The 72,089-nt window shown below is 37.3% G+C and overlaps 1 protein-coding gene and 1 long non-coding RNA gene across 2 annotated transcripts; one reads left to right on the forward strand and one right to left on the reverse strand.

Moving 5' to 3' along the window:
* Positions 1-20,886: 20,886 nt before the first annotated feature.
* LOC107615409 (kinesin-like protein KIN-14G) lies at positions 20,887-26,931 on the forward strand. Its single transcript, XM_088500400.1, has 18 exons — positions 20,887-21,047; positions 21,144-21,287; positions 21,486-21,692; positions 21,881-21,952; positions 22,065-22,133; positions 22,243-22,320; positions 22,423-23,085; positions 23,165-23,246; positions 23,338-23,433; positions 23,549-23,713; positions 23,806-23,912; positions 24,017-24,195; positions 24,301-24,462; positions 24,640-24,893; positions 25,012-25,175; positions 25,267-25,443; positions 25,992-26,317; positions 26,805-26,931. Exons 1-18 carry the CDS (start codon positions 20,919-20,921, stop codon positions 26,893-26,895), a joined length of 3,165 nt encoding a protein of 1,054 aa, XP_088356526.1. The 5' UTR covers positions 20,887-20,918; the 3' UTR covers positions 26,896-26,931.
* Positions 24,221-26,104, reverse strand: LOC148544308 (uncharacterized). The gene is made up of 2 exons (XR_015900083.1): positions 25,990-26,104; positions 24,221-25,475 (listed from the first exon to the last, which is right to left on the reverse strand). It is a non-coding gene; the product is annotated as an uncharacterized LOC148544308 (long non-coding RNA).
* Positions 26,932-72,089: the final 45,158 nt, after the last annotated feature.

Raw genomic sequence — 72,089 nt, forward strand, 5'->3', positions numbered from 1 at the left:
TCTCCAGCAGATACTTGAAAAATTGGATCGGCATGAACTGAAAGCTAAGATGAGAGAGCACCGTAACAAGCGCCGATTCACATACCTCAAGGAGCTGATCATGGGAAAATTCAAGGACTCAGACACTCCGGACTCCACTTCTTTTACCAGCACCGGGAGCCATGATAGTCCCGACTGTGGAGATACTGCTACCAGCCCACCCCTGTTCCTGACAGATGGCACCAAGGACGGTGCAAAGCCTTAAGTGTGGGGAGGTCGGTCAGTACCTGACGTCCGGAGGTAATTTCTCTTCTCTGTACACCAATAATTAGGATATTTTAGTTAGATTTTCTCCCCTTTATAGAATAGAATAAATTGCATAGGTTAGAATAGTTGCATGCATGTTCTACTTAATTGAAAAGACAATAAGTTTCTTTTAAAAATCTATCTTTGGAATAAAATTTCACTAATTTTTCAAAATTTTTATGATAAATCTGCTTGAGTTGTATTTGGAACATGATGTTTGAGCTAAAGAACACATAACCTGTGAAAGATTTGAGCCTTTATGTATGGTTACATTATTTAACCATAATTATTTTATTCTTGTGTGTTTACTTCTCTATGATTGTAATCTATATTTTGTTTTATCTTATATGTCCAATATTTATTATATTTACATGCTTGCACATGATTGTGGCCATTATTTGTTTAAACTCACTTATCCAAATCAAGCCTACCCTTTTTAATTACCTTTGTTAACCACTTTGAGCCTTTAAAACTCCATTTGTTCTATATTTTACCACATTACTAACCTCAAGCTGAAAAATAATTGCATATCCCAAATTGAATCTTTGGTTAGCTTAAGATAGAATTGTGTGTGCTAGTTAAGTATGGGAAATTGTGGGAACAAAAGTTGTTAAGGGAATGTGTCATGAAAATTTAAAGGGAATTTGGATACCTATTCATGTGAAACTATAAGAATAAAAAATCTATGTGGGTTGATAAGCTTTATTTATTTCAATTCAAAAAAAAACGATAAACAAATAAATAAGGGGACAAAATTACCCCAATGTTAAATTCAGAATTCAAAGATCAATGCACATATGATAGAATTAAAATACAAAGTTGAAATATGAGTATGTGTTGAAAAAGGGAATTATGGGTAGCTAGGCATGAATTTAAAAGTATATAGAATATATGTATATTAGGTGAGAGCTTAGGTTAATTAAAGATTCAATTTATAAAGCTCACTTAGCCATATGTATACCCTTACCTGCACCTTGGCCCCATTACAACCCTGAAAAGACCTCATGATCTTTGCATTGGTATATTAACTGTTGTTGATTGGTTAGGAGAAAAACAAAAGTTAGAAAACATGACTAGAGAAGAATAGAGTGATTACCCTATACACTAGAGATTAGAGCGTACATACATTATCAGTGAGGGTTCAATGCTTGAATTTTCATGTTTCCTGCTTTCATAAGCTATCTTCTTGCACTTTTATCGGTTTTATTGTATAATGATAGAATTAGTGGAATTTGATTTGTAATTGTTTTGAAGGGCTTATTTACTTTTGATCAAGTGGACAATAATCATATAGTTGCATTTATTTATATATGTAGGATTGCATTGCATTTCATGAGTTTCTACATGTTCATACTTATTTCCTTGTCTCCTTCAATTTAGCATGAGGACATGCTAATGTTTAAGTGTGGGGAGGTTGATAAACCACTATTTTATAGTTTATATTGTGTTTAATTGTGTGGTTTTGTCATGATCCTTACCCACTTATTCATCAATTTAGCATGCATTTAGATTTCCTTCCTAAATTCAGTACATGTTTGAAAATTGCTTCCTAGAGAATTTAATTATTTAATTTTAATTCTCCTTTATTCCATTCAATGCCGTGATCTGTGTGTCAAGTGTTTCAGGTTTTATAGGGCATGAATGAGATGGAGATTGGAGAGGAAGCTAGCAAAAAATGGAAGGAACACAAGAATTTGAGGAGATAACCAGCGAGAAGTGACGCGGTCGCATGGCTCACGCGACCGCGCGAAGGAGCGCAAATCGCAATGACGCGGCCGCATGGCTTGCGCGGCCGCGCGGATTAGAAAGCGCAAGCGACGTGGTAGCGTGGACGACGCGAACGCGTGGAGAGGAAAAAGCACAAGCGACGCGTCCGCATGGACGACGCGATCGCGTGACATGTGCGATCTGCATAATCTGCAAAATTCGCTGGGGGCGATTTTTGGACCTTATTTTGGCCCAGTTTTCGGCCCGGAACAGTAGACTAGAGTCAGAGAATATGCAAAAACAACACACACATTCATTCAGTAGTTTTAGATCTAGTTTTTCACTCTCTTAGGTTTTTCTCTCTAGTTTTTAGAATTTTAATTTTCAATTGGTCTTAGCATTGGAACATTGAGAAGAGTTATTTCCTCATCAAGACTTCATCATTCTAGTTTGTTTTCTTAACTTGGTTTTATTCTTCCATATTCTTTGTTTTGTTCAATTTTATTATTCAGATACTTTTATGATTATTTAATGCAAGGATTATTTCTTTTTAATTCAATTTCAATTCCAATAATCATGTCTTCTTTTAATTCCCTTTTATGTGTTATGGGTTTATTATTTACAATGAGTGAGTAGTTTCATTACTTCATAGGGAATTGATTGAAAAGGAACTCTTGAGTTGGAAGGATTGAAAGAAAATTTGTAATTGGGTTAATTGTTGAATTGCTATCCTGTCACCAACGTCAATCCCTTGAACTAAATGGGTTGTAACTCGTGAACGGATCTAGTAATCCAACTTGTTTGACTTTTCCTTACCTAGTAAAGGATAACTAAACAGAGTAACCGTTAATTATAAATCCATCAAAAAAATCATTCCATCAATGATAGAGATTCTAACTAATCAATTCCCAGTCAAGGTTTTTTTTATTCATATCATTTAATTTTCCTCAGTTTACATTCCAATTTACTTACCTCAACTTCTTCGAACCTCTGATTAATAAGATAGCACCCTTCTCTGCAACTTGTTGGGAGACAACCTGGGACTTAAAACTCCCAGTAATTTTGATTTAAACTCTTTGTGACACATTTCTAAATTGATAGGCAGATTTTCGGTGAATTAAGAACTATACTTGCAACGTATCAAATTTAATAATTTTTTAATTCATCAGCTTATGCTTCCCATCAAGGACAATCAGGAGAAGGGATGCTAGCAGCTAACTGGAAAGGGCCTTACCAAGTTAGAGAGGTACTGGGAAAAGGCTACTACAAGGTGTCCGACCTTGAGGGGTGAGAGCTACCAAGGTCATGGCACGCCTGTAACCTAAGAAGGTACTATAGTTAGAAAGGGATAAAGATCTTAGGTCAAGGTGCACTCTTTTTCTTGAAAAGGTTTTTTAATGAGGCGCCAGGCCAAGACCCACAAAATTGCCCGACTTAGAAAGGTAAGCACTTATATGTATATATTCTTGTCTATTTTATATTTCCTACTTGAATAAAGTTTTTCAGATTACCTAAAAAAGTTTCCTACCAAGACGCATTAATCTGAGTGTAAGAATTTATCGCCTGATTACGACAAGGTCGGCAAGATGAATACTAAATTCATCCCCCGATCACGACAAGGTCGGCAAGATGAATACCAAATTTATCGCCCGATCACGACAAAGTCGGCAGAATAAAAATCAAATTCATCGCCCGATTACAAAGAAGTCGGCAAGGTGAAAGCAATAAAAATAGATTAATGCAAGAAGTTATAAAAAGTAATCCATAAAAAGTGGCCTAACAAGGTCTGACTAAAAATGGACTACTAAAAATCACTTAAGAAGGACCGACAAAGAAGAAGTCGGACCAAAATGACCAACGCAAAAAGTTATAAAAAGTAATCCATAAAAAGTGGCCTGACGAGGTCTGACTAAAAATGGACTACTAAAAATAACTTAAGAAGGACCGACAAAGAAGAAGTCTGACCAAACCGATCAACGCAAAAAGTTATAAAAAGTAATCCATAAAAAGTGGCCTAACGAGGTCTGACTAAAAATGGATTACTAAAAATAACTTAGGAAGGATAGACAAGAGAAGTTGGACCAACAAAAAGCATGCGCTAAAAGGGACACAGCTTTGCCCAAAAAGCCACAACTCCACGACAAGGCTATCAAAATTGTCCAGACTAACTAAAACAGGTTCTACGAGAACACTAAAAAGTGGTCAGACAAATTAGCCCCAAGGATCACCTCGACCAAAGCAGAGAATGGACAAAACCAGAAATGTTCAAAAGAGGTGGGACAAGCAGAAGTACCAACTCTCTATAAAAATTTACAAAGGTTGCAAAAGAATGATCAACATATCAAAAGAAACACAGCTATCATTAAAGACTCAGAAAGTGACCTAAAAGAGGGCCTCAAGAGTTCAAAGTATCTTGTTTTTCTACTTATAAAGTTGCATAGAAGCAACTAAAAGTCAAAAGAGCCAAACCATAGACAAGTCACAAAAAACAGAGTTCAAAAGCCCACAAATCGGGCTGTACAGATAAAATAAAAAAATCATAAAGGGTTCAAAGTTTTCCCAGTAGTAGCATCAGTGGCTGAAGGAGGAGGAACGATCTTCATCGGGGTGGCGTCCACAGTCCCATCCTCCCGATTAAGAATTTGACAATCAGGATCAGGTTCGGAATGGTCAACCTCAGCAGAAGGATTTGAAAAAGTCGTGGCTGCAGAAGCTTTGGCTGGCGGTGCAGGAGGAGGCCCGTCATCTTCATCATCCGGAGCAGGCACTATCTTACCATCCTTCACCACATTGTCCAGGCTGAAGAGAGTGAGGTCGAGTTCAGGAGCGAGAACTCGGACCTGTGCCTTTAAGTTTTCATAAGCACCCGTCACAGTATCTACAAGATGACCCTGGAGATCGGCGTAATCCGCACGGGAAGAATCAAGCCTCTCCCCCAGCTCCAACACCTCGGCATAAGTGCGGGTATAACTTTCCTTATGTTTCTTCGTCATCTCCTCTGCCAAGTTTGCAGCCGCCTCAGCCCTGGTAGCACGGGACTTCTCCTTCTCCAAATCCAACTCCAGCTTAATTACCATGGCATCAAGTTCATCATTCACCCCCTTGATTCTATCAAAATCCGATTTAGCATCCTTCAAAAAAGCCTTAGTCGCATGGACTGGGAAACCCTAAACAGTACGAAATAGAGCTGCTCCCATATGGGCCATCCGAATATTGTTACTAGTAATAAAATTCAAGTGATGAAGGATGGACACATCATCCATTGGAAGTCGACCATAAGGAGCAATTTGATTATCAACAAACCCCACGGAATCAAAATCAGGGGCATCCAAGTCATAAGGATCCATAGTCTTCTGTTTTTTAGGGGGAGGACCAGCAGTTGGAGAAGAGGCAGCACCAGAGGTTGACTGGAGAGGAACAGAAGGAACCACACAAACCTGAGGAGTCGGGATGATTTTCCTCAGCCCAGAAGTGTCCGAGGTCGGCCTCTTCAGAGGAACTTGGGTAGATCCTTCTCCGGAAGCCTTCGCCGAGATATTTTGAACAGTTGTCGCTTTCTTAGCCCTACGGAAGTGCTTCATAGAATCTGTAGACTTCACCATCTCTAAAAAAATAAAAACAAAGAAATCAAGTCGCAGGCAAGAAAGGGATAGATTGGCAAACAAACAAACAAATAAAGAAAAGCTAAAAAAGAAGTCGGCAACTACCCAATTCAACCCGAAGAAGGTAAGGATCTCCTAAAAACTTCTTCGTATCAAGATGGGGAGGTTCTCCCCAATTTTCCTCTAACACATTTACAAAGGCCTGCTCGACCTCATCCAGACTTTCCCAGGAGTACCTAGCTACTACTACATTCTTCTGCCAGCACAAAGGGAAGGTAGGTTCATTATTTTCATCCAAGAAGAAGGGCCGAGCTCCCTCAACAGCTCGGACCTTGAACTAGTAGTTTTTAAAATCCCTAAAGGACTCGTCATACATGGAGAACACTTTCTAACCTTGGGTAGCTCGAAAAGACATCTAGGAAGCTTTCTTCTTAGCTACCCCAGGCTTCGTCAACACAAAAAGATAAAGAAAAAGAGTTTAGATAGGTCAGATATCCAATTCCTGACACAACAATTGGAAGATTTTTATGAAGCCCCAAGAGTTCGGGTGGAGCTGAGAAGGAGCTACATTGTAGGACCACAACAGCTCGGTCTCAAAAGGGGTAAAAGGAATGGTAATGTTTAATTGACTGAAGAAGTAGTCATAAGTATAGAAAAAAGGACGCTCCCCTTGAGTCAAAGAAGGAAAACTAACCCTCTCCTCAGGGTCAGGTGACACCAACTCATAATTTTTCTCCTGGTCCCTAGTACTACAAATCCTATGGTGCCTCCTAACTCGAACACAGTACTCAGGGTCAGCCATAGTAACACACATTAAAACAATGGAGTCCAGCCAGTCAGACATGCCATCCGAGATCTTAGTAGACATCTCAACAATGATTTTGCGGGAAGACATAGGTCAACTATTCCTACAAGAAGAAAAAGAAAAAAAATGGGTTACTACCAAACAACTCGGACAAATATGGAAATAATTCGGACAATAACATATGAACATCAAGAGTCAAACACGGCAGTAAAAGGGAAACTCCGGGATTCATACTAAAGTCCAGGGGCACCCTTTGGAGGCAGTAACAAAGCAAGAACCAGGAAAGAAGGAAATCGACGGTCTATGCCCTAAACATCTCGCAACAAGAAAACACAATCCTTCTCTAGTAAACATCACTCCACACAAAGCAGCAAGAAAGTCATCATCACCAACAAAAAACATCAAAGTTACAACCTTTCCTACTGACAGTTTATCATCAAAGCCACAAAAGTTTCTCAAAGCTATAACCTCAAATCTACAAACAAATCTGCAAAATCCAAGACTTTGATCAGGGGGATACAACCAAGAAAAGAGACGGGGATATGCAAGGATGAAAGAAACAGGAACAGCGATAATAAAACCCTAAGGAAGCAAAAACTACCAGGCACACATCACAGCAAAAGAGTGTAGGGATCACCACAAAGATGCAAGCTTTTTCAGAAAATCGCGAAAACAAAATGTCGAAAGAAAAGATACAATCTTTTTTCGAATGAATCAAGATTTTCAGAGAAAAAATCAGTAAAAAATCACATGTAACAGTGGAGACATACAAGAAGGCGACTAACGAAAACATAAAAGGGAAAGAAAAAACCAACCTAAAGAGGAAGAAGAAGCAAGCGCGAGAGAAGGATCAGGAAGAAACGGCAACAAACCCACACCAACAACCGCTTTCGAAGCAAGGAAAGGGGGAAGCACGGAGATGCAAAAACAGAGGGCGTAGAGGAACAAGGCACTGCAGCGAGCAAAAGCAAAGAGAAAAGAGAGGAGAAACTGAAAGATGAGGCTTAAAAATTCAAAAATGAAATGAAGAAGAGGGAAAGAAGGGAACGGCAAAAGAGGAGTTAATGAGCATTTAACCCTCGCACGTTCCCAAGAAAGCGCAACGCGCGCTGCAATTAAAGAGAAAAAAGAAAGAAAAACACTCCGCATTTAAATCCCAGCAGGAGTCATACTGGAGGTCAACCCAAGGCGAAATGCTCGAGCTCGATTTCCCCAAAAAATGATCAAAGTCTAAAGGACATGACCTTAAAAAGTCGAGCTCAAGCAGGGGCACTGTTCATACCCTGGGTCGAGCTATCCGACCCGGGCTGATTGAAGACAAAGCAACCGACCTCTCCAGGTCAGGTCCCCTGACCTCTTCCTTAAAGAGCTCGGCCAAATCACCATAAGAAGCCCAAGCAGGCCCAAACGAAGGGACACAGCCCAATCTAAAGGCAGCCAAAGCCCAGAAAGATAAAGGCGGTTCCCCTTAGAGAAAAGATGACTTCACTTAAAGATAAGATAAGATAACTAACTTATCTTATCTAGAAAGGTCAGCCCAAACTACTATAAATACACTGGAGCACCCAGGTATAACATATACTCTGATTCTACACAAAATACCTGCTTAAAGCCCATGCTAACTTAGGCATCGGAGTCTCTTGCAGGTACCACCACCCTCCAGTGACGAAGGATCCCCAAGTCCAACAAGTCAGACACGTCAGCTCCGGCCACCACCGCAGATCTCGATCGAGATTGACCTACAATTTTAGGTAACCCTCAGAACACTAATCATAACAATGATTAACAAGAATTTATCTCATTTCATCATCCCCAACAATGGAAGAATGTACAATGTTATCTTCACACAAGAGAAAGTCAAATAAGGCTAGTTAATCTCAATCCAAAAGTCCTAATCAACTTACTAATTGAATTAGAAAAAGATTAGAGTCAATAGAAACAATATTAACTAACAACTCTAGATCATCAATCTAAATTGGGTATTAATGACTCAAGATTGTCCAATTTCTCTTTCCAAGCCAAGAATACTTAAAAAGCTACTCTAACATCCAACCAAGCATTTTGTCAAATACTTGGAAGGCATAAAAGGATAGCATAATAAAATTGCAAGAAATATAAATTCTACAACACCCAATGCAAGAAATTAACAATAACAACTCAAATCAACAATAAAAGAACATCAAACATCAAATTGCATTAAAGGAAATCTAAATCCAACAAAGTGCATCAACATAAAAAGGGAAATTAACACTACAAACTAAGAGAATGAAAGTGTAGAAACAAGAAATTGTAAATGAAACAAGATGAAAATAAGAAATTAAACTTAGATCTAAGATGATAATTTTCCTAAGAACCCTAATTCTAGAGAGAAGAGGGAGCTTCTCTCTCTAGAAAACTAACCTACATGATGCTAACCTAAAACCAATTGCTCTTCCTTTGTCCAATCTTCAATTCTGCATGAAATAGCCTCAAAAACAAGTTGGACTTGAGCTTGGGAAGCTCAAAAATAGCCCCCGGAGAATTCACTTTAATGAGGTCACGTGCTTGCTGTGACGCGTACGCATGGGTCACGCATATGCGTCGCCTGACGATCTTCATCTTCACGCGTACGCGTCGCTTTAAGCACTCCAAATCCTTGTTTCTTCATGAATTCTCCATTTTGCATGCTTTTCTCTTCACTTCTTCCATCCAATACTTGCCTTATGAATATGAAATTACTCAACAAACTTATCAAGGCATCGAATGGAATTAAAGTGAATTAAAATGAGCTAATTTAAGGTCTAAAAATCGTGTTTACATACTTAAGCACAAATTTAGGGAGAATTACAAAACCATGCATTTCATTGAATAAATGTGAGATAAGTTGATAAAATTCCCTAAATTAAGCAAAAGATAAACCACAAAATTGGGGTTTATCAGTCTCTGATTTAGAGCCACACAATCCCATAAACCCAAATTGTGGGTTAATTAAATATCATAATATCAATCCCAAACCTAAATTCGCACAATTGTGAGAAAGAACTTCAAGCATAATTCTATGATTCTTTTCCCAAGGTTCACATAGAATCCAAGTTAGATTCATATTCTTTTCCAAGATATTTGAGTCTTTGAAATGAAGAACAAATATTCTTTCTAGATAATCAAATGAAAGATGAAGAGAAGAAGAAAATAAAATTCATAATTGATCCATCAAATTACAATAGAGCTCCTTCCCCCAATGAAAGGGAAGTTAGCTACTCATAGCTCAGAGAAAAGTACAAAAGTAAAATCTAAAAGTGAAGTAAATTACCCAGAGTAAAAGTCCCCAACGAAGTGCTTCCCTTCGGTTTATATACTACTCTTACTTGCAAATGTAAATTCAAATTAAACTCAAATTACAAATGAAATTTTATTTTTATCTAACTCATGATGGGCCCAGCTTGTTGAATGTAACACCCTAACTTTTAGCACCTCATGATCGTACCAAAATCTTAGGCATTACTTACCTCTAAACCTTTAATTTCATACTATGTTTATTTAATATTGAGCCTTTGCGAATATGACCCAAAATCCTCAATTAAGAAAGCGGAATGTTTTGACTTTTAATCACTTAAACATAAAGATAGATAGATATATATATATATATATATATATATATATATATATATATCATTATATACATAGACTTATTTCAAGATTCTCAAAATGCAAATGCTATCCCCTCTAAAAAACTAAAAATAATAAACGACGAGGGGAAAATAAAATCTAACAATTCAACTTGTAAACATAACCTTCTATGCTCCTGTAACCCCGGACTAAACCTTCGCACCTATTGCTAAAAGGGATGGAAATAGGGGGTAAGAACTGGAAAATTTTTAGTAGGGTCAAGGTGTATAGTTATGTCCATTTTATATATACTTGGTCAGGAACAACAGTCAACAAAGTACGAGCCAATTCAAAAATTATAGAACACAAAACCCAATCACAAGCACACACAATCATAGAAAACACACTCACAAACAAATATGCACAAACAAGTATGATGTATGTTTATCCCTAGTGCAGGTAATGAGTTCATCAGTCGGTTTTGACCCCGCTCCCGACATAACTCAGCAACATTTGTGTAAGTTTGGTTTCCAGTGCCATAACCTCTGTAAGCAACCTCTGTCTTACAGGTGTGACTCTCTTGAGCTAATGTACGCAAACATAACTTCTGTAAGCAACCTCGGTCTTACAGGTGAGGCTCTCTCTGGCCAATATATGTATTAATAAACTTTGTAAGTGTAACAGCCCAGACCACCCGCTAGCACAATATTGTCCGCTTTGGCACATAAGGCCTCACGGTTTTACCTTTGACGATAGAGATGATAGCCGAAGCCCCCCCACTCACTCGTCAAAATACGTCATGCTAGGAAGAGGCATCCACACCCTTATAAGGCATGCTTCGTTCCCCTCCCCAACCAATGTGGGACCTTACAATCCACCCCCCTAAGGGAGTCCAGCGCCCTCGCTGGCACATCAATCCGAGCTCCAGCTCTGATACCATCTGTAACAGCCCAGACCACCCGCTAGCACGATATTGTCCGCTTTACACATAAGGCCTCACAGTTTTTCCTTTGACGATAGGGATGATAGTCGAAGCCCCCCACACTCACTCGTCAAAACGCGTCATGCTAAGGAGAGGTATCCACACCCTTATAAGGCATGCTTCCTAGACCTATAACTCAAATATGAAAGAACTGACAATTTTTGCCACTATTGTAGATGTGTCGGTCATGAAATCAGATCCTACAATAGCTATTTAAAAGACACAGTGGAATGGGATACGGGTGAGGAGTTATAGGCAGCTTGGCTTAGGACATATCAATTTGGGAGAAGATTAATGCTGCAAAAAGAAAACCAAATTCTAAACTACTTAAGGTATGGAGAGGAAGGGGTTCAAAGATCGAAGAAACCAATTCTAGTATGTTTAATATGGAGGTTTCTAGCCTATTATTTCAAAAAAGAAACTCACAATGTCTATAAAGGTGATGAAGAAGAGGTTCAAAGTGGGCAGAGGAAGCTACTAGCAAAAGAAAATAGCATTGTTAAGACTGTTACTGTTACTCAAAGAGAATCGGAAGAAATAAGGAAGAGCAAGGGGGTTGTAGTAGTCTCGAAGCAACCTACTAATGCTTGTGCATCATTTTGTTTTGCTGCTACAAAGAAGAAAGAAGAAAACAAGAGTATAAGAAAACAAAATATAAAGCAGTTGGTTAGGAAGGCATCTACGTACAAGCATATCAAGGGGTTTGAAAGGAATTCAGTTTTCTCAAGTCATAGTTTTAATAATAAAACACAATATCAAGAAGATTTGGTTGTTATTGAAAAAGGAGAAGATGCTACCAAATAATTGGCACCTGGAAAAATATGAAGATGCTCATGTGAAAATTGTCCAGATTTAAAAAAATTTCTGACAGTTTCCAATATTAAAGGAGTTAATAGACTCCATTCTTTCAAAGTATTATTTTTCTATGAAACTAAGAAGAATACTTTGATTATGGAATGAGTGTTAAAGGAAGAATGTTTTGGTAATGTTTTTTTTTTTTTTTTTTTGTGGAGCTAGTTGGTTTGGCTAAGGGGCTAGAAATTCCGTGGAAGGAGAATAGTAAAGTCTGTAAATTCTGCATAATTAATGAATAATTAGTTAATAAATTAATTATTAATTAAATAAATTAGAGAATTAAATTTTATTAATCTAACGAGGTAAAAATATTAAAAATATGAATATTAACACTAATTTTAAAAATTTTAGTCTAAAACCGAACCAACAGATCAAACCGATCAAACCGAGCCTACTTTAGACCCAAGGCCTAACCCAATCCAACCCACACTTAGTGAACTCAGCCTCCCTTTTCCTTTTTCATATGCATGCCTGCTGAACACAAGAAAGAAAAGGGGAAGAACAAAGGAAAACTCCAAATCCTTGATCTTGATTTCAATCTCATATATCTTTCAATTCGGAGATTCGATCGCTACACCGTTTGCGGCCACGCGACCACTGTGTCGAGCTTTACAAATTCCACTAACCAATTTGATAAGAAAATCTCAATTTTACTCTCAGTCTCTCCATCCCCCAATTTTAAAAATTTGGCAATTGGGTATTCAGATCTTTGGTTGTTTTGATGTTCTAGGATCAAACTAACTTGAGAAAATTATTGGATTTTGGTCAATTGATGCATAGGAAAGGTAAGAACCCTCAAAACCCTTGCGAATCCTTTGATTATATGAGGTTGGGTATTGAGCTCGTATATATGGATGTAATGATATGAATTAGGTAGTAATGTGTGAATTGGAACATGATTGAGGAGGTTGGAAGCTTGGATTGACCTTTGGGTGCTGAAATCTTGGTGGTGGAGGCTTGAGATCTTGCTAATTAAAGTGTCTTTGGCATAAGGAGGAATTGGCCAAGTATGGTTTTGGTTTCTCGTAGGTAATATATAATGTTTCGTGAAAACTTAGGCTAGATGACCATAGGAGAGGTTGGAATGTATAATTATGTTAATGTTTAGTAATTTTGATGAAAAATATTGAGTTAGCTTGAGAATGAAATGATGATTGATGCTTGTGGTGAGGATGATGAATATGAACTATGATTGTTGATATATTAACGAATTATGTTGCTTGATTTTGGATTGTTTGGAGGAGAGTATGAATTTTGAGTATTGACATGTTGTGGAATAAATGAAAAGTGTTTAGGTAGGTTCTGGATATGGTTGGCTTGAGTTTGAACTTGAAACTTTGGTTTTGAAATTCAAATTTGTAAAAATAGAGGTTTGTGATTTTGGTGAAAAATTGATTTTTGATCGAACTTCGGCGGGTCATAACTCGGCGTCCGGACTCCCAAACTTTTTTAAACTTAATTTAAATGAAAATTGGGTCCGTGAAGTATACGCCATTCGAAGAACAAATTGAAATATTTTTAACGAATGAGTTATGCGCGTCGGAAGTTTGGTTTGTAAAAGTGAATTCTGTAGGACTTAGCATCTTTTTAACATATATGGGGCACATGCGTACGTGAACACACGCGACACGGACGTTCGGCACTGTCCAGACGTCTCACGTATACGGGAATGTGCATGCATACACGAGAGTTGAATTTTGCAAGCTTGCGTACGCGAGCAAGTGCCACGCGATGCGGGACATCTCTTCTGTCCCAGGGGGCTCGCGTTTGCGGACAATGGTTGCATACGCAAGTGGGGTAAATGATACTCCCGTTTACGCGAGACATGGCATGCGTTCGCAGTCATTCGCCTCTGTCCAGTGTACTCGCATACGCGGACAGGGTTCGCGTACGGAAGACCCCTGTTTTTGGAAAAATTTAGATTTTTTATCTTCAACCTATTTTCTAATTTCTAAACCTCTATTTCTATTCTCTAAGGCCCTAAAACTTAGATTTAATCATAGTGAGGGGGTTGAACCTTGAGTCAGTGGTAACTTGAAAGTGAAGAAAGATTGTGAAGAGGTGATTTAAGATTGAGAAGTGCTAAAACACTAAATGTGTGATGAATAATGGCTAGGATGATATTGAATGATTGGATCTGAATGATTATTTGACTTGTGCACTTCTTTTTTCTGATATACAAATTTTCCTGGGTGGATGCAGTGGCTAGCCACCACTTGCTCCAGGTTGAGACTCGATACTCTGTTGATCCTACATTGCAAGCTGTGGTCGGGTACTTTGACTCTCCGAAAATTCCCCCAATGAGCTGAATTTGATGATTAATTGTAAAAGTTATGCATAGACTCTTGGGGATGCGCGTACGGAGGGACTATCCAGGGTTAGCTACTAGACATGTCGGGTTTGGCTTTATAACCGACGAATGAGACTCATCAGTCATGGATCAGGCATACATCATATACATTTGTCTGTTTTGTTTGTGCTTGCATTTACTTGGAATTTCCTACTTAATCATCTATGCATAATCGCTATATGTTCCATTTGTTGTATCTGTTATATATCTATGTTTTCTTTGCCTGTATTGTATGTATGTACAACTGAGTTACCCCTTGTCTAGCGTTGGAGTGATGAAGGTAATTCCACCGGAATTTTGGAGGGTTGGAGAAAAGTGAAAATTGAGGGGTTAAGTTAGAAATTGGGTTAGAACCTAAGTGCCCTAGATAATTTACCTTGTCATGGTTTTAAATTAAAACTCTAAGTTTTAAATTTGAGTGTCGGAGTTCTAAGATTGCCTCTGGCTTTTCTGGGACCTTATGTATTATGTATGTAGGCACCATTACCATGATGAGAACTTCCGATTCTCATTCCATACATATGTTGTCATTTTCAGATGCAGGTCGAGAGGTAGCTCGTTAGGCGTTTGGATTTACTCTGCAAGCGAAGTGGTGATGATTGGCTTTTGATATTTTGCTATGTGTATATATGTCTAGATAATTCTTCGTGAGATATATATATATATATATATATATATATATATATATATATATATATATATATATATATATATATATATATATATATATATATATATATATATATATATATTAAATCTGATCCTTTTAGAGGCTTTTGGTAGAGAACAAAGTGTATGTTTATGTATTTTGGGATTACTAGGTTGTATATGTATATATATTTATGTAAATATTTTCCAGCCGGCCTTGGCTTTGCAGGTTGAGCCCAGAGCTTGGTATTATATATCTTTTGACATTCTGCTCTTATTTTATATATATATATACTTTTCTTTGTACGCAAGTTTCTGTTACATGAGCGTTGCGCTTTTCTTTTCACGACTTTGTTTAAGCTTTCCTTAAAGACCTCCTCGATTATTAAATTTTTTCAACTACTATTATGTATATATTTCATTTTAAAGGTCGTAATACTACACCACCTCTGTTTTACGGCTTAAGAGTAAAGCTCTGTGTGGTAGGGTATTACATTATGGTATTAGAGTGGTTTGTTCCTATAGAGCTTGAGGGACAGACTAATTATACTTTTGGGCATACTCTGGGTGTCTGTACATGCTAAATTAGGTTATCTAACTGACATATGTGGCATGAATTTTTATGAGCATGCATTTGGGACTTTGAAGCACTAGACTTGAGATATTGAGACTGATCACCTTGATATCACTTCTTTGGTGTGAACAGGGACCAGATGGCGACTCGTGGACACAGTCGCGGCTGAGGGAGAGTCAGAACAAGTAATACAAACCTGGAATGACGACGATTAACCCGATAAAATTCATGGATGCTCTGGAAAACATGGCTGCGGCCATGCAGGCGACAATTAAGGTGCTAAGAAATAAGATGAATAATGGTAATGGCGGTAATGGTGAAGATGGGCTGATGATGTTCGCCACTTTCCTGAAGTGCATCCCCCAACATTTAGAGGGACTACGAATCCCACTGAGGTCGACAATTGGTTTCAGGCAATGGAGAGGGCTTTACAAGCACATCAGGTTTTTGAAGATCAATATGTGGAGTTCCCAACTTACCGGTTAATGGGTGAAGCTCAATACTGGTGGGAAAGAACGCAACATATTCTACAACCAGACAATGTTGTGATATCCTGGGATGTGTTTCTGAGTGAATTTATAGAAAATACCAATTCGGTCAGAACAGCTAAGGAACTTGAATCACTCCAATTGAAGCAGGGTCAAATGTCTGTAGCTGAGTATACAAATAAGTTTGAAGAATTGTGTCGATTTTCCAAAATTTGCCAAGGCGCTCCGGGAGACTTTGAAGAATGAAAATGTATTAAATACAAGGGAGGACTCCGGAGTGACATTTTGAACTCAGTTGGGCCAATAGAGATTAGGATTTTCTCAAAACTGCTGAATAAGAGCCGAGTCGCTGAAGAATCTGTGAGGAAGGCAGCAATTGAGAAAGAGAGTCACATAGTACCTTTTTAGAGGAATCAAGGGAGAAACTGTGCACCAAGAGGTAGGGCCTTTAAGCGTGGAGGATATGTCCCACAACAAAAATAGAACCAGAACAACCTTCGGAGGTTCAATGCTAATAATCATCAAGGAAAAAGGTTTGGAAAGCAGCCATAGAACGAGATGACTTACCCGAGGTGCGGGAATTACCATCCAGGAACTTCGTGCCGAGCTGGAGTGGGTGTGTGTTATTTTTGTGGTGGAGCTGGACATATGTCTTGGACTTGCCCTGAAAAGAAAAAGTATGATGTCGGGAGAGCTCCGCAATAAGGAAGGGTGTTCACTATGTTTACTGATGGCGCAAAGAGATCCGACACACTGATCCAAGATAATTGCGAAATGGCTAGTAAAACTTTAATTGCATTATTTGATACTGGAGCATCACACTCATTTATAGCATTTGAGAATGCTAGTGAGCTAGGGTTGAAAATAGTTATGTTGGCCTACGACTTAGAAGTGCATACTGCTACCTCTGAAGCTATTGTGACTAGGCTAGGCTGTTAGCGAATTCCGTTCCGAATTAAACAACGTGATTTTGTCCATGATTTAATTTGTTTGCTTATGACTGGTCTCGATCTCATCTTGGGATTGGATTGGTTATCAAAGAATCGCGTTCTGCTTGATTGTTCTAAACGATCGTTGCAATTCATGCCGGAAGGGTCAAAAGGACTGGTGGTGGCAAAGGGATACTATTTGAACTTTATTGTGGTGAGCTATGGTGGAAGTGAATGTCATGGTATTATGTTGTTAGCCGCAAATGTATCAGGTGAGGAGCAAAGTTTGAGTCAGATTCCAGTTGTAAATGAATTTCCAGAAGTATTTTCGAAAGATATTCCTGAATTCCCTCCTTCTCGAGAAATAGAGTTCGCGATGGAGTTGGTGCCTGGGGCGGGGCCAATCTTGATTGCACCCTATCGAATGTCGTTGTTGGCGCTGGCTAAGCTTAAGGCTCAAATGGAGGAATTGATGGGTAAAAACTTCACTCGTCCAAGTGTTTCTCCGTGGGGAACACCAATGTTACTAGTGAATAAAAAGGATGGGAGTATGCGTTTGTGCGTAGATTACCGGCAATTGAACAAAGTCACTATGAAAAATAAATATCCATTACCAAGAATCGATGATCTAATGGACCAATTGCAGGGAGCTAGAGTATTTTTTAAGATTGAATTGAGGTCTGGTTATCACTAGATAAGAGTAAGAAACAAAGATAGAAAACTATTTTTAGAACCCGCTACGGCCACTATAAGTACACGATAATGTCATTTGGGTTAACCAATGCCCCGGCGGTGTTTATGGACTACATGAATCGGATCTTCTGTCTTTTCTTGGACAAATTTGTCATCGCCTTCATTGATGACATCCTAATTTATTCCAGAACCGAAGAAGAACATGCGAAAGCAAATTCTAAAGGAAAGAAAAGTGTACGCTAAACTCCCTAAATGCAAATTCTGGAAGAATGAGGTGAAATTTTCGGGACATGTGGTGAGTCAGCAAGGGATAGCTGTGGATCCTGCTAAGGTTGAGGCGGTAACAACAATCTATTTACTGCTAGTAGAAGATCCAAGATGATCGTGTCTCCTCCTTATTGACACAAGTGCAGTGGTATCGAGGAGACAATACTCCATGCTTTAAGGGACTATCCAGGAGTAGCGATGCTATGGACCGAAATCGTCCAACCAAGCGTTATAGCTTCTTTCGTTACCACCTCCCTGCAAAGCTGGCTACAATTCTATTTAAATCAGGAATTGGGGAATAATTAGCAGCTTGAATGGAAATATGTGCTCATGGTGGCTTGTTGGTGGTTATGGAGATGGCGAAACCAGGAGGTTCACAACCCCTCATTCAAAAGTCTGACAAATTCGGTATCAATTGTGAAGGAATGTGTTGCGAATTACAAAAGGACTTTTGAAAAAAGATACCTATTTGCTAACCTGGTGAAGATAAGGACGAGAAGCACTAGATGAAAAAAATCTTCCATTAGGTTGGGTAAAACTTAATACTAATAGTGTAGTACATGATGGAAGCAGGAAATCTGGATGTGATGGCTTGCTACGAACTTCAGAGGGAGAGTGGATTGGGGGATTCATGGCAGAAATGGAGTTTTGTACGCTAGCACAAGTAGAGATGTGGGGGTGCTTCTTGGGCTAAGATTGGCGGCAGATCTGAGAATGAGAATGATACAAGTAGTTGAAGTTTATAATTACAGATAAAAGTGAAACAAGTTACCATAGCACAGTGATCAAGGAGATTAGTACGTTAAGAAGAGACCTTGGGAGCTAGAATTCTTGTACACGAGCAGGGAAGCCAACATATGCGTCCGTTCGTTGGCTGGAGAAAGCGTGAAACGACAAAGTAGATTTATCTTTTTGGATTCACCATACGAAGAGCTAATTAAGTTATTGTTTATTGATAGACAAAGGGAGATTTTGATGTTTGATCCTCCTTTAACTTTTTGCTATGTTTTGTCTTTTTCTAGGCTAAGGTCCCTTAATTTTACCCCCAAAAAAAAGTAAAATTAATCTAATAAAAAATATAAGTAAAAATTTAATCATAATTTAATCAAAAATAAAAAAAGTCAAATTATAACACAATTTTTCACAATCTTCTTTTAAATTCTTATCATTAATAAAATTAACTAACATAATATTTGTTCTCAAAATGTTACAAAAAAATAAAAAAATAACAATTAATTTTTAATTAACGAACAATTTTAAAATAATATTTACAACACAAAAGTTAAAACAGAGTTTTATGATTGAAAGGAAGAACCATCTTTGTTTTCGAAAATAAGCTCTCTCACATAGCTTGTAGTATATATATGTGTGCAAAATAAATAATAAACAAAAAACAAAAAAGTTAAATAAATAAAGAAAATAATAAAAAATAAAAAAATGAAGGAAGTGTATTTAAAAGTCCAAATTTTTAAATGTTATAATATATATATATATATATATATATATATATATATATATATATATATATATATATATATATATATATTGTCTCCATTACAATAATCAATATCATAAAGAAAAACAAAAATAGAGTGAATATTTATTTTAGTTAATGACTATTTGTTCGAAAAATAAAATATTTTTTTATCATTCTAAAATATTATATTAGGCTTCATTCATCAAAGTAATTTGTCAAATTATATTCTTTAATCAATTGCAAAACGATAATTGATTAATGTGTCATATATGAGTATTATGTAGAGATAATTTTCAAAAATTATTTTCACATGATACTTAATATCTGACATGGTAGTAAGTTATTGTATTATAACTAGTTTAAAGGGGTAATTTGATTAATTATTTTTATGGATAGAAATTAATGTGATATTTTAGAATGATTAAAGTAAACTTTAATTTTGAACAAATAGTTAGAGCCCGAAATGAATATTCACTCAAAAAAAATATAATAAAAAAAATCGAAAGAAAACCAAACTTTTTTTTAACAAAACTAGTATTTTTCTTTTCTCCTCTTTAACTTTCATTCATCCATTACGTTTTTGACTGTTTGTTTGATAAAAAAAATATTAATTCCTGAAAAAAAATGTATAATCAATTTAAATAAATAAATCACATTTATTAGCATAATTTTTGCAAAGAAAAAAATATAATATATAAATATAGGGTGTTTGGTTTTGTCACCCAGGAATGTATAAAGCGCCAGAGCGAATGGGCGAGAGGTTCGGAGCCAGCTTTTGGTCGTAACGATTTCATGTCAATATTAGTAAACAGTCAAAACACGAACAAGAAAAAGAGAGAGAGACAGAGAGAGAGGTCAAACAATGACAACAAAGAAAGTGAGAGAAAACTAGAATTTCAAAGATCTTTCGTCTCTCTCTTTCACTTTCTTAAAAGATTTATTTTTAAACGTAGTTTCATGCAGAAGCAGAATCTCGTCCCGTAATAATCTAAACTGTTCATACGTAATTGTTCTTTCACACTCCCAAGACTGAGGATTATTCTTTTAATCAAAGGCTTGGGACATATAATGTTGGTGATGGTTAAGGCATAGTGATGGCAGCATTTCCATTAAACGTTATCTCCATGGTTGAAAATGTTCTTCATAAGTATGACGAAAGATTAGACCAAAGATTAGACGAAAGATTAAGCGACACTCACTTCGCATCAAGGAAGGCCAAAGAAGCTTGTAATTCAACCATCATTTTCTAACTTTATTATTATTATTTGGCTCTACATTTCTTAAATGCATAATGTTGTGTTCCTGTTTGGCTATATTGAATATCAAGATTTTTGAAACATTTTTTGCCAACTAGGGATGACGAATGATTTGTTGAAAAAGTTGTATTCTTTTCAGACACAACTTTTTCGTCTCGAAGACAAATTTTTTTTATTTCCTGTATTTCTTAAACTTTAACGGGTCTCCATTTTTCTTTCTTTGTCTTAGCAATAGAATACACAAGCTACTTGTTATGTTAGACTCCAAAATTGGTCACAACAAAAATTTTATGAGATTTGATAGTCGTTACTCGTTAGAAAATAACAGAATTATACGAAAACAAGTTGTAACATAGAAAGTGTGTCTACTATTGCAGCCTTAAGAAGAAATGAAGCTGCCAAGTGGCTGCGAAATATGGTTGGAACGGTTGGTGGTAGGGACTTGCCGGCTGAGCCTTCCGAAGAAGATTTCATGGCTGCGTTGCGCAATGGGATCATCCTCTGCAGTGCTCTTAACAAAATCCAACCTGGTGCCGTACCCAAGGTATGTTTATTCTATTCTGTTTTCTATGCTCATCTGGTTTCACATTGTTCTTGTTGATTATCACGACTAACTGTTGGAGTTGAATTGGTTTATTAGGTGGTTGAAGCCCCCAGTGATGCTGATGTTCTTCCTGATGGGAAAGCACTATCTGTGTATCAATACTTTGAAAATGTGAGGAACTTTCTTGTTGCTCTTGAGAGATTGGGGCTTCCCACTTTTGAAACTTCTGATTTGGAACAGGTGATTATTACTTTTTTTTATTATTATTATTAAAAAAGAAATGATACACGAAAGTATTTAACATTTAGTCAGTACTCCCAAAATTGCAAACACATACCAGAACAGAACCTTCTTTTATCCACACGTTATTTCTTTCCGGCATTGTTTTTAGAATGAAATCTCCATTCTGCTTTTAACTTTTTTTGTATGTATGTACAGGGAGGGATATCTTCTAGGGTAGTAAATTGTATTCTAGCACTCAAGTCATACAATGAAGGGAAATTGATAACCAATGGTTTATGGAGATATGGTGGGAATGTAAGAGCTTCTAATCTTATTAAACCAGTTATGAGTAAGGACCCAGAACCACTCAAGGAGTCTTTCTCAAGTGCCAATAGTGATCCTAGCCACGAGCACTGCGAAGAGGTTAGACACCTTTCTGGTTTATAATCTTTTTGGGTTTTGCCATATGGTTTATATATAGTTATACAAAAATGCTTTTTGTGTACTAAAGTTAACCATTAAAATCAATCATCATGTATTTGTGTACAAATACATATGTTGTATAACTCATTTTCAATGTGTATTTTTTGTTTTGGGTTTGGTATCTGCAGGATCCCATGTCTTCCTTGAATACACTAGTTCATGAATTCTTTCGCGATAAGAAGCAAGAAGATATTCCCGCGGTAAGGTTTTTGCTTTGCATAAAACTAATTTAGTTATTTTTGTTTTTTGTATCTGGTGTACTTTTATTCCCTCATGTAACTAAAGGGGTAATGGCTTTTGCTATAATAACAGTTGATTGAGTCCTTTCTTGGCAAAGTCATGGAGGAGTTTCAAAATCGCATGCTAATCCAACAAGAAACGGTGTGTTTCACTTTGGATTTCAATTTACTAAGTGCAACATCATGCACTGCTCTAAAGATTCATACTTATGATCTTAACTGACTTTATCTTGAAACTTTAATCACAACAGAACAAAATAACTCAAGAATATAAGCCATCATCTGAAGCACATAATTCGGGTTTAAAGCCTGCTTCTGATGACGAAGAGGTAAACTTTAGATTCCACAATTTCAATTGCAATTTCTCCAGAAATAGCTTTGCATCATGAATGCTATAATGTGACTTACTTTTCATCTGATCAATTATTAAGATGGTTGACAATGAAGATGTGGAGGCTAAACAAGAGAAATGTGATAATGTGAAGTACAATGCCGGTGAAGAACGAAGCAGCAAGCATTTGAAGCAGCTAGAGTTAGATCAACAGCGAAAGGAAAGTAGCGAGTTTCCCAAGCAACAAGATTTAGTTGAACAGGAAAATGAAAAAAACAAGATTTTGAAGCAGCAACTTTTAGCTCAAATTGAAAACAAAAGAAGTGAGCTTTTGAAGCAGCAACAATTAATTCAACAGGAAAACGAAAGAAGCATGCTTTTGAAGCAACAAGAGTTGGCTCAACTAGAAAACAAAAGAAACGATCTTTTGAAGCAGCAACAACTAGTTCAACAAGAAAGTGAAAGAAGTGAGGTTTGGAAGCAACAGCAGTTAGCTCAACTGGAAAATGAAAGAGTCGAACTTACGAAGCAACAACAGATAGTTCAACAGGAAAAAGAAAGAAGCGAGCTTCTGAAGCAGCAACAATTAGCTCAACTGGAAAATGAAAGAATGCAGCTTTTGGAGGAACATCAGTTAGTTCAACAACAGAAAAATGAAAGAATCAACCTTTTGAAGCAGCAACTATTATCTCAACAGGAAAAGGAAAGAATCCAACTTCTGAAGCAGCAACAGTTAGTTGAACAGCATAAGGAAAGCATTCAGGTAAGTAACTAATCGTGAACTCATAGCAAAAATGTAATCATAAGTCCAAGAATATGTAATGAACTTGGTGTTTCTTCAGGAGTTGAAAAGTATGGTATATCAAACAAAAACAGGAATGGAATTTCTGCAAAAGAAACACCAGGAAGAGATAATTCATCTAGGTAAATATGCTGCCTAGAAAAATTTATCCATTTATTTGCACCTGAATATCTATATATAATAATTTATTTAATTACTACCTATCATTAATAGGTAAGCAGCTGCATAGCATAGCTTCTGCTGCTTCAGGATATCAGCGAATTCTTGAAGAAAACCGCAAGCTATACAATCAAGTGCAAGACCTAAAAGGTAAAAATCAAATGATCATTATCTCGTTGCAATTTTTCTCTTCAGTTACTTGTTTCCTGAGTTTCCACAAAGTTAGTACCTACTACTAAATGGCCAAGGTTTTATATGATGATAGGAAATATCAGGGTATACTGCAGAGTTAGGCCTTGCCATCATAATCAAACCAGTGTGAGTAACATAGATGAAGGTAGCATCTCACTCATAATACCTTCCAAGAATGGGAAAGATGGGAAGAAGACATTTACTTTCAATAGATGTTTCGGTCCTAATGTGACTCAAGGTTGGTCTTCATTCTTTGCCTTCCTTCAAAGTTTCAAATCATTGCTACTCAATATGTTTGTTTCATTGGTCGTTCATTTTGTTTGCTTGCAGCGGAGGTTTTTGCCGATACTCAACCTCTGATACGTTCAGTTCTGGATGGCTACAATGTCTGCATATTCGCCTACGGTCAGACAGGTTCAGGAAAAACACACACAATGGTGCGATATTTTGTTTGTTCACTAAATTCAAATAATATTTCTCTTTTGCCATTTAATTTGTGCAATTGTTGTAACTGACTGAATGCATGCATATAATCATGTAGTCTGGACCAAACAATCCCACTGAAGAAACAGTAGGTGTTAACTACCGGGCGCTTCGAGATCTTTTCCTTATCTCAGAACAAAGGAAAGACACCATTCACTATGACATCAGAGTTCAAATGCTTGAGATCTATAATGAGACAGTTAGAGACCTCCTATCAACAGATGGTGTTCAAAAAAGATATCCTTTTCTGTGCTAACTAGTCTTTTCTTTTCTTTATTTTGTGTGTGCTGGATCTATTAATGATTGTCTTCTTCTTCTATGTGATCCTTAACAATTTCATACATTAGAAATCCGTAACAGTTCTCTGAATGGGATTAACGTGCCAGATGCAAATCTTGTTCCGGTTCAATCGACTGCAGATGTCTTAAGTCTAATGGACCTGGGATTTAAGAATCGCGCTGTTAGTGCTACTGCGATGAATGATCGCAGTAGTCGTTCTCACAGGTACATATTAAGCTTCAATAATACTAGACAAAACAAAATAATCTTGGTCAACAACAACTCTATAAAGCATTCATGGGGTAGACTTGTAACACATTTTGGTCATTTTTTTATCTCTCTCATGAATGTTTTTCCACAATTTCATAACAACAATTGATACTTGTAATGGTATAATTGCAGCTGCCTTACAGTTCATGTTCATGGAAAGGACCTTACCTCCGGAAAAACAATTCGTGGTTCTATTCATTTAGTTGACCTGGCTGGAAGTGAAAGGGTTGATAAATCTGAGGTCACAGGAGACAGACTGAAGGAGGCTCAACATATCAACAAGTCACTTGCTGCTTTGGGAGATGTTATATCTTCTCTTGCCCAAAAGCAACAACATATTCCATACAGGAACAGTAAACTTACTCAGCTACTTCAAGATTCTCTAGGTATGATTCTGTCTCTGATTCCATGTAGTCACTTGCTTAACTACTAAGGTACTATTGTATTTATATCCTCCTTAAGGTATCATGAAGCTGATTCTCCATATTTATGTGTATATATCAGGAGGGCAAGCAAAAACTCTAATGTTTGTTCATATTGCTCCGGAGCAAGATGCTCTTGTAGAATCAATTAGTACGTTGAAGTTCGCCGAAAGGGTATCCACTATTGAACTTGGTGCTGCCAAAGTTAACAAAGATAGTGCAGATGTGAAAGAGCTTAAAGAACAGGTTCTTCCATTTTTCTTCAACTTTTGATGTGCTTATATCAAATGTATCTGCAAATCATGCATCTCAATGTTACTACTGCCTTATTTGCCAGATTGCTAATTTGAAGGCAGCCTTAGCACAGAAGGATGAAGAAGCAGAACAGTTTCAACATCCTCCAAGTAGCAAGTCTGATTTGCCAGTGTTGAAATCTCAATTGTCTTCTACTACAGTTAGTTCTAAGTCCGGAAGTCGCAAGATACCCAGAGATGATTCTGCTAGTAGCTTGGAGGTATGAATATTGTTAATAATTTACCATAACTCCTGGAAAATAATTTGGAACATTAGTCATATCTGAACGTAATGGTCTAAGTTTTGAGGTGGTTACTACCAAAAACTAGACACATGATTTGCATCAAAACAGAGAAATCTTTAGTAGGCCTGTTTGATTAGTGAAAAGAGTTTCTGTTTTCATTTTGTGGGGATTTTTTTGCTCTATTAAGTTTTTTTTTATTCATTTCAGAGTTTTATCAAGAAAAAGTGAAAATAATAAACTTATTTTTTGTTTTCATTTCTTTTCACTTTTTCTTCACAAAATCATGAAAATAGAAAATGTTTTTACAAACCAATCAAGCCCTAAGAGGCTAAAATGTTCTTGAATAATAATAATAATAATAATGTATCTGATATATAAGTAGCTTAGAACATTTTCTTGAGAAATAATTAGCAGATCATTCAAGGTGTCCAAATATAGACATAGCACAGTATTTTGCATATATTTCTACCAAAAGAAAAAAGGTGATTTTTTCATGCATGTCCAAAATGGAAATGGAATTACAGGATCAGAAAATGGAATCATCACTGTCGAAAAGGCGTAGCCTTGATTGCCAAGACACGTGGACAAATGGTTCACCAGCATCAGGCATGAGCAGGAATGAGAGCTACAATAGCATTGCACATTCCCCAGTGATGTTAAGTCCCAGTATATATGACTCTGAAGAGACTGGGTTTACACCTAGTGAGAGTCCAGATCTGTTAGACATGAATTGGCAAGCAAATGTGTCTAAAACACCACCACCACCAGCAACAGTAACAGGTGGAGCAGTACCTGATAAATTAAAGAAATCAGCTTCAGCACGAGTAGTCAGGAGCAGAGAAACCACCAGGTACTCATTTGGGTTGCACTTTCCTATATCTTGCTTCTGTTTTTCTCAGGGATATTAACCAATTAAGTGACTCTAGTTCTAATGTTATCAACTGAAGATCTAAACTACCTTTTGAAAATATAATTCTATATATAATATTAGTTGAGTTGTCTTCGTGTGATCTCAAAGTCACGGGTAAGTTGTGGAAACAGCCACTGAGGTAATTATCAGGTTAGGCTGCGTATATTACACCTTGCCCTTGCGTTAAGGCAAGATGCTTGTGCACTAGGATGCCTTTTTTTATATATAAAGCTGGTGAAAAGATAAAATATCTAACTTGGTAAATAAAAATCTTTCCAATTGGCAAAAATCAATAGAAAAAATTGAGGATGTTGGTGCAATTCACCTTAAACTTTAAAGTTGAGGTACTTAATTAGTTGTTTTAGATTTGATTTTAGGAACAAATTTCCCTTGCACTTACTATTATGTCTAACTCTTGTGTTAACAGACCAACATTATCTCCTTCGCCATCAAGGAAAGCATCTAGCTTGCCCAAAAAGCCAGTTCCTATTGATGCCAAGAGAAGAACTGCCAAGTGACAATGCTGTTCCAAAGAGATAATCCATTCTTTTCCCTCTACTTTTTGTATCTATAATTTAGTTGTAGAGAGAGAGAAATGTTCTTTAAGAAATATAGAGAGAATGATCACATTCTTTGTGTTTATACAGTGATGATCATGACATTTGCCATCCCAGTTCATTGTATTTATAGACCTTTTATTTACATGATTATTTTATTTCTACTACAAGCCTGAATTTTATAGACCTTTTATTTTTAGTCTTTTACAATCTTGGGATACAAATTCATTTTTGGTGTTGTACACCAAACAAAAGATATAGAGAAGAAAAATAAAGAAAAAAAAATGTTGATAGAGATTATGAGGCCCACATCTCATGTTAAAACTAAAAGAGGTACAAATATTCATGAATTTCAAATCATGTCATATTCATATTCAATTGAGGATTTTCTATCTATTCTAATAATAAAAAGCTCCAAAAGTAAGACATAACACACTATTACTTTCACCAATGCCACAATCCATACCTCTGTCGCCCCCACTTGCCGGTTGCCGCAACAAACAAATCCACAAAGCTCTTTGTCGCAACAAAGAAAGCAATCGCGGACTTAAACAAAGGACCACGGCGGCCGACTCTTCCAACTCTATTTACAAAGGTCCTTGGTGGCGCGAGGTTGCTCGTTCTTCACGGTGAGCTCTGGAAGCGCGTCACGGTGGGGTGATGGTGAACGTGAGATTTAACTATTCAATTCAATTAGATATCCTTTAAAAATGATATAGACAATAATTAAAAAAATAAAATAGAACAAACACATTTAAATAAATTTAGTATTTTTTTTAAATTGAATAAACATTAACACATTTAAAATACAAATTAGATAAAATTAAAATTTAAAATTATTGTTTCAATTTTATTACTTTTAATTATTAGCATATTATCATTTAAATACACTTTCAAAAATATAAATTCAGTAAAATTGAAGATTTTAATTTTAATTTGTTCGTGTGATTATTCGTCCACGCCGCCATCCTTCTCGGCACCGTCACGTCATCCCCAATATCGTTCTTCCGCTTCGCCGCCTCGCTCGTCCTTGGCATCACCTTCCTCCTCGCCGCTCAATCCGCAGCCTCGCTTCGTCCTACTCCTCGCGTTAGCGTCGCTAATCCTTCTTCGTCGGAAGTGGACCTCGGGTATTTTGGATGTGTTTAAGAGAAAGTGATTCATAGTTAACCGTATGTATTTAGTTATTCAATCACATTGATTTTGCATGCCATGTAAAACATCCTAATTTGCATTAGACAATGGTTTAAGTAGAAGAACAACTTAAAGAACCACAATCCTCAAATTATCAACACTGTTATATATGCAATTACGGCCACTACAAGAGTTTAAATTTTTTATTTATGATTTTGAATGTGTTTTACAAATATTTTGTGTATCACTTCATAATTTTAGATGTGTTACAATTGTTTATTAATGTTTAAATTTAAATTTTAGATTTATGATTTTGGATGTGTTTCAAAAATATTTTCTGTATAAGTTAATAAGTTTAGATGTGTTACAATTAAAAAAGAAATTATGAACACTATAAGAAAGAAGCGGAGAACGAAATAGACGAATAAAAAAAAAAAAGAAGAAAATCGTGTTATAGAGAGAGAATGAACGTAAAAGAAGGAAATAATAACTAACTATGAAGTGGGTAGGAAGTTAGAGAAATTTTAGTTTTTAAAATTTAAATTAATCTTAATTATAAATGTGTATCTAAAAAATAGGAATACGTTTTAATTAAAAAATAATTAAATAATATTAAAAGCTAACCAAAGACTGAATTTTGTTGTACAAATAGCATTTTTCATTAAAATGATACTATGGCTCTAGGTAACACTGAGGGAGTGAAGACAGGAAGATGATGTTGATAATATGATTTATATAGTGGTAAAATTAGTAAAAGAAAATTGACCAAATATTAATAATAAACAAATAATTCTAAGGGTAAAACTGAAATTTTATTTAAAATGATAAGAATAAAACATGACAAATTAATTGTTAATAATATTTTAAAATTTTTTGAAATATATAATTTGGTTAATTTTATAATAAAGAAGTATTTGTATGCGTAGAAAAAAGAATAGTATTTGATGGTAATCAGTGGCTAAGAGAAGGAGGTTGAATCTTAGTCCCTTTTTGCTAAAGATTAATTTCTGCTTTTTCAAAGAAACTTCAGAAAATATTTCTGCTTTTGTCTCATAACAAGTCAAGAGACTTTTTCTTTTTGTCTCGTAACAGGTTAGGAGATATTTTTCATTTTCGTCTCCAATGCAACAGAAACAGAATAGGAGTAGAAGAGAAAGAGAGAATCACACCCAGATGTATCCTGGTTCAGCTGTAAGTGCAATGCAGCCAACATCTAGTCTCCATCAGAACAGTGACGAAATTTCACTATAATCATCAGATAACAAACACCAATTCTTCCCTAGGATCTACCTAATCCTATCTGGGACAAATCCAGATTCTATCCCCAAATCTGAACTTGAGTTGGACTTCTACCAAACTTTCAACCGCAAAGTGCTAACCCAACTTGTAAGGGAATCCTCACAGGATCATGAAACACAACATACAAATGTACAAAGAAACTCTGAGAGATCTATAGCTTTTTCTCTAATATTGCTCACTCGATTTTTTCTCTCACTGGCTTTTTCTTACAAACCTCACCATGTTTGCCTTTTACCATGAGACTCAGACAGACAATACTAAGAAAAAGAAAACAAAATGAACATCTTTGAAGGAGAAGAACTCAGGAAGTTTGGGTAGCTATGAGAACTCTATGCTTTACACTTTCTCTCCTTGATCTCAATCCTTGGCCGTTCACCCTTAATATAGAAGGGGAAGCTTCCAAGGTTGAAACCTGTTCAACCAAGCAACTTCTTCTCCAACCAAAAAACAGCAGCGGTTCGGACAAAGAGAAGAGAGAAGAAAAACCAAAAACCAACATGCATGTACCTCTCTCAACCCTTTTCATCAAGCTTCTTCAATCTGAGCCCCTGATCTTGACTTTGGCTCCAAAAAAAGAACTTTAACACTTGATGAATCTCTGACCCAGGAGTGCTTCTTTCCTTCCATTTTTGCTTCTTCCTATCCGTAGCTTCGGAGGCTAACTTCCTTCTCTGATAAACAAAAATAGAAATGAACTTTTGCAACTGAGATCTTCTCTGACCGAAACAGATCCTTTCTTTTCTGGGTATCAAGATCTTGAAGCCATCTTCAAAGATCTTTCCTTCAATGGCAAAGATTTTGCCCTGTCTTACTTCAGATCTTCCTTCTTCATAGCCTTTCTTCCTTAGGCTTCTCTGTTACTTTAATTTTTCTTCTGATAACTTTTATCTTCTTTTTCCTCTTATGGATGTAACTGAAAGACAAGAGAGAGGAGAGAGAAGAGAGAGAACGATGAAGCTTTTGGTGGAAGCTTTGAAGGAAATTAAACTCAATTTAATTCCTAGTTCCAATTACCAAGTGATAAATCCCTATTTTACGGTTTATCTTGTGCTTAATTTAGTGGATTTTATCCATTATTCTCACACTTATTCATAGAAATCACATGTTTTACATTTTCCTTCCTGATTTTGTGCTATGATTGAAAACATGCTTCTCTAGCCTTAAATTTGCTAGCTTTAATCCTCTCTTATTACCATTCGATGCAGTGATATGTGTGTTAAGTGTTTTCAGGGTTTACAGGGTAGGAATGGGTTAAAAGATGGAAAAGAAGCATGCAAAAGTAGAAGGAATACAGGAAATTGAAGGAATTGCTGAGCTGTCAAGTCTGACCTCTTCATACTAAATCGATCATAACTTGAGCTACAGAGGTCCGAATGAGGCGGTTCCAGTTGCGTTGGAAAGCTAACATCCGGGGCTTCGAAATGATATATAATTTACTATATTTTCCCTGCAGATAAGTGATGCGCACGCGTTCATCATGCGCACGTGTGCATCTGCGAAAATTCAGCAAGCCAGAAATCGGCGATTTCTGGGCTATTTTTGACCGAGTTTTCGGCCCAGAAATACAAATTAGAGGCTACAGAGTGGAAAAATCAAGAAGACACTTCTCATTCACATAATTTTAGATTTTAGATGTAGTTTTTAGAGAGAGAGGCTCTCCCCTCTCTCTAGGTTTTAGGGTTAGGATTTCTTCTTCTTCTCAAATCCAGGTTCAATATTCCTTTAATTTAGTTTTCTTCTACTTTTATTTTATTACTTCAGTTTATCTTCTTCTTTTGTTTAATTATTAATGCAAAGAGTATTTTTCTATTTAATTCCTTTATTTGCCTTATTATCTCGACTCAATTCCAAAATTATTCTGTCTTCTTTCTACTCCCTTTACATGTATGCGAAAATGGCATCCATGTCAATGGAGTAGACTTTTAACTTGGCTTTGAAGTTGATTAATATTTGAGATCCTTGAGTTGGAATACTCAAGCGTTAATTGGTAATTAGAAGTTGTTGGCCAGCTCTCTAGTTGCTAACGCTAATCCTTCCTAAGGAAGAGGATTAGGATTTGTGAATAGAAGTTGGCTTAACTACTTGACTTTCCCTTATTCGGTAAGGGTTAACTAAGTAGGAACAACAATCAATTATTAACTGATCTTGGAAAGATCCAACAAGGATAGAACTTTCGATTAATCTTCTCCTAGTCAAAGCTTTTTATTTTAATTACATAAAACTTCTTGTTAATTTTTATTTCTTTAGTTTATAATCATTTAATTTTCCATTCCTCATTCCAAAATTTCTCAGAAAATCCATAACCAATAACAAGAACACTTCCCTGCAATTTCTTGAGAGACGACTTGAGGTTTGAATACTTCGGTTATCAATTTTACTAGGGGTTTGTTACCTGTGACAACCAAAACTTTTGTACGAAAGAATTTTTGTTGGTTTAGAAGCTATACTTGCAACGAGAACTTATTTGTTAATTTCTAGACCACGCAGAATTCCGCTCGTCAAAACGGCGCCGTTGCCGGAAAATTACAAACGTGTGCCTTATTATTGGTTATTGTAAATATCTGGTTTTTGCTTGTTTGTTAGTTTTTGTCAGTTTAGGAATTAGTTGCTTATTTTTACTAGTTTTTGTTTTTACTTTCTTTAGCTACTATGAACTCTCACCCCTTTATCAATGAGTTTGGTTACAACTATGTTGCAGGAAGAGGAGATTACAATGAGAACATGCATCAAGGATGGAATAATTAAAGTTGGGAGGAGCCACAAGGATTTGATCAACCCTCTTGGCAACAACCTCCACCAGCATACTATGACCAAGAGCCATTTCGAGAGGCATACCAAAATAATGGCTATGGTGAGCACCCTTTTGATTATCAACAACCACCACCATATGCCTATAAACCCCTCCTCAACATAGCCCTCAACCTTACTCATAAGCCACTTTTCGCCATTCACCTTCATATGACCCTAACCCATATCCACCATACCAACCACCATATGAACCATATGAACCATACATAAAACCACCCCAATTCCAAAACAATTACTCCCAAGAACCACCACCTCAATATACACCATCTTCATACCCTCATCAAGAGGAACCACCTTCGTATTATGAGCTCCTTCTCCCAACAAATGAACCCTCCTATCTACCCCAACCTCCATTGGATAACAACACTCTTAGTGTTATGCACCAAAGACAAAATACCATGAAAAACACACTTACCGGTCTGACCTCTGCTATACAAGCTCTCGTCTCCCAGATTGGATCATCGAATATACCCTCAACATTCAACCCTTAAGCTCTAGTGCACTCCCTTTTCAATCACATAATGATCTCTCCATCCCACCACCACCCTCTGTGTAAGAATACCCATATCCATCAATCCAAGAGCAACATGATCCCAATTATCCTACTGATCCAGAACAAGAGAGAAGGGATCGTCTTAGGGATGTAATGGATCAGTTGTACGCACACATACTTCAAGAGAAGCAAGAGGAGACCCAAAAGGTAGAGGTAGGGGAGACCCTTGAAGATAAAGCAGTTGACGAATTAGTGAAGGTTGAGCAAGAGGAAAGTTCCATCATTAAAGACAACTCTACACTAAGCGACATCAAGGAGGAGTCTAATTTTGTATTGGAACAAGTGAAGGAAGCCAAAATTATCAAGGAAGAGAAAGTGGTTGAAGACTTAGGAGATGCGGAACCTCCATGGGAACCTCGAGTCATAGAGCCTCCTTCTACGGAGTTTGAATTTGATGTTGAGGAGGGTGTACAACCTCCAAGGCATATCATGGTTGAAGACTTTGAAGAGGTTGATCAAGAGATGGATTCAATCATTGATGAGGCCTCATCTACAATTGAATCCTCTCCCATTGGACTTGACATGGAGATTAAAGAAGAAGAAGCACAACCTCCCATGCCCTTGGTGAGCAATGAAGAAGAGATTGAATTGGAAGAAAGCTACCAAGAGGAAGAGGTTGATATTGAAGAAGCCTGCAAAGAGGTGGAAGTTGTCAAGAAAGAACACACGGGAGTGAAACTTGAAACCACCTTGCCAAAATTGTTGGAGACCCCTCCCCCTAAGTCGCCATCCTCCTTCACAACATTCAAGTGGGTAAAATTCATACCTGTTAGCTTTCTCATTCTACTTGAATATGGTTTACTTGAGACAGATGGTCAACTTAAAGCTCTTTGTGGCGTTAAGAGTAAGAGGAAGATGGTTAGTGGTTGGAGTTGTCATGCAAGGTTCAATATGGTTGTATGCTCCAAGTTGAAATGCAAAGGTTGGTGTAGAGCTCGATTGAATGGGTCTAGGAAGTTGTTTGGTCACTTCAGTGAGAATTCAGATTGCTCGCCACCCGATTGGAACAGTGATGATAAATAAGAAGACGGGTGCAAAAGCAAGGTTTGGGACCCCGGAGGCTATTGGAATTGCAAACATTGGTGGGGATTCCTGGACAAGTTCAAGCATAAGCCGCCCTGACAAGGAGCTCACCTAATGTCCAACTTAAGGACTTTAACTAAAAGTGCTAGGTGTGAGACAACCCACCATGGTATGATCGTTCATTTTTATTCTAAGTTTTATTTTATTTTATTTCTATCAGTGTTATTTCATAAATTCTGCATCATCATCTTCATTCTGCAAAAAAAAAGTGAAAACGATGCGTAAGCGTCGATGACGCACATGCGTCATGTGTAGTTTCACACTCTTGAAAAATGACCCGAAAGTTAGGCTGGAACTGTGCAGGAAGGGTGCCTAGAGCACGAGCCACCCCACGCGTCACCTGCAAATTAGTCCATCCACGCAAAAGCATCAGTGACGCGTACTTGTGGGCTTCCCAATCGGCGTAAAAGAGTGTTTGAACAGAAAGTTGGGCTACCACTGTGCTGGAAGCATGCCTTTAGCACGCAAGTGGTCACGCGTACGCATGACCGACGCTCATGCATTAGTGTGCCTTCTTTGCCATCCACGTGTACACATGGGCGACGCGTACGCGTCGAATGGCTATTTCAGTTTCACGCGTGCGCGTGATGCAGGCGCGCGTGTCGACTCCAGTTCCTGTTTTCTATTTTTCTTCTTTCTTCTCTCCTCTCTTACTCCTTCTTCTTCTTTTCTCACTTTCTTCTCCTCCTTATTCTCTTTCATTTTCTTTTACTTATTGCATTTATATACCTTCATTCATTGCATTTCATTTTGTGCATGTTTTTATTTTCTTTTCTAAGACTACCATTTTTCCGTTGGTGTTAAATTTTCTTACTCATCTGTTGAATATTTCTTCCATCATTTTGGTGCATAGCGACTTGTTTATATTGTTGGGTGATATTATTTATCGATCAATGCTAATCTTTTATAACACTTGTATTCCTTGTGCATTGATATGAACTTATATTGTCTTTCGTGACCCACTCTCTCTCTCCCTTGTTGTAATTTCTCGCATTATTGATATGCCATTTGCTCATATTATTTTCTCACTTCATGTCATAGCTACCATGTAGTTGAGAATCTCATTATTCTTTGGCATTAGCCCACCCATGTTTATTTGTCTACATATCTTTGTTTGTGGGTTACTCTTTCTCCTCTTTCTCTTCTTTCACGATGGCCGTCAAGAAGAAAAGCGGAAAACTTCTAAATGGGGTGAACAACAAGTCACTCCACATAAGCTTTTGAACGAACTCCACAGTTATAGCAGCCCATCCACTTGCACATCTTCGCATGCACCAAAGACGGTGCAATCTTTAAGTGTGGGGAGGTTGATACCGACTTTCGTGGGTTAGTTATTTTCTTCTCAACACCAATGTTTAATTCCCTTTGTTAGTTTGTCATTGCATTTGCATGAGTGATTGTATGTTTGCTTGATTTTGTGCATATTTTACCAACTACTTGGTTGAAGTAATAATTTCTTTTTCAAGAAACTTTTTTTTAGCATTTCACTAATTTGAATTAAATTTTTGTTAAACTTGTTTGAAGAAATTTTATTTTGGAACATGGTTTTAGAGCTCGAACATACAAAACCAGTGAGATTTTAAGCCTATTTAATTGGTTGCACTTTATCAACCAATGTTTTGTTTCGGTGTGTGTGTTGTTCTCTCTAAAATTGTGATCTTTGTCTATCTTAATTCTATATTTCCATGGTTTGATGTATGCATACACTTATATGATTGAGGCCTTGTTTCATTTAGCTCACATACCCATATGGCCTTACCCTTTCATTATCTTTTGCAAACCAATTTGAGCCTATTTTACCCCATTTGTTCTTTATTTTAGCACATCACTATCTCTAAGCGGAAAACAATAATGTCCTTAATTTGAATCTTTGGTTAGCTTAGACTAGTGAGAGTGTTCATGATTTAAGTGTGGGGAAATTGGGTTTGGCAATATTTGGTTTGAAAATTGGGCATTGTATAATTTCTGTGAATTTGTGAAAAAGATGGTTAAGCACATATTCTTGCATTTAATACCTTAATCATATGCATTGAGAAAAAAAAAGAAAAAAAAAAGAGAGAAATAATAGTAATAATAATAATAATAATAATAATAATAATAATAATAATAATAATAATAATAATAATAAAAAGGGGACAAAATGCCCCAAGTTAAGTAATAATATCAATGCATATGAGTTGTACTTGAATTTGGGATGCATGAATATGTGGTAAACATAGTTAATGGATAGTTAGATTTTGCATTGTAATTACATGGAATGTCTTAGGATAAGTGAGAAGTTTAGGTTAATCAAGGATTCGAATTTCAGTCCACTTAACCAAATACATTCCTACCTTGACCCTAACCCCATTACAACCCTTGAAAAGACCTCTTGATATGTGTATTTGTGCATTAAATTTCTGTTGATTGGTAGAAGAAGATCAAGCCTTAGAAAGCAAGATTAGTAGAGAACTGAGAGACTCGACTCTCAAACACTAGAGTGATTAGAGTGTATACACTTCCAGTGAGGGTTCGATGCTCGATTCTTTGTTCCCGCCTTTCATGAGCTATTTTCTTCTGCAAGTCTATTTGTACTTCATTTTTATGATTTGAATTAGTGAAATCCAGTTCATATTTGTTCTTGAAAAGTTTATTTACTTTTAACTAAGTAGGTAAAATCATTTTGCATTTAGTTGCATTCACACAAATAGGTTGCATTTCATACATCCTACCATTTTGCCTTCACTCTTTTAGTTCTCTTGAATTTAGCATGAGGACATGCTAATGTTTAAATGTGGAGAGGTTGATAAAACACTATTTTACGGTTTATCTTGTGCTTAATTTAGTGGATTTTATCCATTATTCTCACACTTATTCATAGAAATCGCATGTTTTACATTTTCCTTCCTGATTTTGTGCTATGATTGAAAACATGCTTCTCTGGCCTTAAATTTGCTAGCTTTAATCCTCTCTTATTACTATTCAATGCCGTGATATGTGTGTTAAGTGTTTTCAGGGTTTACAGGACAGGAATGGCTTAGAAGATAGAAAGGAAGCATGCAAAAGTGGAAGGAATACAGGAAATTGAAGGAATTGCTGAGCTGTCAAGTCTGACCTCTTCGTAATAAATCGATCATAACGTGAGCTACAGAGATCCGAATGAGGCAGTTTCAGTTGTGTTGGAAAGCTAGCATCCGGGACTTTAAAATGATATATAATTTGCCATATTTGCCCTGTAGATAAGTGATGCGTACGCGTGCATCACGCGCACGTATGCATCTGCGAAAATTCAGCAAGCCAGAAATCGCGCCAGAAAACACAGATTAGAGGCTACAGAGTGGAGGAATCAAGGAGACACTTCTCATTCACACAATTTTAGGTTTTAGATGTAGTTTTTAGAGAGAGAGGCTCTCCCCTCTCTCTACGTTTTAGGGTTAGGATTTCTTCTTCTTATCAAATCCAGGTTCAATGTTCCTTTAATTTAGTTTTCTTCTATTTTTATTTTATTACTTCAGTTTATCTTCTTCTTTTGTTTAATTATTAATGCAAAGAGTATTTTTCTATTTAATTCCTTTATTTGCCTTATTATCTCGACTCAATTCCAAAATTATTCTGTCTTCTTTCTACTCCCTTTACATGTATGCGAAAATGGCATCCATGTCAATGGAGTAGACTTTTAACTTGGCTTTGAAGTTGATTAATATTTGAGATCCTTGAGTTGGAATACTCAAGTGTTAATTGGTAATTAGAAGTTGTTGGCCAGCTCTCTAGTTGCTAACGCTAATCCTTCCTAAGGAAGAGGATTAGGATTTGTGAATAGAAGTTGGCTTAACTACTTGACTTTCCCTTATTCGGTAAGGGTTAACTAAGTAGGAACAACAATCAATTATTAACTGATCTTGGGAAGATCCAACAAGGATGGAACTTTCGATTAATCTTCTCCTAGCCAAGGCTTTTTATTTTAATTACATAAAACTTCTTGTTAATTTTTATTGCTTTAATTTATAATCATTTAATTTTCCATTCCTCATTCCAAAATTTCTCAGAAAATCCATAACCAATAACAAGAACACTTTCCTTCAATTCCTTGAGAGACGACCTGAGGTTTGAATACTTCGGTTATCAATTTTACTAGGGGTTTGTTACCTGTGACAACCAAAACTTTTGTACAAAAGAATTTTTGTTGGTTTAGAAGTTATACTTGCAACGAGAACTTATTTGTGAATTTTTAGACCACGCAGAATTCCGCTCGTCACCAAGACATGAAGACTTTTGCAAATCGAACCCCTTTTTTATGATCACTGAATGGGTTTCTAAGGCTTTGGGCCAATTTGATTTTCTTCCTTTTAATTGTTCATCCACTATTTTTCTTCTTTCTTCTTATTTGAATGAGTGATGTGACTCAAGCAAGAGAGAGGAGAGAGAAAAGAGACAAAGCTTTTAATGCAATATTAAACCCAATTTAATTTTGAGTTTCGGTTACCTATGCACACAATTAATCAATTTGAATTTTGAATTCTATTCCACCATATAGTAGGTAACCGTGGCTTGCTTGGAGAACCTTTGGGTTCCTTCTTTTGACCATTCAATATTGGTTAGTGGGCTTGTGACATGGGTCTCTTTGGATCTTCGTTTTCTTTTAATATTCAGCCACTTGAAGTGATCAATTATTATTGGACTAAATATGTTTAGTAACTAAGTTAGGCTTTCATCACTTGGGCCAAGGAATAATTTTATTTTTCTTCCTGCACACTTGAACAAACATATCAAACAAACTATTGGAAGAAAATAATTTAATTAATATTTTAATAATATTTGGTCATCATTTTAATTAGATATAAGTTTTCCAAACTCAACAATCTCCCCCTTGATGACAAACATTATTAAAACTGAATTGAAAGAGTTAGGGTAGAAAACTTTCCTTTAAAGATTTGCAAATTTCTTCCCCTTTCTTTTGTTCAATGTGCTCCCCCTTAATGTGTGTCTGATTAACACAATATTCGACAAAGCAAAAAGCTTTGTGCAATCTCCAAAAGATTCCCAAAAGATAAAAATTTCAAGAATTTGGATCCTTTAAGACCGAGCCATATTTTCACAAGAAAATGCCTTCAAACACCTGAATAAAATTCCATAGTCTAGTAAGCACACATGCATTTGAGCAAATAAATTTATCAATGACAATCAAAGCTCAAGTCAAAATTAATCCATCAACATAAAGTGCTCAAAACAGAGCCAGATCAAAGCATAAAATAGAGCAAAACAGGACAACAAATCAATGAAACATAACAATTTCAATTCAGCCTTTTTTCTCTCCCTTTTGTCATCAAGGAGGGACACCTGTAAGCAAAACAGGGCAGGTAAAGCAGTCCACAATAAAGTGCAAGCAAATGAAAACAGTTTTAGAGTTCTAAATCCAGAGTTATCAAGATAGAAATCAGTCAGTAGCAGCAAGGAACAAACTAGGCATGAGATTCCTCTTCTTTCAAATATAGCCGAAGCCTTGGTGCCTTTGACATTTTTACCTTTAGCTTGCTGTGGTACACTACCTCCTTTGATTGTGGACACTCTATTCTCAACAGGCTCATTACTCAAATCAACATTAAAATGCTCAATCAAGCAAGTTAAAAACATACCATATGGCAAATTACTTTTTTTTATCACTTTTCACACAATCCTTCATATGACGAATCATAAAGTAAGCAAAAGATATGGGAATGGAGTTCAAAACAGCATAAAGAACAAGGGTGTCAGAAACAGTTACGCTATGATATGATCCGACTTTTAGGAGTAAAAGAACTGTCATTAATGCTAGGAACAAACATTCTCTTTTAAAGCGAAATCATTAATAAAAATGATTTTCAAAAATTAATTTGAATTTTTTTTAAAACCATGAAAACTGAAAAGACAAGTCATTGGGAATGATGAAATATTAAAACGGTCATGACTTGAAATGGAATGAAGTAATGGTATGTTGAAAAATTAATTTCAAGAAATTAAAAGAGTTTTATGATTAAAAAATAATGAGCCCATATCATGTGAACAAAGTTTGTCTTACATAGGCCCAAAACGTGGTTACAGCATGCTGGGCAATAGGGCACAGTTCTCCATGTTTAATCCACAAATATTCTGGGCTTTATACAAGTCTTCCTTTGAAGATTTCATCACTTGTCCAGATTTGTCTTCTTGTTGCCTACGAGACAAAAACAAACAGAAACAAGAAAATCATTATTTACACAACAGAACTTAAATCCATCATCCCCAAACTGTTTTTTAATGAACAAAATCTGTCTTCACACAGAGGTTTAGTGAAGATGTCAACAAGTTGCTCTTCAAATTTTACAAATTGGATATCAATAGTACCCTTTATTTGCACATGTTTCCTAATAAAGTGACATCTCACTTCAATGTGCTTAGTTCTAGAGTACAATACAGGATTTTTTAAAATATTTATTGCACTCATATTGTCACAAAATAAAGGAATACTATTGATTTTCAATTTATAATCCTCCAATTGAGTTTTAAGCCATAAAAGTTGAGAGCAACAAGCAGCCGTAGAGATATATTCAGCTTCAGCCGTGGATAAAGCAACCGTGGCTTGTTTCTTAGTTGACCACATGTTAAGGGAATTTCCAAGGAAGCAACACATTCTGGAAGTGCTTCTTCTATCCACTCGATCTCCCGCATAATCTGCATCACAAAACCCTACTGCACAAAACTCATTAGATTTAGGATACCATAAGCCAAGATCACATGTGCCCTTAATATATCTAATGATTCTTTTGACGACCGAAAGATGGGATTCTTTGGGTGAGATTGAAATCTAGAACACACACCCACACTTTGAACAATATATGGCCTAGAGGATGTAAGATACATGAGAGATCCTATCATTCCTCTATACTTTATTTCATCCACCTCTTTGCCTTTTTCATCCTTGTCAAGTTTAGTGTTCGGATGCATAGGAGTTCCCATTGGTTTGGAGTTTTCTAGGCCAAATTTCTTAATTAACTCTTTGGCATATTTTTCTTGGTGAATAAAAATACCACTAGGAGTTTGTTTAATTTGAAGACCAAGAAAGAAAGTTAATTCTCCCATCAAACTCATTTCAAACTCACTAGTCATTAGTTTTCCAAACTCTTCACACAAGGATTCATTGGCCGATCTAAACACAATGTCATCCACATAAACTTGAACAAGTAAGAAATCATCATTAGATTCTTTTATAAACAAAGTAGTGTCGGTGGTACCCCTTTGAAAATTATTTTCCAACAAGAACGTACTAAGTCTTTCATACCAAGCTCTAGGAGCTTGCCTAAGACCATAAAGGGCCTTTGAAAGTTTAAAAACATGATTTGGAAAATCTTTGCTTTCAAAACTGAGGGGTTGTATCACAAATACTTTCCTATCTATAAAACCATTAAGAAAAGCACATTTGACATCCATTTGAAATATTTTGAAACCCTTGTGGGCAGCATAGGCTAGAAGCAACCTAATTGCTTTCATTCTTGCTACCGGAGTAAATGACTCATCAAAATCAATACCTTCCTCTTGATCGTAACCTTGGGCCACTAGTCTAGCCTTGTTACGAACAACACTACCATCCTCACCCAATTTATTTTTGAAAATCCATTTTGTACCAGTTACCTTTTTACTAATTGGGTTTGGTACAAGAATCCAAACCTCATTCTTTTCAAATTGTGCTAGCTCTTCCTCCATGGCTTTAACCCATGAGGGGTCTTCAAGAGCTTGCTTCACATTGAGAGGTTCCAATTGGGATAAAAAAGAAACTTTGCTTGGTTCCACTTGCTTCTTACTTGAGGATCTAGTGGTTATGCCTTGTGAAGGATCACCAATCATGAATTCATGAGGGTAACCCTTCAAAAATTTCCATTCACATAGCCTTTGAGGAATGGTTTTGCTTTGACTAATTTCAGTTGGCAGCTCTGTTCTGGATTCTCTGGCTTGTTCAGGAGACAAAACAGAAATGTCTCCTCCATTCTGAAGAGAAGTTTCTAGATAGACAGATTCAACAGTTGGGACAGATTTGGAATTTTCTTGATTGGCTTGATGGTTCACATCAGTTTCACTACCTGCATCATCATCTAACACAACACTTGGAATAGAGTTAGAATCACAAAAAGACACATGTATGGGTTCTTCAATTGTTCTATGTTCTTTGAGGTAAACCCTAAATGCTTTGCTAGTGGTGGAGTATCCAACAAACATTCCTTCATAAGATTTTAGATCAAATTTTCCAAGATTTTCTTTATTGTTAAGTACAAAACATTTGCATCCAAAAATATGAAAATACTTAAGATTAGGTAGGGTTCCTTTCCAAAGCTCATATGAAGTTTTCTTTAAACCTTTTCTAATGATGATTCTATTTAAAATATAACAAGCTGTGTTTACAGCTTCAGCCCACAAAAACTTTGGAATATCATTTTCACAAAGTATTGCCTTAGTCATTTATTGAAGGCTTCTATTCCTTCTTTCAACAACCCCATTTTGTTGAGGTATTCTTGGGCATGAAAAGTTATGTGCTATTCCAAATTTATCACAAAAATTTTCAAAATCTTGGTTTTCAAACTCCTTTCCATGATCACTTCTCAAGTGGGCAATTTTTAAATCTTTTTCATTTTGGATCTTTTTGCAAAGAGAGGAAAAAGTATAGAATGCATCATTTTTGTGAGCTAAGAAAAGAACCCAACCGAATCTAGAGTAATCATCCACCACTACCAAACCATAATATTTTCCTCCCAAAATTTGTGTTCTAGTAGGACCAAAAAGATCAATATGTAACATTTCCAAAGGCCTTTTAGTGGAAATTCCATCCTTGGGTTTAAAAGATGATTTTACTTATTTGCCTAGTTGACAAGCATCGCAAGTAATATCTTTATCAAATTTAATATTTGGAATTCCTCTAACTAAATTCTTTTTAACAAGCTTAGAAATTTGGTACATGCTAGCATGTCCCAATTTCTTATGCCAAAGCCATTTTTCAGATTCAAGAGAGGTAAAACAAGTTAGTTTTTGATCCTTTAAATCCTCTAAAGTTAATCCATACACATTATTGCATCTTTTTACTTCAAACAAAACATCACCAGATTTTTCACAAATAACCAAGCAATCCAATTTTCTAAAGATAACCAAATATCCAAGATCACACAATTGGCTAATGCTTAGTAGATTGTGCTTTAATCCATCAATAAGCAAAACATCATTAATGAAAGAAGAGAAATTCTTACCCACTTTACCTATGGCCACTATTTTTCCTTTTCCATTGTCACCAAAAGTAACAAAACCTCCATCATACTCATCGAGCTTGATGAAGAATGTTGACTTTCTGGTCATATGCCTAGAGCACCCACTATCTATATACCACATATTGTCATTTCTTTTGGATGCTAGGCAAACCTACAAAAACACTTAAGTGACCTTAGGTATCCAAATCTTTTTATATCCTTTAATGTCAAACCATCTCCTTTGTCCCAAGCGATTATAATCACAAACAATCTTGTAAACTTTATTTCCAATCATCCTTTCACTTATGAAGCACTGAATAGGAAAATGTCCATTCCGGTAAGTGCGCCTTCCATGGTCGTTTGTCTTTGTTCAAGAGATTGAAGCAACTCATCATTGGAAGAGGAAGGTGGGCCTTGCTATTGGTTGTTTTAAGATCCCTGAGTTTGCCTTTGGTGAGGTACTCGGTAAGGCTGGTTTTGGTTCTGCTGAGACCGGTTCTGTTGATTACTATTGTTGTTCCACCACTGATTTCCACTATTGTCTCTGCCTCCTTGGTTGGAGTTGTCTTGCCAACCTTGATTGTAGTTCCCACCTTGGCTATAATTACCGCCTTGCTGATAATATCCTTGATTCGGGTGGTCATAGAAGTTATGCGTGGCTGCCAAGGTGTTGTCTTCCTGTTGGAGCTGCAGACATTCGTCAGTGTAATGAGTATTGCATGCACGTATTCCGCAAACTCTCTGAAGGGCCAACTGTTGATACTGTTATTGTGGGGGAGGCTGAGATTGCTGTTGACTTAGTTGTATCTGCTTCAGTAAGTTGGTCATCTCAAACAGAGTTTTCATGAGAGCAGTATTCTCACTGCTGGAGGTAACCTCTGCAACAGTCTTGGGATGGTTGTTCCTGTGCCTGGCATTCTGAGTAGACTCAGCTAGGTCGGTGATTAGTTGCCACGCTTCATCCTTGGTCTTGTACTTTTTCAAAGAACCATTACTCGCACCATCTAGTGTAGTCTTGTCCTGAGGCTTCATGCCCTGTGTAAAGTAGCTGATCAACACCAGCTTGTCAATCATTTTGTGGGGCCATGAGTCTAGGAGATTCCTGAAGCGTTCCCAGTACTCATAAAGAGTCTCTGATTCACCTTGAATAATATAGAAAATCTCTTTCCTCAGTCTATCAATAACTTCAGCAGGAAAATATTTGTCCAAGAACTCTCTCCTGAGCGTATCCCAATTAGCAACGACTACTTCAGGTTGAGTGTAGTACCACTCCCTTGCCTTTCCCTAAAGAGAAAACGGGAAGGTAGTTAGCAAAATAGTAGTCTCATCTGCACCACGAAGCCTAACAGTAGAGCAGGCTGTCTGAAAATCTCCTAGGTGCTTCAGAGGCTCTTGAGCAGGTAAGCTATGAAACTTTGGCAGAAGATTGATTAGTGCAGTCTTCAGTTCAACATCTGCACCTAGATTTGGATGACGCGCTTGGAACGGTGGTAGTGTAAAGTCCGGAGCTCCTGCTTCTTGGAGAATAATCCTTCTGGGAGCCGCCATGCTATCTGTGCGTAAATCAACAAGATCAGTAGAAGAGTAGCTTGTTTCTCCCTTAAATGACACTTTAGATTCGTCCTCAGATAAGACTGGTGAATTGGTAGTAACCACTTCACCACCCTCAGAGGCTAACCAACGCCGAGCTTGCCTTATACGTGAAATAGTTCTTTCAATTTCAGGGTCAAACGCGGCTAAGCTCGGATCAGGCAGTGAACGCGTCATTCAATGAGAGAAACATACAGCTCATGGTAATAAAATAAAAGAAAATAAGCAAGTATGAAAAATTAAAATTATTTACACTAATCAATAATCTAGCACACTATTCCAACTCCCCGGCAACGGTGCCAAAAATTGACATGCGGAAAATTGTCGATTAAGAATTTATAATGAACTGAAGTTGTGAGTATAATTCTTAACCAATGAAGATTCCATATATCAATTTAAAGAGGGTTTTGTCACAATATAAGAATAAAATACTAGGAGTATGAATCCCAGGTCGTCTCCCAACGAGTTGCTAAGAGAGTGCTATTTATTGATCAAGAGGTTTCTGAGAAATTTGAAGTTGGAGAATAGAATTAAAGCAAAGAAAATGAATGAGAGATTTAATTAATTATGATAAAAAGCCTTGACTGGGAGAAGATTAATCGGAAGTTCTATCCTCGTTGGCTTCCCCAAGATTAATAATAATTGGTTGTTTTTCTACTCAGTTAACCCTTACCGAATAAGAGAAAGTCAAGTATTAAGCCAACTTCTATTCACAAGTCCTAATCCTCTCTCCTGGGAAGGATTAGCGTTAGTAATTAAAGAGCCAGCAAACAACTTCCAATTACCAATTAATGCTTGAGTATTCCAACTCAAGGGTCTCCTTTTAATCCACTCCCAAGTCAAGTTAGGAGTCTACTCTATTGATATGGATGCCAATTCCACATATATATTCAAGGAGTAGAAAGAAGACATAATAATCAAATTAATTGGAAGCAAGCAAATCAACAATGGAATTAAATGGGAAAAGATGTTATGTGCATTAATAGATCTCAAAATTGAAAACATTCATTTGTAGCTCTAATCAGAGTAATTGGCAAAATAAAAGGAAAAGGGAATAGAGAACAAACTATAGCAAAAACTTCAATGGAGGTAATAACTCTTCAATATCCAACTCAAAAGCATAAAACTAGAAAAAGGTATGTGACTATGAAGAACCCTGGAGGAGGTAGCAATTTCTTCCAAGATTCAAAAATAAAAACCAAAACTCAGAATGTGTGAATGTCCCTTGAGTCCCTTGGCTCTAGTCTGTGTTTCTGGGCCGAAAACTGGGTCAAAACTCAGTCCAAAATCGCCCCCAGTGTTTTCTGTGTTTTCTGCACGTGGCGCATGTCACGTGTAAACATCAGTCACGCGTACGCGTCGATGATCTTCTTCATGTGTCACGCGTACGCGTTAGGTACGCGCACGCATCGCTGTGCAAATCTCCAAATCATGCGCACGTGTCAGGTACGCGCACGCATCAGGTACACGCACGCGTCGCTCCTTGCTGTTTATCTCCTTTAATTCTTGTGCTCCTTCCATTTATGCAAGCTTCCTCTCCATCCTCTAAGCCATTCCTGCCCTATATAGCCTGAAAACACTTAACGCACGGATCAGGGCATCGAATGGTATAAAGGGGAATTAAAAATACACAATTTAAAGGCTTAGGAAGCAAGTTTTTCAATCATAGAACCAAATTGGGAAGGAATTGTAAAATCATGCAATTCACATGAATAAGTGTAGGAAGAATCAGATAAAAACCACTCAATTCAACACAAGATAAACCATAAAATAGTGGTTTATCAACCTCCCCACACTTACACATTAGCATGTCCTCGTGCTAAGTTCAAGGAGACCAAAAAGAATGAATAGGGACAATAGGACTCATGTAATGCAATGTAACCTATACATATGAATGCAACTATATGATGAAATGTCTATACCTACTTGGTTAAGGAAATGAACAAGTTCTCCAAGCCAAATAAAATTCATATTCCAATAACTCAAATCACACAATAAAAGATAAGTAAACTTGTGAGAGGATAGCTCACGAGAGTTGGGAACATAGAATCAAGCATTGAACCTTCACTGGAAGTGTATACGCACTCTAATCACTCAAGTGTATAGGGTAATCCACTCTAGTCTCCTCTATTCATGCGTTCTAAAATTTGTTCTTCATCTAACCAATCAACAAATATTTAGTGCACACACGCAAACATCATGAGGTCTTTTTCAAGGTTGTAATGGGGCTTAGGTGAGAGTGAGGATACATGTATGGCCAAGTGAGTTAAGAATTGAATCCTTGATTAACCTAAGTTCTCACCTAACGCGCACACACTCCCTATGCTTCTAAAATCATGCCTAACTGCCCATAGTTTCACTTTTGTGTTTTTCACCTACTCATGTATTTAAATGTTCTTCTATTTTATTTCACATGCATTGATCTTTTTATTGAACTTAACATTGGGGTGCTTTCATTCCCCTAAATTTGGATTTTTTTTGAAAGCATTATAACATCAATGCATTTGGTTTTCATAATTTCACATGAGTAGCATTCAAATTCTTAATATTTATCAATTAAGCAACACATATTCTTAGTAACCAGAGTTCCCATAGTTTCCCACACTTAATTTGACACACAATCCCTATCTTAAGCTAGCCAAAGATTCAATTGGGGTAGTTCATTATTTTTCCGCTTAAGGCTAATGATGTGGTAACATAAAGAACAAAAGGGAATAGAGAAGGCTCAAAATGGCGAACAAAGGTAATTAGAATGGTAGGCCATTTGGGATAGTGAGCTAATAACAAATGATGGCCGCAATCATACATATGTATGAATACATTAAATAATGGACATATAGAATGGAACAAACCATAGATTGCAATCATAGAGGAGAGAAACACACAAGAATAAAAATAATGGTTAAATCATGTAACCATACAATTAGGCTCAAAATCTCATTGGGTTGTGTGTTCTAGCTCTAAACCATGTTCCAAATTACAACCTTCAGACAAGTTTAACATAGAATTTTAATTTGAATTAGTGAAATTTTCAAAAATAGGGTCTTTGAAAAGAAACTTATTATTTTTCAACCAAGTAGAACATACATGCAAACACTTATTACTATGCAATCTATCATATCTAACAAAAGAAGAAAAAAAACTATTACTGTTAAGAAAAAGCAATTACCTCCAAAAGTCAGGTACTGACCGACCTCCCCACACTTAAAGCTTGGCACCGTCCTCAGTGCCATCAGTCAGGAACAAAGAGGGGCTGGTAACAGCATCTCCACAGTCGGGATCGTCATGGCTCCCGGTGCTGGTAGGTGAAGTGGAGTCCGGAGTGTCTAGTTCTTCCTCAGGTGGGTGGTTGCCAATAATCAGCTCTTTAAGGTATGTAAATCGGCACTTGTTACGGTGCTCCATTCGCTTTGCCTGCCGGTCTAGCCGGTCCAACCTCTGAAGTATCTGAAGGAGCAGCTGATTTGTTGAAGGTGCTTGTGATGTGGAAGGAGGAAGAATATCTCCGGCCGGGTCTGCAGTTCGGCTGGTAGTGGCTGCTAGGGGTCTGATGTACTTTCCGTTGGGGACATACTGATCATCCCGCATAATCATGGCCTTGGTGTCCCCAGCTCTGTAAGAGACTCCGGCTGCCGAGACTAGATCTGAAACCAAGGCGGGAAAGGGTAGGTTGCCCGCAATCGGTACATGTCCCATGGCTTGCCAAAGGTGTCTTGGTAAGTTGAGAAGCTGGTCTGTAAGGATACACCAGATGAGAACAGCCATGTCCGCAGTGAAGGAGGACTCGTGAGTACTCGAAAAGAAATAGTGGGACATGATTTGTGCCCACACTCGAGCCTCTAAGGTAAGTGCTGAAGCCAATATGCCCTTAGGTCGGGATCGATGGTATCCATAGATCCATCTACTGCCAGTTTGTGCTATAACTCTGAGGACGTCGTCCCAGTCAAACTAGTATGTCTGGCGCTTGAAAGAGGCTTCTTGGTATGCGTCCAATCCTTCTGGGACAGGGCGGAGATCTAAAGCTCGATGAATGACCCCTTCAAATATAGGAACTTGTTTCTGACGGACATAGACAGACTGCAGGGCTGGCATGTGAAAGTTGGAATAGAATTCAACTACCCATGAGAGGTTGACCTGCCGTGGCTGCTTCCGTAAGAATCTCCATTATCTGCACTCAATGCGGGGCTCTACAAGATCAACGATGTATGTAGGGAGGATGAGTATGTGCTTATTGTTATAGTTTCGCTCAGCCAGGATGGGGAACATCTGCTCACAGTAGCGGTTAGTGAACCACGCAGTGTCCCTTGTTGGAAAGGATTTCTCAGTTTCATCGACCTTGATGATCCTCTTGACCCGCTTTGTGGATGGCTTGACTGATGTTGAGGATGGTTCCTCCGCTGGTGCTCTTTTTGTTCCTCTTCTCGCCGGTGGCTTGTTAGAGGCTTTCTCTTTACCCTTCCTGGTGGCCATCCTGAAAAGGGAGAAAAGAAAGGGACATGAAATCAAATAGCTAGAACCGGGAGGAGGAAAATACAAGTGATAATCAATGCCAAGGTAAAGAAGAATGTCGTAAACACATGGTCGTGACTCCATGTAATTAGGATATCAAGGGAAATATAGCATGATATATGAAGGCAATTAGATGCAAGATATTTATCAGCATGCCGGAAAGGCATGAGTAGCATAGATCAAGCATTAATAGCTCAATTTGATTATCAAATGTAACAAACTAACAACCACGTTTGTATTGACAATTATATTTAATCAATAAAAGATTGCAAAGGTTTTGTGAAAAACAAGCAGTAGAGTAGAAGAACAGAATAATTAAGAATTCACAATGCCATATGGGCTTTTCACATACACTTGGTGTGCATGTAAAATATGTTAGGAAAAGTATGAAATCCACACATGCATGCAATCCAAAAATTAATATTAATTATCAAAGAAGAAAACAATCACCCATTTAAGTTTCTAACACCAATTAAAAGAATGCAAAAAAAAAGAATAGAAAAATAGTAAGAAGGAAAGAAAGAAGATAGGAAGAAGGAACCTTGAGAAGAAGATGAAAAGAGAGAGGTAATGGAGGATGTGAGCGGAAAAGAAGTAAGAGGAGAAGAGGAAGAAGAATATAGAAAAGATAGAAGAAGAAAGAAGGAAGAAAGAAGAAGAAAGAAATTAGGAAGGAGAGAGAATCAGGATTGGGGGAGGGATAATTAAAATCTGGCGGTGGGATGTTTTAATTGTGCGTCGCATGCAACGCGTACGCGTGCGGTACGCGTCCGCGTGGGTTGCGTAAAAGCCAAGTGACGCGTGAGCATCTGGAACGTGCACGCGTGGCCTAGGTTGTGCGAATCGCGTGAAGGCCACCTCACTCACACACAACTCTTTATTCAGCACGTTATTGACACCGATTTCCTGGTCACGCGTGTGCGTCAGGAACGCTTACGCGTGGTCTACTGAAAGAGCAAGCGACGCGCATGCGTGAGGTACGCGTACGTGTAGGCTTACTTGGGCGCAAAGTACACTACCAGCGCTACACCTGCCCAACACTCTGTTTACTGCCTTGGTGTTGCGAATTCACGCATGACGCATATGCGTCAGCGATGCTTGCGCGTCGTACCCCTCCCCCCTCTCTCTCTTTTTTTTGATGCAGAATGCAGATGAATATGCAGAAATTATGAATGAAAACTAGGAAAAACAAAATAAAATGGAATTAGGATCGAAGAGGAATGATCATACCATGGTGGGTTGTCTCCCACCTAGTACTTTGCTTTTACGTCCTTAAGTTGGACGGTCCACAGGCTCAGACCGTTACTATTGGCGGATCTTCCAAGAGGAAGATCTCCAGCTCCTTGTTGTCCTTCATCTTCTTACCGTGGTAGAGCTTCAAGCAGTGACCATTGACCTTGAGGACATTGGGGTTGGAAGGGTGACTTAAGTGGAAAACACCGTATGGTTCAGCCTTTTCCACTCTATAGGGGCCTTCCCATCTGGATCTCAGCTTGCCTGGCATGAGTCTTAACCTGGAGTTGTAGAGAAGAACCAAATCTCCAGGTCGGAACTCTCGCCGCTTGATGTTCTTGTCTTATACCGCCCTTACCTTCTCCTTGTAAAGCCTGGAGTTTTCATATGCTTCTAGGCGAAGGCATTCCAGTTCTTGTAGTTGCAGCTTCCTCTCAACTCCTGCTCTAGCCAATCCCAGGTTACATTCCCGTACCTCCCAGAAAGCTTTGTGCTCCACCTCCACTGGGAGGTGGCAAGCCTTTCCGTAGACTAGGCGAAAGGGACTCATTTCAATGGGTGTCTTGTATGCCGTCCGGTAAGCCCACAGCGCATCTCCAAGCCTGGAACTCCAGTCTTTCCGATAAGGCTTGACAACCTTCTCCAGGATACACTTTATCTCTCTGTTAAATACCTCAGCTTGTCCATTGGTCTGGTGGTGGTAAGCTGTTGTCACCTTGTGAAAAATCCCATGTCTCTTCAGTAGACTTGTCAATCTCCTGTTAAAGAAGTGAGTGCCTTGATCACTCACGATTGCTCGTGGTGACCCAAAGCGACAAATAATATTATTTCGAACAAAAGAGACAACAGTGTTAGCATCATCAGTACGGGTAGGAATTGCTTCCACCCATTTAGAAATATAGTCGACAGCTAACAGTACATATAAGAAACCATTAGAGTTTGGAAACGGACCCATGAAGTCAATACCCCAAACATAAAAAATCTCACAAAACAACATAGGTTGTTGGGGCATCTCATCCCTCTTGGATATATTGCCAAACCTCTGGCATGGTGGACAAGATTAACAAAAAGTAGTGGCATCCTTAAATAGTGTGGGCCACCAGAATCCACAGTCTAAAATTTTTCTAGCTGTTCTTTGAGGAACAAAATGTCCACCACTCTCAGAAGAGTGGCAGGCCTCTAAAATGGACTGAAATTCTGACTATGGCACACACCTTCTAATAATTTGGTCAGCACCACATCTCCATAAGTATGGGTCATCCCATATATAATATTTGGACTCGCTTTTAAGGCTGTCCTTTTGATGTTTAGTAAAATTAGGAGGGAAGGTACGACTAACCAAATAATTAGCTATAGGTGCGTACCAAGGAACTACTTCAGATATTGCGTGCAAGCTATCAAATGGGAAAGCATCATTGATAGGAGTGGAGTCATCCTTAACGTGCTCTACGCAACTCAAGTGGTCCGCCACTAAATTCTGTAAACCACCCCTATCTTTAATTTCTAAATCAAATTCTTGGAGCAACAATATCTAACGTATTAGCCTTGGTTTGGACTCTTTTTTAGCTAATAAATATTTTAGAGCTGCATGGTTTGAGTATACTACCACCTTAGTACCAAGTAAATAGGCTCGAAATTTATCCAGAGCAAAAATAATAGCTAGAAGCTCTTTTTCCATGGTAGTATAATTAGACTGAGTAGCATCCAAGGTCTTAGAAGCATATGCAATTACAAAAAGGTCCTTACCGTCGCGCTAAGCCAGCGCCGCTCCTACTGCGTAATTGGAGGCGTCATACATAATCTCAAACGGTTGACTCCAGTCCGGCTGACGAGCGGAAGTCCTGCGTGGTCTAGAATTCACAAATAAATTCTCGTTGCAAGTATAGCTTCTAAACTAACAAAAATCTTTTCATACAAAGTTTTGGTTGTCACAAGTAACAAACTCCTAATAAAATTGATAACTGAAGTATTTAAACCTCGGGTCATCTCTCAAAGGAATTGCAGGGAGGTGTTCTTGTTATTGGTTATGATAAAATATAGTTTTGGGGTTTTTTGAATTAGAAATAAGAAAAGTAAATTGCAAGGGAAACAAACTAACAACTGTAAAAGCTCTTGGCAAGGTACGATAATTGGATTTTCCAAGATTAATAGTAATAAGTTGTTATTTCTACTTAGTTAACCCTTACCGAATATGGAAAAGTCAAGTAGTTGAGCTAACTTCTATTCACGAGTCCTAATCCTCTCCCTTGGGAAGGAGTAGCGTTAGTGACTAGAGAGACAGCCAACAACTTCCAATTACTAGAACATATCCTAATCAATTGTGATGAGAATTGTTCATTGCTCCCACTTAGTTAACCCTCTAATTATGAAGGAAAGTCAAGTGGACCAATCAACTTGATTCCTCAAGTCCTAGTCAACTCCTAAGGAAAGACTAGCTTTAGTGGAATCCAAATCAATTACCAACTTTCAATTGTCGATCAACAAAGGAGTTTGATAACTCAAGTATCACCAATTACTCAACCAAAGCCAAGAGGAGAAAATATAACTTAAAGCATCAATTAATATAAATAATAGAAGAATTAATAAATATGAAATACCTCAATTTGCATTAATACGAGAAATCAATTCTAACATGGAGAATTCATAATCCAAATTGTCAACATAAAGTAATCAATAAGAAAAATAAATAAACTAGAATGCTAGAACAAATAAAAGTAGAAGAGAAACTAAATTAAAAGAATATTAAACCTGGAATTGAGAAGAAGAAGAAATCCTAACCCTAAGACCTAGAGAGAGGGAAGAGCCTCTCTCCCTAAAAACTACATCTCAAATCTAAAATTATCTGTATGAGTCGTGTCTGAATGATCCCCCATTCCGCTTCACTCCCAGCCTCTAATCTGTATTTTTTGGGCTTGAAACTAGGCCAGAAACAGCCCAAAAATCGCCCCCAGCGATTTCTGATACGTTCTGCACGTGGCGCATGTCACGCGTACGCGTAAGTCACGCATACACGTCGATGTGAAAATCTTCAAGTCACGCACACACGTGAGCCATGCGTGCGCGTCGAATCTCGCTAGTTATCTCCTTTGTTTCTTGTATTCCTTCCATTTTTACATGTTTCCTTTCCATCCTCTAAGCCATTTCTGCTCTATAAAGCCTGAAAACACTTAACACACAGATCACGGCATCGAATGGTAATAAAGGATAATTAAAATTGACAGTTTAAAGACCTAGGAAACATGTTTTCAACTGTACTATAGAATTAGGAAGGATTTGTAAAACCATGCAAATTATATGAATAAGTGGGTAAGGACTTGTTAGAAACCACTCAATTGAGCGCAAGATAAACCATAAAATAGTGGTTTATCACCGGCCCTCTCACAATAGGGGCTTAGGTCAAGGCGGTCTTCAGCTTATCAAACGCTTCCATGCAGTCTGTGCTTAGTTCGAACTCAACATCCTTCTGCAGCAGTCGGGATAAAGGCAGTGCTACCTTACTGAAGTCCTTGATGAATCGCCGGTAGAAACCTGCATGACCAAGAAATGAACGGACTTTCCTCACAGAGGAAGGGTAAAGTAAACCAGAAATGACATCTACCTTTGCTGGATCAACTGAAATACCAGTATTAGAAACAACATGTCCTAGAACAATACCTTGTTTTACCATAAAATGACATTTTTCAAAATTCAATACAAGGTTTGAACTAATACACCTGTCTAATACTCTAGCTAAACTATCCAAGCAAAAGTCAAACGAATCACCATACACACTAAATTCATCCATGAAAACCTCCATACAGTTCTCAAGAAGGTCTGAGAAAATACTCATCATGCATCTCTGGAACGTAGCCGGTGCATTACATAAACCAAAAGGCATTCTCTTATATGCATACGTTCCGAAGGGACATGTAAAAGTAGTTTTCTCCTTATCCCTATGAGCTATATGAATTTGAAAATAACCAGTATAACCATCTAGAAAACAGTAGTGCGATTTACTTGACAGGCGATCAAGCATTTGATCAATGAAGGGCAGTGGGTAGTGATCCTTGCGAGTAGCCTGGTTGAGGTGCCTATAGTCAATGCACACCCTCCAGGAGTTCTGCACTCTGGTAGCAATGAGTTCCCCATGCTCATTCTTTACTGTTGTGACACCAGACTTCTTTGGTACCACCGGTACTGGGCTGACCCATTCACTATCCGAGATTGGATAGATCATGTCTGCTTCAAGCAATCTGGTCACTTCCTTCTTGACAACCTCAAGAATGGTGGGGTTTAGCCGCCTCTGAGGTTGATGGATAGGCCTTGTTCCATCTTCTAAAAATATACGATGCTCACAGACTTGAGGGCTGATGCCTACTATATCTGCCAAGCTCTACCCAATTGCTTTCTTGCAGCTTCTCAGCACACTAAGCAACTGCTCCTCCTGTTGGGAAGTAAGTTCCCTTGCAATGATGACTGAGAACTTCTGATTATCCTCAAGGTAAGCATACTTGAGATGTGGTGGAAGGGGCTTTAGGTCCGTTTTCTGCTCCTGGCTGTGCACCTGATCATCTGGAACTATATGTGGTGGTGTGGCATCTTCAGGAAACTCAGAGGGCTTTCCCACACTTGCATCTTGCTCCATGTGCATCTCTTCCACTTCTTCCTGATGAACAGTAGCTACAGTTTCATCAATAATGTCGCACTGGAAGATGGAGTGATCTTCCGGTGGATGCCTCATAGCTTCATCCAGGTTGAAGCTTACTGTTCTGCCATCTATCTCAAAAGAGTAAGTTCCTGAGAAGGCGTCCAACTTGAATTTTGAAGTCTTCAGAAATGGCCTTCCGAGCAGGATGGATGACGGTCTTCCTGAGTCATTGGCGGGCATCTCCAAAATATAGAAGTCAATAGGGAATGTTAGCCCCTTAATGCTCATGAGCACGTCCTCAGCAATTCCAACCACCGAGATTATGCTTTTATCTGCCAAAACAAAATGTGCTGCCAACCTTTTTAAGCGAGAGAGCCTCAAAGCATCATATACAGAGAATGGCATAATGCTCACACATGCACCTAAATTACACATGCAGTCAAAAATTGGAATACCATCAATAGTGCAAGTAACCATGCATGGACCCGGATCCCCATATTTTTCCGGTATGGCACCCATTAAAGCAGAGATAGAACTACCTAGAGGGATGGTTTCTAAATCATGTATTTTATCTTTATGCATGCATAAATCTTTCAGGAATTTAGCATATTTAGGTACCTGTTGGATAGCGTCAAAAAGTGGAATAGTTACCTCAACCTTTTTGAAGATCTCCACCATCTTGGGATCTAGCTCCATCTGCTTTCTGGGCTTCCTAGCAAGGTGTGGAAATGGAATAGGAAAGGCGCCTCTTGTAGCTTCTGCGTCCCGTGGTGCTCTATTCCTTGGTTGAGCTACTTCTTCTTCAACCACGTCTTGTACTACATCCTCTTCTTCCATATATTCAATCTCCACAGTGCTCTCAACTGGATTGTCTTCTTTTGAGCTTGGCTCCTCATGACTCCTCTCCTGCAGTGTAGTTCCTGACCTCAAAGTAACGGCATTGATTCCTCATTTGGGGTTGGGTAAAGGTTGAGAAGGAAGTGCACTAGAGCTTGCAGGTTGATTGTTGGAGGTATTCAACGATCCAATCTGGGAGACGAGAGCTTGTATAAAAGAGGTCAGACCGGTAAGTGCGCCTTCCATGGTCGTTTGTCTTTGTGTAAGAGATTGAAGCAACTCACCATTGGAAGAGGAAGGTGGGCCTTTCTGTTGGTTGTTTTAAGATCCCTGGGTTTGCCTTTGGTGAGGTGCTCGGTAAGGCTGGTTTTGGTTCTGTTGAGACTGGTTCTGTTGATTACTGTTGTTGTTTCACCTCTAATTTCCACCATTGTCTCTGCCTCCTTGGTTGTAGTTATCCCTCTATCATTGGTTGGAGTTACCTCTCCGCCCCTGGTTGGAGTTGTCTTGCCATATTCACAATATTCACATATGTACAATAACCAATAACACAACACCATTGCAAATCCCCGGCAACGGCGCCATTTTGACGAACGGATTTTTGACGGTTTAGAATTTCACAAATGAAATCTCGTTGAAGTATAGTCTCTAAACCAACAATAATCCTTTCATGCAAAAATTTGTTTGTCACAAGTACAAACCCCTAAAATCTATAAACCGAAGTATTTAAACCTCGGGTCGTCTCTCAAAGGACTTGCAGGGTAGTGTTCTTGTTATTGGTTATGGACTTGTTTATTTTGGGGTTTTGGATGAGGAATGTGAATAGTAAATGGTAGGAAAACTTTATTCACAAAATGGTCTTGGCAAGGTTTGGTTGTCAAGGGTCTTCATCATTATCACTAGCCACAAGTATGGTAGTTGCAAGGATTAATCCCACTTATTAGTCATCCTTAAATCGATTAACAAAGGAAAGTCAAGTGAGTTATATCAATCCTAGTCCATAAGTCCTAGCTTTCCACTAATTGGATTAATGAAGGCTAGAGTTAATGGCTATCAACTATCAATCAATTGGACACTAGTGACTCAAGAAATCCTAAGTTACCTTCTCAAGCCAAGAACATAAAATTCTAGTCTAAAATTCTTCCAAGCATTTAATCAAACACTTGGAAGGCACAAAAGAAAAGTATAGTCAATCACAACAAGAATGAATTCTAACTACAATTGAATGTAAAGAATTAACAACAACAATCAAGGAAATCACAATTATCATGAATTACCTCAAATTGCATTATTGAAAGAAAATAAAGAGAACAAGAGTATCATGATTACAAAACCTAGAAACAAAATAAGAGAAATTACAACAAGAGAATAGGGATAGAGAGAAGAACCAAAGTGTAGCAATCATCAATTGAAGGTAGAAGTAGAAGGAGACTTGAATTAAACCTAGAACTATGAGATCCTAATCTAACCCTAATTCCTAATCCTAATTCTAGAGAGAAGAGAGAGCTTCTCTCTCTAACTCTAACTACTTCTAAAACTAAACTATGACTAATGATTAAAGTGTGTAAAGTATGAAAAGTATGTTGATTCCCCTTCAATCCTTGGCTTAAATAGCATCAGAAATGAGTTGGATTGGGCCCACAAGGCTTCTAAAATCGCTGGCCACGTTTGCATTAAGTGGGTCATGTGCCACCATCGGCGCGTCCGCGTACCGTGCGCGTGCGCGCCCCTATGCGTGATGCAACTATGGCAAATCTTATATCGCTTCGAAGCACCGGATGTTAGCTTTCCAACCCAACTGAAACCGCATCATTTGGACATCTGTAGCTCAAGTTATGGTCAATTAAGTGCGAAGAGGTCAGGCTTGACAGCTTTTTGGTTCCATCATTTCTTCATGAGTTCTCAAACTTTACATGCTTTTTCTTCATTCCCTTAATCCAATCTTTGCCTCCTAAATCTGAAATCACTTAACAAACATATCGAGGCATCTAATAGAATCAAGGTGAATTAAATTTAGCTATTTTAAGTCCTAAAAAGCATGTTTTCACTCTTAAGCACAATTAAGGGAGAAGTTATAAAATCATGCTATTTCATTGAATAAATGTGGGTAAAAGTTGATAAAATCCCCAAAAATCAATACAAGATAAACCCTACAAATGGGGTTTGTCAACCTCCCCACACTTAATCCAAGCATGTCCTCATGCTTAAGCCAAGAGAAAAACAAAGAGTATCAACATTTATTCCATGTAAATGAACTATATGCAACCTAAACTATATGCAACTAAATGCAAAATAGTTTTACCTACTTGGTTAAAAATGAATCAGTCCTCCAAGTCATACGTGCACAAGTAGGGCCAAGATCATATAACGATTCATGAATCCTACCAATTCGAATATCAAAATGAAATTCAAGTAGACTTGCGAGAAGAACGCTCATGAAAGCCAGGAATCAAGGAATTGAGCATCGAACCCTCACCGGAAGTGTTTGCACTCTAGTCGCTCGGTGTTTGGGGTTGATTCTCTCAATTCTCCCCTAATCATGCTTTCCAAGATTTGTTTTTCTTCTAACAATCAACAATTATTCAATGCATGCATACATGTATCATGAGGTCTTTTCTTTAAGTTGTAATGGGGCTAGGGTCAAGGTAGGATCATATATGGCTAGTGGACTTAGGATTTGAATCTTTGATTAACTTAAACTTTCCCACCTAACCTATATAATGACCTATACAATTAAGTACTAATCTAACTACCCATTCCTCACTTTTTCACATACTCATGCATTTTCTTTTCATTTCACAACACTTATGCATTGATTCTTATTGAGCTTCACTTTGGGGCATTTTGTCCCCTTTATTGCTTTTCTTTTTTTTTCTTTCTTTTTCTATATACATTTTTTTTCTTTTCTTTTCTTTTTTTCTTTTTCACTTTTATTTCTTTTTTCTTTCAAACTATATACAAGAACATTAATGCATAAGTTCTATACATTTAATCAATACATGAGTATGTAACAATTCCCCAATATAAAAATACAAAACACAAACACCCTTTTATCCCAACCAATGTCCCAAAGTTTTCCCACTCTTGGATGACACTCACACTCACTAGCCTAAGCCAATCAAAGATCCAAATAAAGGACATTCATTGTTTTCCGCTTTAAGGCTTGTAATGTGCTAAAATAAGAACAAGTGGGTTAAGCGTAGGCTCAAAATCGGCTAACAAAGGAGAGTAAAAGGTAAGGCTATTTGGATAAGTGAGCTAATGAAATGATGGCCTCAATCATATAAATGCATGAATACAAGGAATAATGGGACATATAGATTCAAACAAATCAAAGATTACAATCATAGAAAGAGAACAATTACACGCACAAAGGAAAATAAGTGGTTATAAGATGTAACCACACCATTAGGCTCAAATCTCACAAGCTTGTGTTCTTAGCTCAAAACCATGTTCCAAAATAAATTCTTTCAAGCAAGTTCAACAAAAAGTTTCAAATTGGTAGGTTACCCTAAAACGGTTTCTTGGAAAGAAAATCATCACCCTAACCAAGTAGTCCTAATAACAAAGAAGTGGTAAAAATATGTACAAATTCTAACTAACATGTAACCTATCATGAAATGCAATAGCTAATCTAATTAAAGAAAATAAAAAAATTTGGTGTTGAAAAGGAAATTTTTCTTTTTTTTTTTTTACCCATGGAGATCGGTCAGACGACCTCCCCACACTTGAAGATTGCACCGTCCTCGGTGCATGCAAAGAAGAACAAGGTGGATGGGTTGCTACAATTGATGAGCTTCTTCGAAAGGTTGTGCGGATGACTTGTTCGTTGCCCCATTTAAAAGCTTTTCCGTTTCCTCCTTTCTTGGTGGCCAGCCTAAAAGGAGAGAAAAAGAAAGAAAATTAAGCCTACAAAAAAAAGATATCAAAGTAAATAAAACATAGGCGGGGGCTAATGCCAAATAAGAGTATGATTCTCTACTACATGGTAGCTACAACATGTGAGTGAGAAATCAATATAAGTAAAAGGCATATCAACTGATACTTGATGCAAGAGTAAAGTTAAAGCATGGCGAGTATATTGAGCATCAAGATCAAATAAGAATTGACACAAACAAGATTAGTGATACGCATGAAAGCATTTGATTCTATCCTAACTCAATGATGAAGCGGTACAAGAAAAAAACAAAGGGTAATGAATTAGGAAGGACTAAAGCACTAATCTTGTGTGTTGACAAATATTACAATTAATGTAACAAGTCATGAAGCACCAAAACAAATGCAAGAAATTCTCAACAATTGAGTGAGAGAATTCAACACCATTGTTAAAATGAGAAATTTAGAAAAGAAAATGAGAACAAATAGAATTAAAATGCAAAGAATAAAAATATGCAAATGTAATAGACAAAAGGAAATAGAAGAAGAGAAAAAAAAAATTTTTTTTTTTAATTTTTTTTTTAGTATTTTATTTATTTATTTATTTATTTATTTATTATTATATATTTTTTTTATTATTAATTTTTTTTTTTTACATTAAAAGAGAAAAGAAAAAAAAATCTTTCAAGAGAGGAAGAAGAAAAAAAAAATGAGAAAGAAAGAAGAAGAGAAGAGGAAAGAAGGAGAAAGGAGGGAGGAGAAAAGCAGGGTGCAAATCCGTGCGCGCGCGCACAGCGCGCTTACGCGTGGATGAGGTTGTGCTCCCAGCACAATGTTAGCACAAAGCGCGCACAACTCTCTGGTTTTTGTACTAGAAGTTGCAGAAGTGCAATTCGCGCGCGCGCGCACAGCGTGCTAGCGCGCCGATGCCCTTTCTTTTTTTTTTTTTTTGCCCAAAAAGCAGAAAAAATGCCCAAGAGCTCCCTATAATGTCCAAAACTCTTCTTTATTCAATCAAATATCAAACAATTCACAAAAATGCAATTTGATTTTAGGATTTATTCATCTACTACTAATGAATACAAGATACTAACAACCAATCTTTACAAGCAAATCAATATGAAATGAAAATCTACCTACAATGGCAACTCAAATCACTTATTAAACCAAACTAAAAGAGGAAGGAAAGAGTTTACCATGGTGGGGTGTCTCCCACCTAGCACTTTTAGTTTAAGTCCTTAAGTTGGACATTTTGAGGAGCTTATTGTCATGGTGGCTTATGTTTGTACTCATCCTTGAATCTCCAAGGATCCTTGCTTCTCAATTGGTTGACAGAATTTCCAACCATTTTCGTCAAGCTTGGGCAAAGTTCTACCCAAGATATGAGTCCCCATAGTTGGTCTTCACCTAGCGAGCCGGGGTCCCATATCTTATCTTCGCACCCCTCTTCAATTTGATCTTCATACTTTTTCTTTCCGGGTGGTTGACATATAGAATTCTCTTTAGCACACCTAGCCTTCCGTCGAGACCCATGCAAAGTGGTATTCTTCCAATCATCGTTCCTATACCTTGAAGCTTTGACCTTAATGAGCCTAATTCCCAACTCGCAACCACTACACAACTCATTCTTGCTTTTAATTCCACAAAGAGCTCTAAGTTGTCCATCTGTTTCAATCAAACCATATTCAAGCGAGAAAGTAAAGCTTATGGATAAAAATTTTACCCACTTGAATGTTGTGTTGGATGGTGACTCGGGAAGGGAGACCTCCCCACACTTAGATAATGCAAGGTCTACTTCCTTGTGCTCTTCTTTGTGTATTTCCACCTCTTTGCGAGCTTCCTTGATTTCAACCTTTCCCCTTTTATCACATAGCTTGGTGTTGTCTTCAAGAACTTTGATTTCTTGCCTAATGGGAGGTGGTTCAATTTTGGATAGAAATTCATTGATGAATAGATCCATTTCTTGGTCAACCTCTTCATATTCTTCAATTTCGATATACACCATGTCGACGTTTTTCTCTTGGTAGCTCTCTTTCTCATTGCTCACCAAGGGTATGGGAGGTTGTGCACACTCTTTTATACTTTCAACTCTATGTCCAATGGGAGAGGATTCCATTGTAGAGAGAAATTCATCCATGATTGAATCCATCTCTTGATAAGCCTCTTCCAAGTCTCCAACGATGATATGCCTTGGGGGTTGCGCACCTTCTTCAACTTCAATATCAAGCTCCTTGGAAGAGTGCTCCATGAGACTACATTCCCTTGGACTTTCAACATCTCCTAAATCTTCAACCACTTCTTCCTTTTCTTCAATGATTATAGGTTCCTCTAGTTGCTCCAATACAAAATTTGACTCCTCTTTCTCCACCGAATTTTCCAATTTCACCTTCATACTTTGCTCTTCTTTTGACTTTTCACATGTGGTCACGGAAGTACCTTGAGTATTCAAGCATTGGTGGGCTAAAGTGTGCACCACCTTGGTCAAATTGGTCACAAACTCAAGTGTATCCCGCTTCATGGCTTCTTGTCCTTGGAGTAACAAAGTGAGAGGATCGTCTATTGGGGCTTGGGGTGAATAGGAAGGTTCATTATTTTGGAGGGAGGGTTCATGGTAGGAAGGTGGTTCTTCTTGGTAAAGGTATGGAGATGATGAGTATTGAGGTGGTTCTTGGGAGTAATCTTGATATGGTTGTGGTGATTCTAGAGGTTCTTGCTCATAATGGCCATAAAAATATGGTATGGATGATTGGTTATATGATGGATATGGATCATAGGGTGGTGCTTGGTGATGAAAGGCTTGTGAGAATGGTTGAGGTTCATGTTGAGGATGAGATTCATAGGCATATGATGGTGGTTGTTGAGTGTCACAAAAAGAATCATCATAGCCGCTAAGTTGGCATGCATTAGGATGGAAATTATACCTATAAGTATCCGGAGGTTGTTGCCAATAGGAGTGATCAATTCCTTGAGGCTCTTCCCATCTTTGTTGGTTCCATCCATGGTACATGTTGCCATTAAAGTCCACATTTCCTACAACACACTTAGAACCAAACTCAAAGCCAAAGTGGTGAGAATTCATAATGAGAGAACAAAATAAAACTAACAAAAATTAAGAAACAACAAAAGATAAACCTATTCACAATATTCACATATGTACAATAACCAATAACACAACACCATTGCAAATCCCCGGCAACGGCGCCATTTTGACGAACGGATTTTTGACGGTTTAGAATTTCACAAATGAAATCTCGTTGAAGTATAGTCTCTAAACCAACAATAATCCTTTCATGCAAAAATTTGTTTGTCACAAGTACAAACCCCTAAAATCTATAAACCGAAGTATTTAAACCTCGGGTCGTCTCTCAAAGGACTTGCAGGGTAGTGTTCTTGTTATTGGTTATGGACTTGTTTATTTTGGGGTTTTGGATGAGGAATGTGAATAGTAAATGGTAGGAAAACTTTATTCACAAAATGGTCTTGGCAAGGTTTGGTTGTCAAGGGTCTTCATCATTATCACTAGCCACAAGTATGGTAGTTGCAAGGATTAATCCCACTTATTAGTCATCCTTAAATCGATTAACAAAGGAAAGTCAAGTGAGTTATATCAATCCTAGTCCATAAGTCCTAGCTTTCCACTAATTGGATTAATGAAGGCTAGAGTTAATGGCTATCAACTATCAATCAATTGGACACTAGTGACTCAAGAAATCCTAAGTTACCTTCTCAAGCCAAGAACATAAAATTCTAGTCTAAAATTCTTCCAAGCATTTAATCAAACACTTGGAAGGCACAAAAGAAAAGTATAGTCAATCACAACAAGAATGAATTCTAACTACAATTGAATGTAAAGAATTAACAACAACAATCAAGGAAATCACAATTATCATGAATTACCTCAAATTGCATTATTGAAAGAAAATAAAGAGAACAAGAGTATCATGATTACAAAACCTAGAAACAAAATAAGAGAAATTACAACAAGAGAATAGGGATAGAGAGAAGAACCAAAGTGTAGCAATCATCAATTGAAGGTAGAAGTAGAAGGAGACTTGAATTAAACCTAGAACTATGAGATCCTAATCTAACCCTAATTCCTAATCCTAATTCTAGAGAGAAGAGAGAGCTTCTCTCTCTAACTCTAACTACTTCTAAAACTAAACTATGACTAATGATTAAAGTGTGTAAAGTATGAAAAGTATGTTGATTCCCCTTCAATCCTTGGCTTAAATAGCATCAGAAATGAGTTGGATTGGGCCCACAAGGCTTCTAAAATCGCTGGCCTTGTTTGCATTAAGTGGGTCATGTGCCACCATCGGCGCGTCCGCGTACCGTGCGCGTGCGCGCCCCTATGCGCGATGCAACTATGGCAAATCTTATATCGCTTCGAAGCCCCGGATGTTAGCTTTCCAACCCAACTAGAACCGCATCATTTGGACGTCTGTAGCTCAAGTTATGGTCAATTAAGTGCGAAGAGGTCAGGCTTGACAGCTTTTTGGTTCCATCATTTCTTCATGAGTTCTCAAACTTTACATGCTTTTTCTTCATTCCCTTAATCCAATCTTTGCCTCCTAAATCTGAAATCACTTAACAAACATATCGAGGCATCTAATAGAATCAAGGTGAATTAAATTTAGCTATTTTAAGTCCTAAAAAGCATGTTTTCACTCTTAAGCACAATTAAGGGAGAAGTTATAAAATCATGCTATTTCATTGAATAAATGTGGGTAAAAGTTGATAAAATCCCCAAAAATCAATACAAGATAAACCCTACAAATGGGGTTTGTCAACCTCCCCACACTTAATCCAAGCATGTCCTCATGCTTAAGCCAAGAGAGAAACAAAGAGTATCAACATTTATTCCATGTAAATGAACTATATGCAACCTAAACTATATGCAACTAAATGCAAAATAGTTTTACCTACTTGGTTAAAAATGAATCAGTCCTCCAAGTCATACGTGCACAAGTAGGGCCAAGATCATATAACGATTCATGAATCCTACCAATTCGAATATCAAAATGAAATTCAAGTAGACTTGCGAGAAGAACCCTCATGAAAGCTGGGAATCAAGGAATTGAGCATCGAACCCTCACCGGAAGTGTTTGCACTCTAGTCGCTCGGTGTTTGGGGTTGATTCTCTCAATTCTCCCCTAATCATGCTTTCCAAGATTTGTTTTTCTTCTAACAATCAACAATTATTCAATGCATGCATACATGTATCATGAGGTCTTTTCTTTAGGTTGTAATGGGGCTAGGGTCAAGGTAGGATCATATATGGCTAGTGGACTTAGGATTTGAATCTTTGATTAACTTAAACTTTCCCACCTAACCTATATAATGACCTATACAATTAAGTACTAATCTAACTACCCATTCCTCACTTTTTCACATACTCATGCATTTTCTTTTCATTTCACAACACTTATGCATTGATTCTTATTGAGCTTCACTTTGGGGCATTTTGTCCCCTTTATTGCTTTTCTTTTTTTTTTCTTTCTTTTTCTATATACATTTTTTTTCTTTTCTTTTCTTTTTTTCTTTTTCACTTTTATTTCTTTTTTCTTTCAAACTATATACAAGAACATTAATGCATAAGGTCTATACATTTAATCAATACATGAGTATGTACCAATTCCCCAATATAAAAATACAAAACACAAACACCCTTTTATCCCAACCAATGTCCCAAAGTTTTCCCACTCTTGGATGACACTCACACTCACTAGCCTAAGCCAATCAAAGATCCAAATAAAGGACATTCATTGTTTTCCGCTTTAAGGCTTGTAATGTGCTAAAATAAGAACAAGTGGGTTAAGCGTAGGCTCAAAATCGGCTAACAAAGGAGAGTAAAAGGTAAGGCTATTTGGATAAGTGAGCTAATGAAATGATGGCCTCAATCATATAAATGTATGAATACAAGGAATAATGGGACATATAGATTCAAACAAATCAAAGATTACAATCATAGAAAGAGAACAATTACACGCACAAAGGAAAATAAGTGGTTATAAGATGTAACCACACCATTAGGCTCAAATCTCACAAGCTTGTGTTCTTAGCTCAAAACCATGTTCCAAAATAAATTCTTTCAAGCAAGTTCAACAAAAATTTTCAAATTGGTAGGTTACCCTAAAACGGTTTCTTGGAAAGAAAATCATCACCCTAACCAAGTAGTCCTAATAACAAAGAAGTGGTAAAAATATGTACAAATTCTAACTAACATGCAACCTATCATGCAATGCAATAGCTAATCTAATTAAAGAAAATAAAAAAATTTGGTGTTGAAAAGGAAATTTTTCTTTTTTTTTTTTTTTACCCATGGAGATCGGTCAGACGACCTCCCCACACTTGAAGATTGCACCGTCCTCGGTGCATGCAAAGAAGAACAAGGTGGATGGGTTGCTACAATTGATGAGCTTCTTCGAAAGGTTGTGCGGATGACTTGTTCGTTGCCCCATTTAAAAGCTTTTCCGTTTCCTCCTTTCTTGGTGGCCAGCCTAAAAGGAGAGAAAAAGAAAGAAAATTAAGCCTACAAAAAAAAGATATCAAAGTAAATAGAACATAGGCGGGGGCTAATGCCAAATAAGAGTATGATTCTCTACTACATGGTAGCTACAACATGTGAGTGAGAAATCAATATAAGCAAAAGGCATATCAACTGATACTTGATGCAAGAGTAAAGTTAAAGCATGGCGAGTATATTGAGCATCAAGATCAAATAAGAATTGACACAAACAAGATTAGTGATACGCATGAAAGCATTTGATTCTATCCTAACTCAATGATGAAGCGGTACAAGAAAAAAACAAAGGGTAATGAATTAGGAAGGACTAAAGCACTAATCTTGTGTGTTGACAAATATTACAATTAATGTAACAAGTCATGAAGCACCAAAACAAATGCAAGAAATTCTCAACAATTGAGTGAGAGAATTCAACACCATTGTTAAAATGAGAAATTTAGAAAAGAAAATGAGAACAAATAGAATTAAAATGCAAAGAATAAAAATATGCAAATGTAATAGACAAAAGGAAATGGAAGAAGAGAAAAAAAAAATTTTTTTATTTTTAATTTTTTTTTTAGTATTTTATTTATTTATTTATTTATTTATTATTATATATATTTTTTATTATTAATTTTTTTTTTTTACATTAAAAGAGAAAAGAAAAAAAAATCTTTCAAGAGAGGAAGAAGAAAAAAAAAATGAGAAAGAAAGAAGAAGAGAAGAGGAAAGAAGGAGAAAGGAGGGAGGAGAAAAGCAGGGTGCAAATCCGCGCGCGCGCGCACAACGCGCTTACGCGTGGATGCAGCAGGGACAATCCGCACGCGCGCGCACAGCGCGCTTACGCGTGGATGAGGTTGTGCTCCCAGCACAATGTTAGCACAAAGCGCGCACAACTCTCTGGTTTTTGTACTAGAAGTTGCAGAAGTGCAATCCGCGCGCGCGCGCACAGCGTGCTAGCGCGCCGATGCCCTTTTTTTTTTTTTTTGCCCAAAAAGCAGAAAAAATGCCCAAGAGCTCCCTATAATGTCCAAAACTCTTCTTTATTCAATCAAATATCAAACAATTCACAAAAATGCAATTTGATTTTAGGATTTATTCATCTACTACTAATGAATACAACATACTAACAACCAATCTTTACAAACAAATCAATATGAAATGAAAATCTACCTACAATGGCAACTCAAATCACTTATTAAACCAAACTAAAAGAGGAAGGAAAGATTTTACCATGGTGGGATGTCTCCCACCTAGCACTTTTAGTTTAAGTCCTTAAGTTGGACATTTTGAGGAGCTTATTGTCATGGTGGCTTATGTTTGTACTCATCCTTGAATCTCCAAGGATCCTTGCTTCTCAATTGGTTGACAGAATTTCCAACCATTTTCGTCAAGCTTGGGCAAAGTTCTACCCAAGATATGAGTCCCCATAGTTGGTCTTCACCTAGCGAGCCGGGGTCCCATATCTTATCTTCGCACCCCTCTTCAATTTGATCTTCATACTTTTTCTTTCCGGGTGGTTGACATATAGAATTCTCTTTAGCACACCTAGCCTTCCGTCGAGACCCATGCAAAGTGGTATTCTTCCAATCATCGTTCCTATACCTTGAAGCTTTGACCTTAATGAGCCCAATTCCCAACTCGCAACAACTACACAACTCATTCTTGCTTTTAATTCCACAAAGAGCTCTAAGTTGTCCATCTGTTTCAATCAAACCATATTCAAGCGAGAAAGTAAAGCTTATGGATAAGAATTTTACCCACTTGAATGTTGTGTTGGATGGTGACTCGGGAAGGGAGACCTCCCCACACTTAGATAATGCAAGGTCTACTTCCTTGTACTCTTCTTTGTGTATTTCCACCTCTTTGCGAGCTTCCTTGATTTCAACCTTTCCCCTTTTATCACATAGCTTGGTGTTGTCTTCAAGAACTTTGATTTCTTGCCTAATGGGAGGTGGTTCAATTTTGGATAGAAATTCATTGATGAATAGATCCATTTCTTGGTCAACCTCTTCATATTCTTCAATTTCGATATACACCATGTCAACGTTTTTCTCTTGGTAGCTCTCTTTCTCATTGCTCACCAAGGGTATGGGAGGTTGTGTACCTTCTTCAACTTCAATATCAAGCTCCTTGGAAGAGTGCTCCATGAGACTACATTCCCTTGGACTTTCAACATCTCCTAAATCTTCAACCACTTCTTCCTTTTCTTCAATGATTATAGGTTCCTCTAGTTTCTCCAATACAAAATTTGACTCCTCTTTCTCCACCAAATTTTCCAATTTCACCTTCATACTTTGCTCTTCTTTTGACTTTTCACATGTGGTCATGGAAGTACCTTGAGTATTCAAGCATTGGTGGGCTAAAGTGTGCACCACCTTGGTCAAATTGGTCACAAACTCAAGTGTATCCCGCTTCATGGCTTCTTGTCCTTGGAGTAACAAAGTGAGAGGATCGTCTATTGGGGCTTGGGGTGAATAGGAAGGTTCATTATTTTGGAGGGAGGGTTCATGGTAGGAAGGTGGTTCTTCTTGGTAAAGGTATGGAGATGATGAGTATTGAGGTGGTTCTTGGGAGTAATCTTGATATGGTTGTGGTGATTCTAGAGGTTCTTGCTCATAATGGCCATAAAAATATGGTATGGATGATTGGTTATATGATGGATATGGATCATAGGGTGGTGCTTGGTGATGAAAGGCTTGTGAGAATGGTTGAGGTTCATGTTGAGGATAAGAATCATAAGCATATGGTGGTGGTGCTTGATCATCACAAAAGGAGTCACCATAGCCATTGAATTGACATGTATTAGGATGGTAATTATACCTATAAGTATCTGGAGATTGTTGCCAATAGGAGTGATCAATTCCTTGAGGCTCCTCCCATCTTTGTTGGTTCCATCCATAATGAGTGTCATCATTGAAATTCATATTTTCTGCAACACAATTAGAACCAAACTCATAGCCAAGGTGAGAATTCATAGTGGAAAAGCAAAATAAAACTAACAAAAACTAGCAAATAAAGAAAAAAGCGAGATATTCACACTATTCACATATATACAGTAACCAATAACACAACACCATTGCAAGTCCCCGGCAACGGCGCCATTTTGACGAACGGATTTTTGACGGTTTAGAATTTCACAAATGAAATCTCGTTGAAGTATAGTCTCTAAACCAACAATAATCCTTTCATGCAAAAATTTGTTTGTCACAAGTACAAACCCTTAAAATCTATAAACCGAAGTATTTAAACCTCGGGTCGTCTCTCAAAGGACTTGCAGGGTAGTGTTCTTGTTATTGGTTATGGACTTGTTTATTTTGGGGTTTTGGATGAGGAATGTGAATAGTAAATGGTAGGAAAACTTTATTCACAAAATGGTCTTGGCAAGGTTTGGTTGTCAAGGGTCTTCATCATTATCACTAGCTACAAGTATGGTAGTTGCAAGGATTAATCCCACTTAGTCATCCTTAAATCGATTAACAAAGGAAAGTCAAGTGAGTTATATCAATCCTAGTCCATAAGTCCTAGCTTTCCACTAATTGGATTAATGAAGGCTAGAGTTAATGGCTATCAACTATCAATCAATTGGACACTAGTGACTCAAGAAATCCTAAGTTACCTTCTCAAGCCAAGAACATAAAATTCTAGTCTAAAATTCTTCCAAGCATTTAATCAAACACTTGGAAGGCACAAAAGAAAAGTATAGTCAATCACAACAAGAATGAATTCTAACTACAATTGAATGTAAAGAATTAACAACAACAATCAAGGAAATCACAATTATCATGAATTACCTCAAATTGCATTATTGAAAGAAAATAAAGAGAACAAGAGTATCATGATTACAAAACCTAGAAACAAAATAAGAGAAATTACAACAAGAGAATAGGGATAGAGAGAAGAACCAAAGTGTAGCAATCATCAATTGAAGGTAGAAGTAGAAGGAGACTTGAATTAAACCTAGAACTATGAGATCCTAATCTAACCCTAATTCCTAATCCTAATTCTAGAGAGAAGAGAGAGCTTCTCTCTATAACTCTAACTACTTCTAAAACTAAACTATGATTAATGATTAAAGTGTGTAAAGTATGAAAAGTATGTTGATTCCCCTTCAATCCTTGGCTTAAATAGCATCAGAAATGAGTTGGATTGGGCCCACAAGGCTTCTAAAATCGCTGGCCACGTTTGCATTAAGTGGGTCATGTGCCACCATCGGCGCGTCCGGGTACCGTGCGCGTGCGCGCCCCTATGCGCGATGCAACTATGGCAAATCTTATATCGCTTCGAAGCCCCGGATGTTAGCTTTCCAACCCAACTAGAACCGCATCATTTGGACCTCTGTAGCTCAAGTTATGGTCAATTAAGTGCGAAGAGGTCAGGCTTGACAGCTTTTTGGTTCCATCATTTCTTCATGAGTTCTCAAACTTTACATGCTTTTTCTTCATTCCCTTAATCCAATCTTTGCCTCCTAAATCTGAAATCACTTAACAAACATATCGAGGCATCTAATAGAATCAAGGTGAATTAAATTTAGCTATTTTAAGTCCTAAAAAGCATGTTTTCACTCTTAAGCACAATTAAGGGAGAAGTTATAAAATCATGCTATTTCATTGAATAAATGTGGGTAAAAGTTGATAAAATCCCCAAAAATCAATACAAGATAAACCCTACAAATGGGGTTTGCTCTCTCTAACTCTCTAGAATTAGGATTAGGAATTAGGGTTAGATTAGGATCTCATAGTTCTAGGTTTAATTCAAGTCTCCTTCTACTTCTACCTTCAATTGATGATTGCTACACTTTGGTTCTTCTCTCTATCCCTATTCTCTTGTTGTAATTTCTCTTATTTTGTTTCTAGGTTTTGTAATCATGATACTCTTGTTCTGTTTATTTTCTTTCAATAATGCAATTTGAGGTAATTCATGATAATTGTGATTTCCTTGATTGTTGTTGTTAATTCTTTACATTCAATTGTAGTTAGAATTCATTCTTGTTGTGATTGACTATACTTTTCTTTTGTGCCTTCCAAGTGTTTGATTAAATGCTTGGAAGAATTTTAGACTAGAATTTTATGTTCTTGGCTTGAGAAGGTAACTTAGGATTTCTTGAGTCACTAGTGTCCAATTGATTGATAGTTGATAGCCATTAACTCTAGCCTTCATTAATCCAATTAGTGGAAAGCTAGGACTTATGGACTAGGATTGATATAACTCACTTGACTTTCCTTTGTTAATCGATTTAAGGATGACTAAGTGGGATTAATCCTTGCAACTACCATACTTGTGGCTAGTGATAATGATGAAGACCCTTGACAACCAAACCTTGCCAAGACCATTTTGTGAATAAAGTTTTCCTACCATTTACTATTCACATTCCTCATCCAAAACCCCAAAATAAACAAGTCCATAACCAATAACAAGAACACTACCCTGCAAGTCCTTTGAGAGACGACCCGAGGTTTAAATACTTCGGTTTATAGATTTTAGGGGTTTGTACTTGTGACAAACAAATTTTTGCATGAAAGGATTATTGTTGGTTTAGAGACTATACTTCAACGAGATTTCATTTGTGAAATTCTAAACCGTCAAAAATCCGTTCGTCAACACGTCATTCAATGAGAGAAACATACAGCTCATGGTAATAAAATAAAAGAAAATAAGCAAGTATGAAAAAATAAAATTATTTACACTAATCAATAATATAGCACACTATTGCAACTCCCCTACAACAGCGCCGAAAATTGACGTGCGAAAAATTGTCGATTAAGAATTTATAATGAACTGACGTTGCGAGTATAGTTCTTAACCAACGAAGATTCCGCGTATCAATTTAAAGAGGGTTTTGTCACAATATAAGAATAAAATACTAGGAGTATGAATCCC

The sequence above is a fragment of the Arachis ipaensis genome, chromosome B9 (genome assembly GCF_059453495.1).
Source record: "Arachis ipaensis isolate K30076 ecotype BB chromosome B9, ASM5945349v1, whole genome shotgun sequence".
NCBI classification, from domain to species: Eukaryota; Viridiplantae; Streptophyta; class Magnoliopsida; order Fabales; family Fabaceae; genus Arachis; species Arachis ipaensis.

What these genes read in the sequence shown, in the direction of transcription:
- LOC107615409 (XM_088500400.1), top strand. Translation starts at nt 20,919, where the DNA reads ATGGTTGGAACGGTTGGTGGTAGGGACTTGCCGGCTGAGCCTTCCGAA. An exon ending in AACCTGGTGCCGTACCCAAG is followed by an intron (nt 21,048 to 21,143) that starts GTATGTTTATTC and finishes TTGGTTTATTAG; the next exon opens with GTGGTTGAAGCCCCCAGTGA. An exon ending in GGAAGAGATAATTCATCTAG is followed by an intron (nt 23,247 to 23,337) that starts GTAAATATGCTG and finishes TATCATTAATAG; the next exon opens with GTAAGCAGCTGCATAGCATA.